Source organism: Nannobrachium achirus (assembly GCF_963921795.1).
Source record: "Nannobrachium achirus genome assembly, chromosome: 20".
Lineage (NCBI taxonomy): Eukaryota > Metazoa > Chordata > Actinopteri > Myctophiformes > Myctophidae > Nannobrachium > Nannobrachium achirus.
The window spans coordinates 30,770,209-30,842,297 of NC_137827.1; the positions used below are offsets into that span (position 1 = coordinate 30,770,209).

Sequence of the window (72,089 nt, forward strand, 5' to 3'; positions counted from 1 at the left end):
TGGAATGTGGTGACAGATAACTGAGCACAGCTAAATCTCCTTTGCGATTACAGCCTGGTACCTGGGACCAGGTGCGCCATCAGAGCTACGAGCACCGGGCCCCAACTCACCTTTAAGTTACTTGTAGATTTGATTGTGATGACTTTTGTTCTGAATGTTATACTTCACAAGGTATGCAATAAAGCTTTTGTGTTGCATATTAAATTGACTAAGACACCAGGGATTTAGTCTGCAAATACCCCATGAAATACTTGATTAACCCCATCCCCAGTTACCTTTAAATAAGCAGAAAATGTAGGAAGGCCTAACTTGCTTCACCTCATGCAAACCATGATTTTACCACACGAGGGTGCTATAATAAAACAAATACATGGGTATTTACTTCTAAATGGATACAAATCCCAAGCAGAGGCAACTATACAAGCTAACACCCGAGTTACAGAATGAAAATAGGCTAACACACCTTAATAAATGAGCAGAGTGCCAATTGAAACGTTATTCCTTTTATTTCACAGTGCTCACGGGAAAAGCCGAACACCAGAGAAAATCCTCTACCGTTTGTAGGCAAAGTTACATTCCTTCTCAAATAGGGTGAAGCTTCATTACACACAAAAAAGCAAAGATGATTTCTAAGATTGCACTGGCCTTTTGCCTAGTTTCCCAGTGCCTTTCATAGTCTAATCAAAACCACACTATGAGTTCATTTTTAGTCAGCACAGCTTGATGCAAATTTTGCTTAAAACATCTCCCAATTTTATTCAATCTTACAAATGGTGAAAAACAAGAAAACTTCATTTACAATGGGTAATCTGTTAAAAACATCAGTCATTTAGGTACATCTCAGTCATAAAACCAGTAATATCAAAGTCTATACAACGTGCATTACTACAGAATCTTGAAATGGTGGAAACTAATGAGTGATGAGCACCTTTTTTTCTTTTGACAATTAGCTAAATCTAGTTCAGGAATGGTAGTGTGTCCACAGGAGCATCTTGAGTTGTAAACAACTGCACTGCAAAAGACAACATTTAAGACTTTGTTTAGGACTTCCCTTTAAATATCACAATGTGTCAAATCTTGCAGACACAGCTTTAGCTGCTACATCCAATTGCCCAGCACCAAATACTTCATTTAAATAGTCAAATTTCGGCAACCTGTCAATACAGTTAGTAATGGTTTCATGTATAAAACACACACACACACACACACACACACACACACACACGCACACACACCCCTTGCACGCACGCACGCACGCGCGCACACACACACACAGACGCAAACACCGATGGATCAGTGACGAAGCAGGTCACCCTCTGTAACACCACCACAGATCTGTCCATCACCACCAAGGACATTGCAGTCATTATGGATGAAATGGTTGTAGAACAGTAAACAAACATCAACAAAAAACAACAACAAAAAAATCCCTGGTTTTAGACAAGTCCTCACATCCTTCTTCAGTCAGACAGGTTCTTTGACTTTTCCTCATCCTCTGTTCTGGCATCTTGTTCCAAGATTACTCATCAGCAGCAGCAGCAGGGGCCTCTGGACTAGCTGCAGTCTCTGGCTCCGCAGGTGAAGATTCAGCTGGCTTCTCTTCTGCCTTCACCTCCTCGGGTTTGGGCTCCTCAGCTGGGACCTCCTTGGCTGTCTCCTCGGCTGCTTCGGTTGGTTTGGCCTCTTCTTCAGCAGCTGCAGCAGCAGGAGCTTCCTCCTCAGAAGCGGCCTTCTCTCCTTCAGCAGGGGCTGCTGCTCCCTCTTCGGCCCCCTCCTCAGATTCCTTCTTTGTCTTCCTGAAGGAGAAGCCGCTCAGCTTGAAATTGGGTTTCTTGAAGGAAAAGCGTTTTTTCTTCTGTTTGCCATCCTCACTGGTGGTGAGAGTGCCCTCCTCTTCTGGCTTGGCAGAGGCCTCTCCATTTGTGGCGGCTGGCTCATGGTCTCCATTGACCTCCGCAACTTCTACCTTCTCCATTGCCTCTTTGGGTGCCTCATCACCAGGAGTGCTGCCGTTCACCTGGTTGGCTTCCTCAGCAGCCGGAGAGGCATCTCCATTGGACTTGGCATGGCCGTTCTCCTATTAGGAGAAAAGAGCAAGACAATTTGAATACTACCCATGCAAAATATCAAATAGACATAGGCATCAGTAGATTGGCTGGCTGTAATCATTCATGATACCATGATACCATCAATGCCCATGCCCACGATGCCTTTTTAGGAAAGATTGTACACAAGACTGCCCCCTGCAAAATCTGCTAAACTGTGCACCTCATGCAAAAATAGACATAGGTGTCCACCATCAGTAGATGGGCTGTTAATCATGATACCAGCAATGCCCACCCATGAGGTCTGTTTATGAAAGATTGTACACAAGACTGCCCCCTGCTAAATCTGCTATACTGTGCACCTTTATTCAAATTATTTGAGTGGTAGCCAATCAGAAAATAGTCCTTAAACTGCAGCAACATCTGTTACTAGGAGAGTGACGACAGATCGCTGGCTTCTAGTAGTAGGCTAGTCAGACTTCATCATTACCAGAATCCACCAGGCGGCGTTCTGGCATAATGTGAAACAAGGACAGAGGAATTTGGGGAATTTTGCATGGCCCTTGTCAAAACATTTCTATTTCACATTTAAGATATTTCTGTATCTTCCCAAACAACATGCTGCTGGTAAACGACCCCATCTGAACTCTGGGAACACAGAGAATATTGCTTTTCTTCAACCTGGCAACAAAGGCGTGGTATCGTGATTAAAATGGCCATGCCATAGTGAGCTGCTCCAAACCTTCCCTTCATCAAGCAATAAAAAAACACCCATAGCTTTTATTAGCTCATAGCTTTACACATCCAACAGCATAAGAGAGAAATTGAGTTATTGATGTAAATTACAGCTAGAATTATACCATTTTGCGGGAATACTTGCACTGGAACAAAGAAGAAAATGTTTAATCAAATGATTCGAGGGTCCTCGATGAATCAAGCGACTAAAACCATGTTTCGTTCCAAAATCTTTCAGATTCTGACTGCAAAAAGTGGCTAGTGAAAATGGATGCATGTGGCCACTTTCCCTGAACGCCGGTGAGCGTGGGGATGCGCTAGAATGAGCAGGGAGCACGCCATTGATGCAACACATCACAAAATTGAAACAATTTGATATGTTAAATTACACACTTTAGTATATGTTGAAAACTATTTACCTGTCCGTTTGACTTGGCTGCAACAGCTGCGCCTTCTGCAGCAACTTCTTCTTTTCCAGCGGTTTTGGTGATTTGTGCTCCCATGCTTTTGGTTCAACAAAGGAACCCAACCGATGAAATGAATGAACAAAGACCGCAAGCTTCCTTCCAAAAATCTACTCAAACGCCGACACTTCCTTCTCAAATTGGTCAAGGAATCAACTTGAAAACAAATGTGCCCCGGCGAACCGATAAAAGCTTGCAAAAATCCCGTAAGATGTAATTGAAGGAAGGCGAAATTCTTTCAATTTTTTTTTCTCGGACAGAATTTGTAAATGGAGAAATTGCCCCCGCCGCAAATGAGATGCGGAGTACAACGCCCAAGTCCACTGATGAATGGGCATTCCAAGCTATGACGACACGGCAATCCTGTCTCCACCAATCACAAGTCTCGCTAAAAAAAGGGGGGGCGGAGAGTTACGCCTATTTTCGTCGTACGGCGGTCTCGCTCGCCAAAAATGGCTGATCTACAAGCTCTCAACGCGTCACGATGCGACGCGCTGTGAGCTTGTAGATCGGCTATTTTCGTGAGCTGGAGAGGGTGCTGTGGACAATGGGACAGGGAGAAACAACATGGGGATCAACTTGTCACCCTCAAAACTCAAGAAACTTGATATTATAAGAACGATAGCATATAAAATCAAATAGAGATAGGCCTACATATATAAAGTTTAGAATTTGTCAGCAGGGCGTAAGAGCATCTAAAAGGTAATTTGTTTACAATGTGTGCGAGAATGAGCCAATGAAAAAAACACAAATAGTGGAGAAAAAAAAACACCAATTGTCAGCAAAACGTATGGCTAGCCTACCCATTATTGTTCATAATCACAGGCTATTTGTATTACTTTGTAGGCTCACAGAAAAGAGAAAACACAACCTCATTATCTCTAGACAGCTGACAGAGGGATCAGCCGGGCCCATTGTGCCATGCAGCCTCCCAACATATGTGCCACCCAGAAAAACAAAAGTCTACACAAGCCCCCCCAAAGAAGTTCCCCTGTTATCCCGTCTTGCATAACAGAGACTGTCTGCCTTGTTGCTAGTGAAGCATCCCAGTGATATGACCTATATAATGAAGTTTACAGCCTTGCTGATGGCTGTTCCAGCCTGCAGTACTCTTACCCACCAGCAGCCACAAGTCTACACTCTCACATCATCACATGACCCACATCTCCATGGTTACCGACCGTTCCAAAATGGCTTTAAGATACATCACTACAATCAGGCCTTTAATTTAATGTCGAGAAGAGATTGACGATTACTCTTATGATAGTGATGACTTACTATGTAGAGTGGATTATAATGAGACCTACCTTGGAACTACCACGTAGGCCTACACAGGTTGACATCTTTAACCCACCATACTTTTGTTTTATGCTGAGCTCTCTCGATCTCCCAGCAGTTTTTCCCATTAAAAAGAAAACAATCTCAGACATTAATAGATGTCAGTAAAATAGCGTAAATATGATTCAGCATCTGATTATTTTGTATACTGTATGTGTATATTTAATTGGAATGATTTATAGCCTAAATAATCACTGCAAGACCCCATGACATTATCACAGTAGACTAAGTGCTTATATAGGGTTACATCAGTGTATGCCCTCCAATACACCCCTCTCAGTAAATGAGTATCATTCTTAGGTCTGTCTAGATTCATTCAATAACAAATTGTCTCTAAGCAGAAGTGCTGACCAATTTACCACTTACTGCACTTTAAGGTCAAAGAATATGGTTCTTCTATAATATGGGCTTGTGATGTGAGCAGAGATCTAATCTAAGAGGTGTCTTCTTTGGTGGCGTTTCACAATATTTGCAAATTCACCCTTATTAGGCTACTACTCTATAGCAATTACTTTATATTTTGTCAACTACTTCTACAGAGATGATCAGAATGGAATTAGAATATACTGTTCCTACGAAACAGTGTGGACTCGCAAGCCTCGCATGGAACACCATGTATGGGCCCACATCTTTGTACTTTGTACTGTCGGCCAGTTTTGAGGAGAATAACCTTATAACGATTTGAGAGAACAAACTGACCAAGAACGCTGCTCCATCATTGCGCCCTGCCTTTGTACTGTTGGTCAGTTTTGAGGAGAATAATCTTACTATAGGTCTATAAAGATTTGGGAGAGCATACTTACTTCTTCTAAACATTACTTCTGAGACTCCTACAAAGATTTCATGTGGGTGTTGTTGTTATTTATAACAGGTCGCACTTATTTTTATTATTATTATTTCTTTTAACAGGTCGCAATTACATCGGGTCGCATTTGTTGGTGATGATGTCACCTATAGAAGAACACTGCTCCTCATTGGCTAAGGGCCTTGCCTTTGTACTGTTTTTTTAGGAGAATAAACTTGATCCATAAAGATTTAGTATAACAGAGGGGGCGTAAAGTATAGCATAACATATTGATATAACATACTGGTCTCGAGCCAACGTGCGATATCAGGTCCCACTTGTTGGTGATGATGACACCTAGAACACTGCTCCTCATTGGCCAACGACCCTGCCTTTGTACTGTCTGTCATTTTTTTGCAGAGAATAAACTTGACCCTGCCTTTGTATTGTCTGTAATGTTTTTGCAGAGAATAAACTTGACCTAAAGATTTGGTATAACATACAAGTCTCGCCTAGCCTAGTAAACGACCAACTTCCGTAATAGGGCGAACCCACAATTATTGTTTTCCATGGGATTTCAGCAACCAACATGAGATCAGTCAAGGTTCCTCAGTCTTTTTCATTCTTTATAGTCTATTTTAAACATAAACCAGTGCCTGGGTTTAATTAAAATGTTCAGGCCAATTAATGTCTAATTATAAGGCCCCAACTCATTTTAGGCTATTGACTTAAGTCTTAATCCCATTTTTGTCAGGAGGAGCTGGAACCAAAATTAATTGTTAACCAAATTACTGCACACAGCACAGTATATGGTGATGGTCATACTACAATCCTACAAAACCTAACAGCTCATGACATGAAGGCTACTTTAAACATTTTTGATCCATTCAGGATTGTCCTGCGGGAAGTGGTTGGTCCTTTTTGGCAATATTTGTTTTGTATATTGTTTCTATCATGGTTCTTATTACCAAAAAATGTGCAATGCTATTTAGATTAAGATATTCTCATTTATAAACATATTGTTTAAAAAAAAAGATATTCTCATTTAAAATCATATTTCCTTGGCTCAATGGCTCTGTGAGTGTCTGTCTGGTCCCTACCTAGCTCTGGTCCATAGCGTTAGTGGAGTTAGGGAGAACTCCACTAACGCTATGGACCAGAGCTAGTCCCTACCAAGTAAACCAACAACGCTCATTTCCAATAGCCTAGGCCTATGTGTGTGTATGATAGGGCCACTTGGGCCTGTCCTAGGGCATACATGGCGATGACTGATCGAAAGTAATAGTCTAATAAGTATAATCTATATAATAAACAATATTTTGTACACTAGTCTAATAGGCTGCATTAAATCAGCAACTCCATAAATCAGAGAATTAGACCTCAGAGAAAGTAGATAGATGCTAAAAAGCAAGCCTGCTGGGCTGGCTGCTGTTATTGCTATGGAATGGGTGCAGCCGGCCTGGCCTGTTCTGTTTTTCAGTCACTCCGAAGACTCCAAGAAGAGGATGTGACCGCTAAACATCGTAACATCTGATTGGCCGAAACTGGTGCCAATCAAGGCTCCGTTCTGTGCGAATCCGCATCAGCTCTACGCCATCATCATCTGTACGCACGGCGACAGGGCTCGTGAATCGACAGTAGGGCTGTCTGGAATGCCACCGTTATTTTCTCAATGTAAGGAAAAAATACCAAAAGAAAGTAGAACAATATCGGCACGTTTCCTGCGTCAGTCCTGGGAAATCCGATGGATTAGTCAGAATTGTCCATGGTAAGCACGTTTTTCTGTATTGACTTTCATTGGTGCACCCTCCTCGTCCCTGCGCTGTATGTATGTAGTGTAGCCTGCGAGATGAATTCATTTCGGGAAAGGTGATAAATAACAGTTTATGTGGCGCTGCTGCGCTCTAGCCAGCGTCTTCTTCACATGCTCTATAGATGCCCGCTAATTTATTTCAGGGGAGAAACATGCCTTGGCCAGTGGAGTAGTCTAGAAGAAAAGAAAGCAACTCGTAATTCTGGATGATGTTTAGCAATGCTGTGATTCATTGGGAGCTCGGCTCTGTTGCAGCACCAGGGTTGTAGGCGCTGCAGAATAGCTTCTTCCCAGTGTGTTGTGCTATGCACAAAACTGAACGCTGCGATGGCCTACAATGCTTACTATTGATTCGTTCAAAAATAATTGTGATACTTAGCTAATGGCACTGCAACAGTTCATTATCTAATTGAAGTTGCAGTAGTCCGTTAATGTGTCTGGATATTTACGTGTGCATCTTGTAAAAATGAATACAATAAAACCCCACAGTATAGGCTATTTGTTATGTTGTTGCAGCAGCATCATGTAGGTTCGTGTGCTTTTCTTCATGTGTCGTTTGTGTGTGTAGCCCAAGTCAAAGTCTGTACAAAGTTTACTTGATTAGACTCATTCTTGGTTTTGCCAATACCACATTATCATCCACAAGCTCATAGTCCCGTTCTGTCATGGTAGGCTGAATGACAGCACATTTGCTGTGCGTGATATGTATCACGTTTGGATGAATGGAGTTCATTGCATATTATGCTCCATGAACCATGGCACCATTTACCCCAGATTCTCTGTCTTTGGCCTCTAGACCTAAACCTTCTTGATAGACACATTGGAGACTTGTAAATTAAGGACAAGGTTACAAAATATGTTTTGAAACCGTTTAATTGTGTTTCTCAGTATAGGGTTTTGTAGACTCAGACATTACAATATTTGTAGGCCTATGCACATCAGTTTTGTAATCAACTATCATTTATTATTCAGCTTGTTATGTTTCAGATTACAAATACCACACTAACCAAATCTGGTGTCCCAGAGTCGTCATGTAGCCCACTCACACTTTTCCATCAACCTAAGCATTAATTCTTTGGTTTCACCAAAAACTCTCCAGCCTCACTTACTGTAGGCCTAGGCCCAGCACATCATAATTTCCAGTGGATTCTTACTTTGACCATTACCCGGCACTGGCAAGAGATCTGGAAACAACAATATCACCCCACTGTCGACTAACATCCAGAATCATCACTAATAAGGAACTGATCTGTAGCTGTTTGGAAAGAACAAGTCAATGTTGTTTTGAAATGTGTTTCTCCCTTTAATTTTAACAATGTTCAGCTCCAGGTCACAAGCCTCATAGAACAGACTTAGGCTAATACCATAGAATGGACTTAGTGATTTAACAGCTAACATGACTCAACTCACTTAATGGGGAACAGTGTGACACCACGACACAGTTAGACTAAACCCACGTCCCACACTTAAACCTGAGGCCCAGCTCTGGGATTCTAACTACCTCTTCATTCACTACTCAGAGAATGCTTTGAAAGGCTAACACTACATTTCATTGTTAGATAATCTTGTGGGCCAGTGAAATGTGGTTATTGTCTTGTTGATACACTGAATGAACTCAGTTGTTGAAGACAAGCTAATATTGTATCTCTGTAGAGAATGGGACACAAGGAACAGTTTGTATGTCAGTGCTGTACAGAAACTAGTAAGCTTACTGGCTTTCACTGTCATTTAAATGGTCCACACAGCTGAAAACAACCCTTTATTGGCAAGTTTAACCACTTACGTTCTATTTTAAAAATAAATCGTGAATCTCTATATGTTCCCAATGCATCACGATGCGAAGCATTGGGTGCTTAAACAATTGGTATTTGTGACTTTTCCTTTTCCCTTGCCTTTAATGACATTCTCAAAACAGGGATACCAGAGTGAAAGTGGTTAATGTATAGTGGGTCACATTTTGCAATTCGTTGCAACACCAACGTTAAGTAGGAGGGCTGTAGGAGTTTTGACCTTGGTTTACAATGCCACTGAATTAATGCAAAGGCTCGCTTGCTTCAGTTTAATATGTAGTGATCATAGAATCAACTAGATTAATAATATACAGTATATTCTTGAACTTAGAAGTTCCAAAAATGCTGTTGACCATATTCGCATGGTGACCAGTTTGCTACGTTAATACTTGTCTGTGTGTGTGACACTGCATGACCCTGACATGTTTGTCCTTTTAATTCAACACTAGCCCTTACCCGTTCAAAGATATGAGCTCCGAAATGATGTGCAGTGTGTGGGTTATGGGATGTGCACTGTGCACACAGTATATGAGGGATGGAAAGTAACTTTAACTGGTGCTTGCATGCTAATATGTAGGAGCATCAATGTAAGAAATACCCGTTCCATTTAACGGCTACAGAGATACTGTGTACCGATCTGCATGATTTTTGGACAACATCTGTAACAGGGCCAGAACCCCCCCCCCCCCCCACCGCCTGCACACACACACACACACACTCCCCCCCCCGTGTGTGTGTGTGTGTGTGTGTGTGTGGGTTTGTGTGTGATTGTGCATGGCCTGAACAACAGCGCCCCTCCCTTAACATGTGTGGTCACAAAAGTTACTGTAGGCTAAATAGATATAGATACACCATAAAAATGCTAATATACAGCATATGATTTGTGAAAGTGACAAACGGGCTTCACAGTTATGTCAGGTGTGTTCATATGCTAATGGTGATGCGATTTCAGATCAATTGCTCCAGCCACTGAGGAGAAACGCTGTGACAGACAGACACTCACTCAGACACTCAGACAGACAGACAGACAGACATTCGCAAAATTATATGTTTGATATTGATCTCCTGATTGTGCTATGGGGTGTATCTCATTATGGCTCCCTGGACTGTGTTGTTGTGGACGATTAAGGCATATGCTGTTCCAGCATTACGGTAAAGCCTTCCATTTCATGAAATTAATTTGTCATTGTGTTCACTGTGACTGATGTGGATCTAAACCCATCCAATTACTTTAGGAGAGTATTATTAGTTCAGTGGTTTAAATCCTCTCACTTCCTGCAATAACCTGCCCACCATCAAGGGATCTAAGATGTGATATGTTGCTCAAGGGACTTGCTCAGTGGAAGAGTTTCAAAAAGCATCTGTGGGGATGTCTAAGGGGCTGAATGGTTAGGGAGCCCGCCTGGGGAACCAGAGCCCCTGGTTGTCCCACTCCCAGGTTCGATTCCAGGCCAGGGTAGCAATGTCGATGTGTGTCCCTGAGCAAGACTCTCTACCCCTAATTGCTCATGAGCTCCTTGTGGGCCGCAAATCAGCTGGGTTGGGCTGAAAATACTGAATTTTCCTCGTGGGAGGAAATGGGTATCTAATATTATTATTATTATGTCTCCCTGTTTATGGCAAGGCCTGTTTGACTGACTGTGTTTGTGTGTGAAATTCAAGTGACTCTCTCTCTCTCTCTCTCTCTCTCTCTCTCTCTCTCACTCTGTCTCATGCTATTAACTTTTACTCCACATTATGTAGTTACAATAGTGTCCCCATTGGACAGTTCATCACGCCAGCATGGTTCTCTTGCAGGCAAGCTGTTCATTTGGGTCTGAAAATAGCATGATGAGCAGGCCGAGGTGGTCGTCATGCGATACTGCCATTGAAAAGTCTCGCCCCCACTGGCTCTGATTCCATCATCTTTTTTTGGAAAGCCTTGGGTCAGGCACTGAGCCATTAGCACGACAGCATGTCTGTCAATGTTAGTACTGTATGTGAAGTGGTCCTTCTACTCTTCTCCTTATTTATAATAATATCTATATTATGCAACTATGTTCTCAATAATACAACAATAACTGATTTTCAGCTATTCAGTTCATATAGAATTAAATAGAACAGAAAACAATAATCTCTGCCCTGCTTCGCCCTGGCAGAGATCATAAGCCACAATGTTGTTAACCACTTCTGGGGGGAACATTTGGTGGAAATATCAGATCTACAAGCTTACAGCGCATCACAATTATTTTCACCAAACTGTATGTTAGAGTATGTTAATTGCGACTGTTAGGTCGCAGTTAGTACTTATACTATCGAAAACCTCCACCGGCTGTCAGTCCCTCCGTCGGTCTGTCAGTCACGTCACGCATCACACTTTTCCCCTACTCATATCTCCGCCACCGTTGCCCTGATCCATGCCAAACTTTGCACACACACTCCCTGGCTGCCAAAACACAACCAGGGCTGTCACGATATGAAATTTTACATGACGATTAATTGTCACTCAAATAATTGGCGATTAACGATTTAATTGTGTTTTTGTCATTGATAATTACATTTCTGTTTGGCTTTTAGGCTTTGAAGTTGTACATGGTAGATATGACACATAACCTAAAAATACAAAGAAATTACTGACATATTTGACAACTTACTACTTAAAAACTAACATTGATAGTGGAAATAGCCGATCTACAAGCTCACAACGAGTCGCGATGCGACGCGTTGTGAGCTTGTAGATCTGCTATTTCCACTATTTCGGACATTTTTCAACATTCACGATTATGACGATTTTGACAAAATAATTGCGATAATGTCAAATAATCACGATTAGACGATTATGTAATAATTGTGACAGCCCTAAACACAACCCCCACCCATTTCTCACATGGCCCTCTTCTAGCGCCACCTTGAGGCCGATTCTTGTAAGACACATTTTTGGACACTGCTCCTACAGATTTTGCCCTAAAATCACACAAACCGGTACACAGTATCTCTACAGTCATGTCATCAAAATGCATCTGTCCCATCTAGCGCCACCATCTGGACGATTTTTGAAAAACACATTTTTGGACACTGTTCCTACAGATTTTGCCCTAAAATCACGCAAAGCAGTCATGTCATCAACATGGATCTGTCTCATTTCCCATATTGGCTACCATTGCCTTCCAAAGTTTGTGTATGCGACCTGATGGTCGCTTATCTCCCGATTTAGGGAGTCTTACTGGTATATATATATATATATACTGTAACTACATCTCCGGGGGTTGGAACAAAGTGCTCTCCCTTTCTTGAACTTGAACTCTAGAGAGTATATGAGAATATATGGATTTAGCTTTAACATTGAGTGTATAATATGAGAGTATGGAGTTGAGCTTTAACGCTTCAGAGTATAATATGGAATTGATACTCTGCCAATCTCTTCAAATTTCAAAATGATGAGTTCACGGCCATTGAATATGATTGGAAAACAGTCATTCCTCTGAATTGTTTTTGTGTCTGGCATCCAGAAATGTCTGATCTTTGCTGTGCTCATTCCGTAACTGAGGTTACATCTAGAAAGGTGTGCTCCTCGGTGCACAGGTCTCCGCCAGCCTGGGTTGCCTACCCAGGGTCCGCAAACTTTTGAAGGCAGTTGTAGCCAATTTAAATGGGATCTAAGAAATCTGAGATCGTGTGTACCGATTTGAGTGAGTTTTGGACTAAATCTGTAGGAGTAGGGCTAGTAGCAAAAAGTGTTTTGAAGAAAACGCACTATGGTTACTAATGTTATCGGGCACAAAGTGGGAACCCACCCAGGAGAAAAGATATGTTGATTGTACGACCTATGGTTGAAGTTATAGGCCAAAACGTGAAGTGGGCTGTTCAACAAAATGATGGAGGTTCTTCCTTGGCTTAGTGGGAATGTGTGTGCAAAGTTTCCCAGCAATGTGGCGCTGCATTCATGATGTGTCATTTTGTGGGGCCACCCCCACAAACTTTGGAAGCTAATCATAGTCAATCAGAATGGAATATGAGAAATGCGACACCCACTATTGATCACATGACTATACAGAGATCATGTACTGTATACCGATTTGTTTGAGTTTGGCCAAAATCTGTTGGAGCTAAAATGCCTCAGTCTCACGGTGGCGCTATATCAGGCCAATGTGAAAAATGGCCTCCAGGGAGTGCATGCACAGTTTCACATCAATTGGGCCAATGGTGCCAGAGATTAGCCGTACACAAACGGACGGACAGACAAGGGTGAAAACATGGTCTCGGCCACGCCTTCGGCCTGGCGGAGACAATTACTAAAAACTAAAAGAGACATGATTCATATATATTAAGCTAATACTCTGCACCAACACAACAACACCACAATGGGTACATGTAGTAAACAGTGCTTACATGCCCCAGATTCTATGCAGCAAAAAGGCTATGGTATAATTTTAAGCTTCATCAGTACCAGGCCATGTTACTTTAGAGCAGAAAGCTTTCCATAATCCCCACAGACAACATGGTGATGTCACATCTCCAGTCATTTAGACTCTATTTCCTCTAGGAATAGCCCCAGATGCAGTGCAATTCTCGATACTATAGCTTAAGTCTAAATCCACCATAACATTCATTCACGATTCGCATTCACTTTGCAATGTGATGCGTTGTGAGCTTGTAGATCGGCTTAATCAGACTAATCAATGTAGTTTATTGTAAAACAAAATGCTGTTTAATCTTAATTTTTCTTAAGATAAAGTAATCGCAAAGAAAATTGATAGTTAATACACTACCTGCTAGCCCATTATGTATGGTGCAGCAAATGCCAGTGCATTATTTGATCACTTAGCATATGGATTGCCAGCAGCCTTCTTTTATCTCATATTTCTATCTGTTCTGCTTTGGTATAAGCTTATACAGTAGGCTAATCCTATGACTTGGTTCATTTACTAACGTGGATGTTTTACTCTTGTGAATGTATGTATAATGAATTACAATATTTTCTTTCCCTCCACAGTGGCTCCACTGCACTGTTTGCTAAGCAATGTGGAACAAATAAAGATCTGGAATCACCAAAACCACAGCAAACAGTAGGTGAGTACTACATCAACTGTTGATTTAACCATGTGCAAACATTCAGAGAAAATGGACTATCTGCCAGGCAGCTCTGTTCAATGAAGTATAGGGTTTAAGTTAGCGTTAGAAGGAGTTCTTCCGCTATGGGACCAATGAGCCCTTATAGTCAGGCAGAAATTCTGAAAAAAGGCCTTCTATAAGCAGGTTAGAGGCATTTGGGGGTAAAAGTGGGGAACCAGGCCATCTATACTATAATTTTGCGAATGTCTGAGTGAGTGTCTGTCTGTCTGTCTGTCTGTCTGTCTGTCTGTCTGTCTGTCTGTCTGTCTGTCTGTCTGAAACAGCGTTTCTCCTCAGTGGCTGGAGCAATTGATCTGAAATCGCATCACCATTAGCATATGAACACACCTGACATAACTGTGAAGCCCGTTTGTCACTTTCACAAATCGTATGCTGTATATTAGCATTTTTATGGTGTATCTACAATCTATTCTGCATCTAGCATGAGGCACATCTATTCTGCATCTAGCTTGAGGCAAAATGTTTAACCAGCTCTGTGTGTGTGTGTGTGTGTGTGTGTGTGTGTGTGTGTGTGTGTGTGTGTGTGTGTGTGTGTGTGTGTGTGTGTGTGTGTGTGTGTGTGTGTGTGTGTGTGTGTGTGTGTGTGTGTGTGTGTGTGTGTGTGTGTGTGTGTGTGTGTGTGTGTGTGCGCGCGCGCGTGCGTGCGTGCGGTGGGCGGGCGGGCGGGCTGGGGGAACAGTATCTCTGTAGCCATTAAACGAAACGGGTTTCTTACATTGATGCTCCTACATATTATCATGCAAGCACCAGTTAAAGTTACTTTCCATCCCTCATATACTGTGTGCACAGTGCACATCCCATAACCCACACACTGCACATCATTTTGGAGCTCATATCTTTGAACGGGTAAGAGCTAGTTTCACATAATTCAAGGGTGCAGAATCTGAAAAACCTGGTTCCCAATCAAAATGTTGAGTTTTTGACCTTCTAATTTGCATAACAAAGTGGCTGCCGAATTGTACATTTTGAACTATTTATTCAAGCAATATTTCTCTTTCAAAAAACTTTTCATCATTTTATCATATAATCAGGTTTTTGCGAACACCCAGGGCAGTTTTTGAGTTGCTTGATTCAGTTTAGATTTAGATATTTGATATTCATTTTATCAGACACGCCCCCTTCCTATACAAACCCATTGTAACTTCAAACTCCATTTTAACCCTGATAGATTTAATGAAAACACCTGTCCTTTTTTTCTGGTGACTCCTGACGAACTCCTAATACGTGAGCAGGTCGTGTTCTTTCGATAACTCCTTTCATTTATTTTTAATAATTTATTTTTTGTATTTATTTATTTTTCATTTTCCCTAATAATCTTTTAAAAGAAACTAAAAAAGTTATCGAAAAAACACTGCCTGTTTGTGTAGGAGGGCGTCAGGAGTCACCAGAAAAAAGGATGGGTGTTTTCATTGAATCTATCATAGTTAAAATGTTTTTGTATTTAAGTGAAACATCCCTTTTAAATCAAAATAAAACATTTTAACCATGATAGATTCAATTCAGAAAACACCCATCCTTTTTTCTGGTGACTCCTGGCCCTTCTAATACACGAACAGGCAGTGTTCTTTCGATAACATTTTAGTTTATTTTCTATAATTATTATAAAAAAAAATAAAAATAAAATACAATTAAGAAATTATTAAAAATAAATGAAAAATCGAACCTCTGTTCGAAGTGGAGCTGTGTGTGTGTGTGTGTGTGTGTGTGTGTGTGTGTGTGTGTGTGTGTGTGTGTGTGTGTGTGTGTGTGTGTGTGTGTGTGTGTGTGTGTGTGTGTGTGTGTGTGTGTGTGTGTGTGTGTGTGTGTGTGTGTGTGTGAACTGAGCGGTGGTCGTGGGGGGAGGGGGGGGAGGGGTGCCTGTGTGTGTGTGTGGGGGGGGGGGGTGCCTGTGTGTGTGGGGTGGGGGTGTGTGTGTGTGTGTGTGTGTGTGTGTGTATTGCAGTTGATGCTCAGGGCAGGCTAGACTCAACAGCACCTCTCTGGTCACCCAGGGTAGTCAGGCTACACCAGAGGCTACATACAGACAGACAGACAGACCCACCCACCCACAGACACACACGGCCACGTATAGGGAGCTTGTGTTCCACACAGCTCCAAAAATGTTATTGACAAGACCTGCTCACGTATTAGGAGGATGTCAGGATTCACCAAAAAAAGGACGGGTATTTTCATTAAATCTATCATGGTTAAAAAGTTACAATGGGTTTGTATAGGAAGGGGGCGTGTCTGATAAAATGAATATCAAATATCTAAATCTAAACTGAATCAAACAACTCAAAAACTGTCCTGGGTGTTCCCAAAAGCTTGATTAGACGATAAAATTACTAAAGGTTTTTTGAAAGTGAAATATCCCTTGAAGAAAGCTTACTTTCCTTAGTGGGAACACCTCATTAGAGTTTCATTCGAATTCCGAATCCGACCATACCCAAACCCGACCTGACATTTAGGGTAGGTTAGGGCCTAAAATGTATGCTAATTAGTCGGGGCGTGCCGCGTGTAGGGCCTCGGGCTCAATGGAAAAAGTTTACTTTTATTTTTATTTTTTTTATATTGTATTGCTTTTACTCTGTGATAGAGTTCTCAAATTCTTCCCAAACCCGACCATACCTGACCCGACCCGCCGTTTTCAGGCCAGGTAGGGCCTAAAATGTATGCTTAGTAGTGGGCCGGCCCGGCCCAGTTAGGGCCCAGTTAGGCCCGGCTTCATTTTCAGGCCCATTGAGAACTCTACACCTCAAGTGTCTAAAATACACTTTTTGGCCAGAAAATATTTCACCAGAAAAAAAAAGAAATAGAAAGAAAAAAAAAACGTTTTAGTTACTCCACTGCGCCCTCTACAGATCTTGTCAATAGAAAAATGCTATTGACCACATTTTGCCTTCCGGTGAAACCTTTCTGGCCAAAAAGTGCATTTTAGATGTGAGGTGGGGGGCTCGGAAACCGTCTTGGTGAGTAGTGAACGTGTATTTTATTTTTATTCTAGACAATAGGCTGAGCAGCCTCACCAGTCTGGGGTGTGAGCGCAAGGGCTCATCGTTCCCTTAGCGTTAAGGAGAACTCCTTCTAATGCTATGGACCAGAACTAAGTTTAAGAGTTAAAGGTCGACTTCACCACTTTTCAACCTATCTTGATATAATTGGTCCTTAATGTTCTCGATAAAATAGCACAATTCTTTTCTACTCGGTCTGTGTCTCTTAGCAGTGCTGCGGGGAGTTCAAAAACATGTCTATCAGTGACATCATCTTTAGGCAGATTTAAAAAATCAAAACTCGGTTCGAAGTGAAGCGGTGAATCTTTATTCCATGTGTTCTAGAGCTATGAAATATATACATTTTGTATTTTCTTTGTGTTTTAGTTCTATATTTTTATGAATTCTTAATGAATGAATGATTTTGTCTGGAGGGCCAAATTGTCATGTGAAGCTTGACCAATCAATACTGCATGCACGGGACATGACACGGACACGGGACTCCTTGGAAGCCTATGGGACAGACTGTACGGGACAGACAAAGCCACTCCTTGGAAGCAGCTTTCACCGCTTCAAAAATATATATTTAAATTTGTATTATTGTGAGAACAGTGGCTTCAATTATAGCTTGGTAACTTTTGAGGAATAGAAAGCCTGCAGTTTGTTTCTATTAGCTTGGATTCCCCATTGATGATGTCACTGGTTGACGGGTTTCTGAACTGCCCACAGCCCTTTATGAAACACAGACCGAGTAGAACAAAACTGTGCTATTTTATCATGAACATAGTGAGGACCAATTATATGAGGACAGGTTGAAAAGTGGTGAAGTCGTCCTTTAATGTTTCTATAGTTACTATCACAGACAGGGCCCAACTGACAATTTATTGGGCTACTGTAACAGTTAACTCGCTAGCAAGCTACCTTGTCATTTTATAGTTTTTTGATGGCTTAACATTAACATGTCAATATTGCTACAGCTGACTTTGTGACAGGCTGACAAAAGAGAGATATTTAGATGCGGCTCACCAACCTCTGATTTTGATGGAAAACTGGCTGCAGTGCTGACTCCTCTGTATGTATTCTGTTCTAAAGAGGAGACATTTAGGTTCATTGAGGCTTTGTCATTGGTCCATGGCATAAATTGAGACCTCAGTAAAAAAAGAAAAGACAAAATAAACTAATAATATTTTCAGTGCTGTTTTCTGCCACCGAGCAGGGTTGGTCAGTCAAGAGAGAAGGCACTGTTTCAAACAAGTGGACACAAAAATGATGGAAGGCAAATTTGATGCAGGCCAACTTTTTATGCACAGGGAGACTGAAAGGCTAATTTCGATCTGCAATTGCTCTGGGAAATTATGTTCCTTTTGCAAGACCACAAAAATTGAAGGTCTTTAGTCCACATACATATTGCCTGTCCCCTGTTGTATAAGCCACTGTACGTAGCAAATGACACATCTGTTTGCACTCTTTTCTGTGTGGGCGTTTCGAGTTCCTTGCTAGTAAATGAAAAGCAGACCTGAAGGAATTCAGGTATATACTGTCACTTGTCTCCACTGAGATTCAGCGGCATTATGGAATAGGTTTCATTTTGAAAAGATAAAACTTAGAACCATATTGTGTTCAGAAGCATATTATATTTTCTCCTTTTTTAATTGTATCATATAACATGCTTTCCCACACCTTTTGTGAAGCTGAAAGGTATCAAAATAATATATTCACAATGCCAGTATCAGATTTAACGAGACTAGATTCTCTGAGATTATGTGCATGGTGCTGAAACAGTTTAATTCTAGATTATCACCTCACATATTAATTTAAACAGCTTTGACACAGATGTGCCAGCACAGACAAGCCAACTCATGTGGCTCTCACTGGGTCTCTCAAACTTTATTTATACTTGGCTGTATGGAAATAACAGATTTTCAACTGAAAACTCTGACACATCTTGTAGCAGGGGTCAAGAACAGTGCGATGATTTCCCTCCGGATTCATCTACAACGATGCCACAGTTTGCCCTCAGTGGTGGCTGTCTGCAGTCTACAGTCACAGTGTAAACAAGCGTGTTTTCAATTACCAGTCTCAAAATTCTGTTGGCTGCTAATGCTGATTAAAGACAACAGTGCCATGAGCCGCCTCTTTCTAATAGCCATGTTACCCGGCTACACTGGCTTCCATTCCTTAAAGGGGCTGTGAGCTGGAATGTGTGCATTCATCTAACTGGGTCTTTAAAATGGTAAGGCTCTTTTAATTGGCCAAACCGATTTCCTCTGTCATTATAGAAAGTATTTTTGATGAAATGTACACGTGGTCCTCCCTCATGAGATTATTAAGCACAAAGCCAGGGAGTGGGTCTTATGAGTCTCTCTGTGCATTTTAATTTAGGGCCCTATGTATGTTGTGAATGTATAGACGGGTTTGTGGCTCCTTGTAAAACAAACAAAAACTAGAAGCAGTGCTCCACCAGGCCACACAAATCGGCCTGTTATAGCGCCACCATGAGGCTGATTTAAAAAATGTGGGGCAGAGGTTCTGAATTAGCATCCAGGGAGTGTGTGTGCTCAGTTTGGCAGCGATCGGGCCAACGGCGCCGGAGATTAGCTGGTAACAACCAGGCCACACAAATCGGCCTGTTATAGCGCCACCATGGGGCTGATTTGAAAAATGTGGGGCAGAGGTTCTAGATTGGCATCCAGGGAGTGTGTGTGCTCAGTTTGGCAGCAATCGGGCCAACGGTGACTGAGATTAGCTGCTCACAAACTGCGAGGACGGACGCACGCACGCACGGACGGACGGACGCACGCACGGACGGACGGACGGACGGACGGACGGAGGGGAAAACATACTCTCCCTCAGCCTTCGGCTGGTGGAGACAATAAAGTGCATGCCAGCTCATAAACAAAACTACTGTGTGTAACTTGCTAGTAAGGGTTATGAGTAGGAGAGGTTAGTGGGATGGATGGGAATTTGGAGATGCTGCTTTATGCATACTAGCAAACCTTGCACATGTTATTGATATATTAGTATATGTTAGACATTTACACATATTTCACACTTTTTATTTTATGTTGTGGATCCCAATTAAAGTAACTGTGTACACTGATAAAGTGTACCTCTGTATATTTAGCAATAGGAGTTTAATAATATGGCATATTTCAATTAATTCTGATTGATATCATTTCCTAGAGGCTCACCACAAGTCTCAAAGGAAATTCAGTAATAATGGCATTTTGAATCAGGTTAGGCTTTCAAGCTTGTACAGTACCTACTCATTCCATATGCTGTCTCTGCTCTCGATTCTTGCCCACAGACAGTAGAGAATGGGCTGTGTCCAATGTAAGGATAAAGAAGCAGCTAAACTTACTGATGAACGAGAGACCAGTCTTACACAAAACACAGGGTACCGCTATGGCGTTGATCCCACGCCGCAGCAATACCCAAGCTTTGGAGTCACCGCCATCCCCAACTACAACAACTTCCACAGCGCGGCCACACAGGGGGTGACTGTGTTTGGGGGAGTCCACACATCCTCGCAGTCTGGGACGCTTCGATCCCGGGGCGGAACAGGTTTGTGTGCTTTCTTTAGAGAGGGACAGCGAATGCATTGCCGCGGCAGGTGCCGCTGCCGGGAAGTCTATTCGCTCCTTCTGTCTTTAGAACCAACTCAGTGGTTGTGAATGGATTTATGATGTACAAAGTCAGTATCAATTTAACTCTTGAGAGCCGGAAGGGTCTATTTGATTCCATCTGTTCGCTCTGAGTTACAAATGGACAAAGTAAAAATAATATTCAGTCAGGATCTTACTTTGTGGTTGGCATTGATACCTAAAGCCTTATTTTCTTTTCATTTATTATGAAATATGGGTGTTTATATCTTCTCTTGTGTGAGAGGAGCGTGGCAGTGTCATGACTCATGAATGCATCCATGGTCTAGCTCTAGGAGCTAAACAGGATGAATGTCCACTAGATGCAAGTTAATGGAAAACAGAGTGACCTAGATTATTGTTGGTCTTTGGCAAGCCACATCTGACAACCAGAAGGATCAGACAGGTTGTTTCTTTTTTTGTTCCCTACTCAGACTTCAAAGATACATGTATGCAGTGCAGTGCATAAATTAACATCGGCAGAATTAATGTAAGCTACGCATGGAAACATGTGTCTCACGTGTGGAGTCAGTATTCAGCTGGGATGAATAACATGTAACAGGAGGGCAGTCAGAATCTGCAGTCATATCCAAATCCAGATGACTTTTGTAAAATAAATACTCACAGTAAGGTCATCTGGAAGGGAACTAGATCATAAACCTTGTCTGAACTCTTTTTTAACATCCATGTTTGCTTGAGATGTCCATAGGCTTGATACATGTTAAGTGTCTTTGAGAAGACATTTCTTGCCAGGAAAGATACAGGCCTTTGTCAAGAAGCACTGGAGCGCTTGACTGTACAGAGATGCTTCTGATCTGACCAGGAAATGAACTAATATTAACATTTTCAGGGGTTTCCAGGTCACTCCCTATCACATCTGACAGATGTGATTGGCATCTGGGCTATAGACCATTGACAGTATTAGTTGTAAGGTCTCTCTTATGGAGTGATCTACACATAAAGTAGGCTTTGATGCACACAATGAAGGAAGGAATACATAAGTATGGAGTGAATAATTGATTGATTACATTTTAAGTTGTGTTTACTTGCACTTGAAGTGTGAAAGTGAAACTACTCATGCAGGTCAACAGGCGTATATTAAATCTAATGTAAATCAACAAAGCAAGCAAAAAGAATGCTAAAATAATAATCAACTGACATTGATATGATTTGTAATCTGCATCCTGCAGGGGTGACTCTGTTTGTGGCTCTGTACGACTATGAAGCCAGGACTGAAGATGACCTCAGCTTTAGAAAGGGGGAGAAGTTCCAGATCCTCAACAGCACGTAAGTATGAAAGCATCTGAATGACAACATGAAGGGTGGGGTCTTTTCTTTCTCTTCTTTATTTCTTTTCTTTACTGTTTTTAAATGTTTCATGAATGTTGAGAAGAGTTGCATTTGGAATGAGTGTTACTTCACAGAAATAACACAAGGGGATGGATCAGTTGGTTGTAGACCCCAGACAGATCCGTCACGTTGCACTGACAGTTCTCAGTAATAATGATGGACCAGTTTAATTTTTAACTGAGGTCGAGGTGGTATTAACCACTTCCACCAAATTTCTTTTAGATCTGCTGTTTTTGGTGAATGTTCCGACAAGAATAGGCATGTTTACGTGGTTAAGATTTTGGTGCTTTGACAGTTGAGCTGTTCCCAGGATGCATGCCTTGTTTTTGTGCTCTGCGGTCACACTTGGAGCGACAAATCAACAGGCTATGCAATGCTCCCTGTAAGGTGAACTAATCTATAGCTCAATAACCGGGTTTGTGTATTGTAGTTAGACACATATCACTATTTTTGCACTGGCAGATTCGTCTAGTTTCCAGGCTATATTGTAGTTGCCGCCTAGTCAACAGTAATCCACAAAAGATCCCACAGCTGTCGTCACAGCCATTTGCAGCAGCTCTTTCAACTCGCTAAAGTACTCACAGTAATGTGTTTCTTTAGCAGCCATGCGGTTTTAAGCAATGTAAAGTGGTGGCTGCCTTACATAGGTACAATTTGGGGGAAAGTATTGCCTTCTCTAAACACACCTTCCGCTACAGTAGAATCATAGAATACATATCCATTCAGTAAAGTTAACCACTTTTCCCCGTCTGAATTTCACATCAGAAAGCAGATTTTCCAATTGTTTGAATGAACCCATTTTGCTGAATCGACAACTGATTTCTAAGAGTGGTTGGTCATAGTGGCTGGTCATATTCAAGGTTCTTCATTGTTGGGTATTGTGCACATTTAAGGTGTCTACACACCAAACAGCCTACAGGAGACTCCTTCTGACTGTACACAGACTGCAAAGAACTGCAAAAAACTAAGCACTTATTTTTTATTTTATTTTTTTCAGACGACGCCGACTGTAGTTACTGTATGGCAGTGGTGCCAGGTCTGCTCCTTATAAGCAACGTTGATCCTGTTTTCCTATAATGTTGCTAGTTGTGTGGGTTGCTTTTGTTTGGGCTTGTTTCTGAAGTGTAGTTGCTTATTTGGCCTTGCCTTCAACATTATTTTATAAAATAACTAATGTAATAGAGTTCAGAGGTGAAACTGGTCGCGCTTTTGGGCTTATTTTCATAGACCTGGTCGCGTATTTCACTCACAGAATCTGGCAACCCTAACCCGGCCGGAGGCAGCTCTGTTCTCCGTGTTCTCCGTGCAGAGGAGGAAAAAAAAAGAAAACAACAACACGGGCACTTGATGGACTATTACTAGCCTACTACTAGCTTTGCTTTGGATCCGATTGGAATAGGAATTGAGAGTTGAGATTGAGAATATGGTATTTAGTAAAAATATGCGACGGGAAAATGTCTCTGGCTTGTTTTGGCTTGGTTTTGGAGCAGTAGTAAACTATTCTACAACTCCCTCAATCTTACCGACGGCGAGGGGCGACTGAACAAAACTGAGCAAGTCCAGTTTTCCAGTTTTCGGTCGATAAGGTTCCCGACCCGCTGCCGAAAACCTGACGATGAGCTCCCGTTCGGCAACAGACGCTTTCCGCCGCCTTCCGCCGCCGAATCGTCGCCGAATCTGTGCGGTTAAAAGTGGCCTTAAGAGTACAGATATTGCAGCAGCATTGTAATACGATAACAACAGCAATGTTTGTACAAGCAGATCTAAAAGCAGTTGGCCTGCAACGTGTTGCGAGCTTATGAAAGATCTGTGAGCTTGTAGATCTGCTTAATTTAAATTTAAGAATAGTCTACTTTTTAACCATTCACAAAATTATCATTTAAGTGAATTGCTTCTGTAGTAGTCCATCATTGTAAGTTTATGCGCCGCCGCCAACTTGTTTCTCAAATCTTTGACAATGCCCTACACCAGTATGTCATTGAATTATTTTGCAGTCTCAGGATGTATTGATTTTGCTCTTTATGTAGGCTTAATTCTTTTTTAATGTTTGTGTTAACACCACATGTATCTAAATCAATTTCAAGTAGCTAATGTTTGTCAATATGTATTCATCTACGGTTCAGATATCATTCTAATGAATGGACAAACTTTTTTTTTTCTTTTTCATTGCAACTGACCTAGATATAGTATATGGTAATCTAACTGCAATTACTTCTGTAATCATTTTCTTAGTATAAGCCATTTATCGTATGGTCATGGGCTAGGGCGGCTCTAGGGGTTGGGCAGGTGGTGTCAATGGGGCCACAGTGCACATAGTACATGTGAGTGAGATGTTACTCAGCAGTTTTCATGGGATTCTCAGGGGGTTGGAGTGTTTGCTCAAACCATTGAAAAATTAGAGAGAACATTTAGAACATTGGCTAAAGGTCATTTTTTAATGGAAGCCGGCAGCAACATGATGTTACAAACGGATGCCTGACACTTGGCGCTGCATGACGGATGTGATGCCCTACACAAAAAAGCTGACTTCCTTCAGCATTCTGTGAAGTGTCAATCAAGCATGCTTTTGTTTCACCATTTCCAGGTAAAAGGAAGAATAACTCATTAATGTTATTTAACCAGTTTCCTGTGCTATTCAACCCTACCATTTTCATTTACACAATGTGGCTTGAGCAACACTCCAGTGGCAACTCGGCAGCAAAGTAGCTGGCCACGCTTGGACGTTTTGGAGCATTGTAAATGCAGAATGTCTTCCTGACATACATCTACAGTACATTAAGAGATAACGCCTGTTCTCAAGCTAAACTATTTTCCACTAAAAAAGATTACCACTAAAAAAGCTACTGTGCTGTCAGCTTCCCAGGCAGCCTGCCGCCCTGATTCTATATCTAATACGGATTATTCTGTGAAACATTGCAAAGGCATGCATAGGAAAGTCACTGTACCGGTATATATTTTGCAAACTTCTTTTTTTTTTAACTAGTCTTCTGCAGAGGACATCCATTCAATAGGTCCTCTATATGTGCGCATATTTATGCCTGTAAAATGTGTTTATTTATGTATATCTGACGTTGTTTATTCTCCACCCCCTTTTCTCCTGGTTCCATTTCGCCTCCGGCAGTGAGGGTGACTGGTGGGAGGCTCGTTCTCTCACTACGGGAGGAACTGGTTACATTCCCAGCAATTACGTGGCTCCAGTGGACTCTATCCAAGCTGAGGAGTGAGTAAAAGTAATTTAGTATTAGGTGTGTGTGTGTGTGTGTCACACACACACCCCTAAACCTCTAGCTACAGATTCATTTTGAACAAGCTCTGTGCTCTCAAGATCACTGGGAAAAATGTCAGTGTTTGAGAACCCATCATGCAGCCTCTTGTAAAAATGTGGCACAATAGTAAAAAGCAACATTTTCCAAAACACTTAAAACTTCAAAGTTTGATCATTCCCATCCCTTCCTGCAGCTGGTATTTTGGTAAACTAGGCCGAAAGGATGCAGAGAGGCAACTCCTCTCCAATGGGAACCCCAGAGGCACGTTCCTCATTCGTGAGAGTGAAACAACCAAAGGTACTTTGACACAATAGTGTCTTAACACACTTTTTCCAAACAATGTTTTAAAATAAATAAATGCTTGGCGTTTCTTTTTTTTCCTCTCAGTGTAATTCTGTGTCTCTTTGATGTGTTAGGGGCCTTCTCCCTGTCTATCCAGGACTGGGATGACATCAAAGGTGACCACGTGAAACACTACAAGATTCGCAAGTTGGACAGCGGAGGCTATTACATTACTACCCGAGCACAGTTTGAGACATTACAGCAGCTTGTACAGCACTACTCCGGTGAGATTCCACAGCAATTGTAAGGATTGCTCAATAATTTTCTGCTTGGAAGGATACAATTTATTTTTCTTTTGTGGTTCTGTTGTTTCTCATGCTGAAACATGTACAGATAGATTGTATTTAGTTCAAAGAGAGAATAGATCATCAATTATAGAAGCTGCAATCCAGAATGCTTAGTGAATAAAATATTTTTTTGACCAATCTGTATGGTAGTGTATGTCAATACATATACAGTAACACACCTACAGTGGTTGTAGGTGGTCTTCCTGCTCTTCTATTTAGAAATTTAGACCATGTGGTTTAGTAGCACCACTACTGGTTGACAAGTGGTATTGTCTGAAGCTCTAATCGCAATATCTCCTCTGCCCAAACGGGAATCCGTCTTAGCTTTGTGGTAGAAACTGTGTTCAGATCCTGGGAAGGACATACATTAAGGATTGCAGCTTTAACAAGTACTGTACTATTTTCTGACACTGCAATTGACCATATTCACAGGTAGTTTGCTCTTGCATCATACTACAAGTTGATCTATTCCAAACCTTGTGTTCCAATTTAGCCAGGGCTGCAGGACTGTGTTGTAGGCTGATAGTCCCATGCCACAAAGGCATGCCACGTCTGGCTGACCTGTCTGTGAAAACCAAAGACGTTTGGGAGATCCCGCGAGAGTCGCTGCAGCTTATCAAGCGTCTTGGCAATGGGCAGTTTGGAGAGGTCTGGATGGGTATGTATCAGTGGTGCTTTGGGACCAACTAGGCCAACAGTTGTGAGCAATGTTGGAAAACAAATATGCTGGAATAATCAGAACCTTCTTCCATGCAAGTCTTAAAGCTGGCCCCACACTAAAGGGTATTTAGCCTGATTTTGGGTCAGATTTGCGCATCCCGGGTCGCCCGCTGGCCTACTGGTCCAGGCGCATACCACTTAGGCTTTGTGTAGCCTGGCGGCGTCGCCGGTTCGATTTCCGGTCCGGACGACCTTTGCCGCATCTCACTCCCCATCTCTCTCCCCATTTCCTGTCAGTCTTGTCCTATCCAATAGAGTCATAAAAAGACCCAAAACAAATCTTTAAAAAAAAAGAAGAAGATTTGCGCATCCCGAGACTCACAGGGCAGTGGCGTGGCCAGAAATAAAGTTAAGTGTGAATAAAAATGGGTGGGCACAGTTCTTTCTCAGTGAAGGCAATATTTGTTTATAATGATAGGTTTGAAGGGTTTTTAAGGCTAATGAGGACATCATATGTCTTAAAACATTAAGAGTAAAGTAATTCAAACATCTTTTCTAAATTCAATTACATTTCCGATGAAATCCTTTCTTTTTTCTTTAAATATTTTTTATCCCACGGTTCTTGTAACCCATTTTTCTCACCCGGTGACTACCTAACCTGTAGTCCTGGTTTCCGCTCTCCCCCTGCCGCGCCAGGGGACATTGGGGAGCACCCGGCTGGCTAGGGGGAGGTAGTATAGAAACCAGGACTACTGCATGTTTTTGTGTGAGGGCCTATGCCCAAGGAGACACGGGGAGAACATGCAAACTCACCACAGAAAGGCCCTATCGCCAACCCCACCTAGGGTGTGGGGAACACGCCCCCAGCACCCACAGCTTCCCCCGGCGGGAATCGAACCCAGGACCTTCTAGCTGTGAGGCGAAGTGCTAACCACTGCACCACCGTGCCCCTCTATGAAATCCTTTCTTAATTCAATTAGATTTCTGATGTGTGGAGAATTTACTAATTTCTGGTCTGCTGTGACAAGCATTTTATGGGCCAGTTTCTTGGATAGATTTACTTTTCCATGTGATTTCAAATGGAACTGTTAAGTCGTGGTTCACATGTCTGTGAATTTAACCAAATTAAGTTTAAAGGAACATAGTTTCCTTCTCGTGGATCAGACCTGTGCAACCATTCAGCGATATGAGCCTAAACTCACTAGAGTCATTTTTTTCCCTATCCCACACCCTTCCGCTACCACATGACCACTGACCACTCCTGCGGACGTTCCATTGCACTCCTGCCCGCTCCTGCAAAGATTCTGATCACTCCTTCCCGCAACACTTATTTTGTTTTGTTTTCAATCTGTCTGCTCCCATCCCACAAAAACATCATGACTGGCTGCCTCGCTTCACCAGACCTCCGTCTCTTCAAACTCAGAGACAAGATGGAGACGTGAACATAACGAGGCGGAGATCTGCCTGGCTAGCTATGCAATATTACATCACTGGTTTATGTTTTCCCTATTCTGGGCATTTCATTATAGGAGAACATTTTCACACATCATCTAAATCTTTCCAAAACACCTAAAATATCATCTACAAGCTCACAACGTGTCGTGTTGCGAGAAATACATTGTGAGCTTGTATATTGGCTATTTTAGCTGTGTTGTAGTAGTTCCAGGACCGCAACATTCCTGTTGCAGTCTTCAGTAGGGACCTTTAGTCTGTTCACTTGGAACATGTTCACTTGGAACATGACGCTATAGGAATATTAGGCCTAGCTGAAATTTGGGCATTTGTCCCTAAAGCTTCCTGCCCTGTTGTCAGAGGTGGAAATAGTATTCAAATGTTTTACTTTAGTAAAAGTATCAATACTGCAATGCAGTAATACTCTGCTCCAAGTTGAAGTCTGGTATTCAGAATTTACTTGAGTAAAAGTACAACAGTACCAGCATCAAAATGTACTTAAAGTACCAAAAGTAAAAGTACTTGTGAAACAGAAATCTTCTATTTCATGTTTTCAAAATGTATGAAAAGATTTGAAAATGACAGATCTACAAGCTCGCAACGTGTCGCATCATGACTTGGAGATAAGTCTATATAGGGCCAAAGTGGTCAATGTATGTTTTGTAATAACATTCAAAAATCTACAAAGTAACTAGTAACTAAAGTTTTCAAATACATGTAGTGGAGTAAAAGTAAAATGTTTGGATCTGAGATATAGTGGAGTAGAAGTAGAAGTATTGGAAATACTCAAGTAAAGTACAAATACCTCAATCGTACTTAAATACAGTACTTAGTAAAGGTACTTAGTTATTTTACACGACTGCCTGTTGTGGTGTTTCCAGGCACATGGAATGGCACCACCAAGGTAGCAGTGAAGACTCTGAAACCAGGTACCATGTCTCCTGAGTCCTTCCTGGAGGAGGCCCAGATCATGAAGAAACTTCGACACGATAAACTGGTCCAGCTATATGCTGTGGTGTCTGAGGAACCCATCTATATCGTCACTGAGTACATGAGCAAAGGTAGTAGAGCGCATTGGAAGCATGTTATACAGTATGTGTAGCTTACACTAACACACACTCACTTATGCCAAGTATTATGCATAATGTAGTCTCGCAAGCCAGCCTCTATTTCACTCTGTGCATAATGTGCAATACAGCAATGCATACATAGCCATGGATGCAACCACAGTATACACACTGCATTTTGCATTACATTGTGGTGCTCATTATTCCCACTTAACTGCATGACTAATGGAAACACAGTTCATTATGCAGTCATTCACACCCACATAGGGTGGTCAAGACAGAAGTCATCCATCTTAAAAATATGGTAATGTTACCACAGCAATAACTCAAAAAAAAAAACAAAAAAAAAAAAAAGAAATCCAGGCTAAATATATATTTCATGTTGGCTAGGTTGCTTCATGGATGTGTTGGAGTTGCTGTCGGTTTTCATGTAAATCATTGTTAAAATCTGGCAGTGGAAGAGGAGGTTTGGCCATCTGGTTGAGGAAACCCTTTCTCATTTTCTCCATTTTCTTTCTTAGGGAGTTTGCTTGATTTCCTGAAGGACGGAGAAGGACGGGGTCTTAAGCTTCCAAATTTAGTGGACATGGCAGCTCAGGTACATTGAAGTCCTTAATAGGATATTTCACTTTAAAAAAAACGTTGGTAATTGTATGATTTACTCAGGCTTTTGTGAGCACCCAGGACAGTTTTTAAATTGCTTTATTTAGTATTTAGATATTTGATATTCATTTTATCAGATACACCCCTTCCTATACAATTACCCATTGTTACTTCAAACTCTATTTTAACCAGATTCATCGAAAACACCCGTCATTGGTTCTACTGACTCATACTGCCCTCCTAATATGAAATGAAAATAATTAAATACAATAAAAAGATTATTACAAACAACACAGCCTCCTCAGTATTAGGAGGGCAGTATGAGTCACCAGAACCAAGGACGGTGTTTTCGTTGAATCTAACATGGTTAAAATAGAGCTTGAAGTTATAATGGGTTTGTATAGGGTAACAAATATCTAAACAGAATCAAGCAACTTAAAAACTGTCTGGGGTATCACAAAAGCCTGAGTAGACATTACCAAAATGACCAAAAGTTCTTTTGAAAGTGAAATTTCCCTTTTTTTTTTTTTTTTTTTTTTTTTTTTTTACATTTTATTCAAAGAGACATGACAGGTTTAGGTTACAAGGATAGAAAAATAGAAATAAAACACCTCTTTGTTTTTATATTTTCTCCCATTCACCCTGTGAAATATCCCTTTAACTGAAAATGAATGTCCAGTGTCTCTAGCAAGAGTTGCATTTTGTAAGAGCCTACCATCCTGAATTCAGCGATGCATATCTACAGCCGTTTCCAATCCTGATATTTTCATCGATGTGAATTATACTGAAACTCACATTTTGTAGGTGGCAGCAGGCATGGCATACATTGAGAGGATGAACTACATCCACAGAGACTTGCGTTCTGCCAACATCCTGGTAGGAGACAGTCTGGTGTGTAAAATTGCTGACTTTGGTCTGGCCAGGCTGATAGAGGACAACGAATACACAGCAAGACAAGGTAATGGACTAGTTTTATTTTATTGTTGAACTGGATCATTGCACTCCGCTGGGTTTGTTTTGTATTTACTGCAGTAAATGACCACCTTAACCAGTAATTTAATTCACCTTTGAGATTAAAACACCTCTGATTCTTGGAATTCAAGAAGAAATCAGATTGTTGCATGATTGCAGTTAGTGCAGTTAGTATCGATAACTTAAAACACAGCCTACAGGCCATTTTGTGACATAATGTCAATCGTTGATAGCAGTGCTGTTGAATGTTGATTGATGCCAATTTCTACAGACAATTTGAACAGCAGAGAAAGAAATTGAGTCTTAAATTGTCTTGACAATTATCTCACACATGCATTCATTCATGAACAGTTGACACAGACTTTTATATAGACGCCCAATGAAATGATCTTGTAGGAAGGAAGGTAATTGGACTGGTGTCAATGAGTTGGGAGTACACCGGAGAACGTCCAAACTCTGTTATTCTGTCAACATGTTGAGTCACTCTATTGTTAGTTTGAAATGTTGACTGCTTCGCCCTGGTCTGAGTCCAAACTGAGAAGGAGGAAAAAGATATGCAATAGACCGTTTGTCAGCCTTCTGATTGGTCCCTGAGACTCCCTGACTGGCCAACCAGAAAAAAACATTCACTTTTTGCTATCGGGGGTGGAGTTTGTGCAGTGGAGAATGTTGCTTCAGCCTTTCAAAAACTGTCCGCAGTGCGCGACACGGAGATCGGCCGGTACGGTGATAGCGACGGCAAGCGTCAAGCGATCTCGCTCATCATAACGAATAAGCTTCAACAAACTAGTTCACATGTACCTTATCAATGGTCTAAGAGTCACGATTGGGTACATATAATTTAAATGGGCAGAATTACGAAAAGCCAGCCTATTATGTGAGGAGAAACATTCTCTCTGTCCTCTTCCTAGTACCCAAGATGCAATGCGCTTCTCTTTCTATCTCTGATCCAGAGGATTAAACTAATTAAAACATTTATTTTTCGGGGGAAAACTACTGTTTTGCTATGTAATTACTGTACCTTTTTCTTCCCTTTTTATTAATATCACGTAGATGTGTTTTTTGTGGTACTTTATATAGCTGTAATGAGGCTATGAAGGGAAAAAAAATCGCATCCACTACCACTATAAAAGAATCTGCAAAGAGGATTCTGTCCCACTGGGATTAAACAAATTAAAACATATATTTTCGGGTAAATCCCCTGTTTTGCAATGTAACTACTGTACCTTTGTCTTCCCTTTTTATTAATATCACCTAGGTGTTTTTCCTTTGGTACTTTATATAGCTGTAATGAGGCTTTGAAGGGAAAAAAAAATCCCATCCACCTCCACTATAAAAACAATCTGCCCAGGGTTAATGTCCCATCATAGTAACAGGGCAGAATGGGGCGGGATTTGCAAAAGGGTTTATTGTTCCTTTTCCCCCCATGGGTTGTTATTATTTCCTCATGTCAGTGGGCTGATGAAATTGCAGATGTCGAAGAAACATAGGACACAGTGGAGACTGACCTACTTATCCTCAGTGTTGGGCAGTAACGAATTACTAATAATATATTACTGTAATATTATTACTTTATCCAGTAACGAGTAGTGTAAGGTATTACTCTGCCAAAAACGGTAATATGTAACGCTTTACTCTGCCAAAAAAACACCTTGTTACTATATTACTTGTGCCTCTCTGGCAGGAGAGGAGAGCAGCGCATCATGCGCATGCAGCTGCTTAATTGATGGTCGTTAACTTCTTTTGAAGTCCTCTGAGAGCCTAGGTCAACTTGACACAGTAGCGCAGCGAGTCGTAGATTGCGTTGCGACACACGCACACACACACACACACACACACACACACACACACACACACACACACACACACACACACACACACACACACACACACACAGAGAGAGAGAGACCTCTTCTCATTTACACACAAAGACACAAGCTCCCGTATCTCACACACAGGGAGAAGTAGTTTCTCTTCATCTCCGTGGTGCTGGATTGTTTTTCAATTTACAGATACTCCTAATAAAGTACGGTAGGCTGCTTTCTGACTATATCCCTTTATTCTGAGCCTGAGGGAAAGACCATACAGAGCCTATAGGGTCAAAATTACTGACAGTTTTAAATTTGTATTAGGCTTGTAAATGCACTGTCAAATAACATGTTTGGCTGATTGGAGACTTATTTTTACAATAACTTGGATTATGTTCTAAAAGGAGCTGGCTAACAGATTGTGTCGTTGTACCCTACATCTCTTTTCTTTTGCGGGGTAAAAAAAAAAGAAAAAAGAAAAAAAGTAATATAACTTAATATATTATATATTACTCTTGATTCCAAGTAATAAGTAATATAATATTATTACTTTTTCCAAGGAGTAATAAGTAATATGTAACGATTACTCTCCTAAGTAATATTGCCCAACACTGCTTATCCTTCCCTAAAAGAGGCAATTATTTGTCTTCTTTCTGTTTTTGGCCTGGATAAGCATTTCAGATACCACAGCTGTCAATTCTTCAACCTGATAATGCTTACAAGGTCATGTGATTATTCTAAATGTGTTCTCAGGTGCAAAGTTTCCCATTAAATGGACTGCCCCTGAGGCAGCGCTGTACGGGAAGTTTACCATCAAGTCTGACGTGTGGTCATTTGGTATCCTGCTGACAGAGCTGGTGACCAAGGGCAGAGTGCCCTACCCAGGTGAGAAGGCTTTAATACTGTAAATAATAACACTACGCATTATGGAAGTACTGTGTGTGTGTGTGTGTGTGTGTGTGTGTGTGTGTGTGTGTGTGTGTGTGTGTGTGTGTGTGTGTGTGTGTGTGTGTGTGTGTGTGTGTGTGTGTGTGTGTGTGTGTATAATTGGGGATAAAGGGGTGTCCCCAATTAGATTTTACTTGTTGCACTTGGCGTTATGCATCTGTTAGGATTAGATAAGTATGGGTAAGGAGATACCGGAAAGATTGAAAAGTCAATATGTGGGTGTGTGTTCAAGTGTGTGTCCACTGTCGACAGTCTTAACAGCCTTTTCTTTAACAGTCTTTTTATATAAATTCTGTAAATTATGTGAAACAATAACTGGTATAATAATACGCTGCTATCTAATGTGTGCATTTATTATATGTCGTGTGGAGAAATCTTTTGCTCTGTCTTCTGCCTTCCATCTTACTGCTTGGCGTCTGTGTTAACCTGGACAGGAATGAACAACCGTGAAGTGCTGGAGCAGGTGGAGCGAGGATACAGGATGCCCTGCCCTCAGGACTGCCCTATTTCCCTGCATGAGCTGATGGTACAGTGCTGGAAGAAAGACCCAGAGGAGAGGCCCACATTTGAATACTTGCAGGCCTTCTTAGAGGACTACTTCACTGCCACAGAGCCTCAGTACCAGCCAGGCGACAATCTCTGAGCGCCGCTGGCATGTCCTATGATTATTATTGTTATTGTTATTCATATGCAGGCCACCAGAGGGTGCCATACATCACAAATTCAGTTTCATCCCGCATTGGTGAGAAGATTCAAGGACTGATTGACTTGCCATACTTTGTATGAGGGGGCTATGGTGATGATGACTTCTGTGCAAGAAGACAGACTCTGTGTCATTTTCCACACTTCCAGTTCTCCTTTGGGATGTTATTTTTGCCTCCCAGTTTACTTAAATGGTTTGGGTGTTTTTGCAGAGGCGCAGACTACTTCATCGGTAGCATCTTGATTATTTTCATTGATAGTGAATTCAAAGGATGATCTGCGGAAGGAGGTGGGTTAAAGCCCTGTTATGATTTGTTGCACGCTGGTTGTCTGTGCAGAAAATAGCCGATCTACACACTCACAACGTGTCGCAGTGCGGAATGTGAGCTTGTAGATCTGCTATTATTAGTGTACACCAGTGCACAAAGAAGTATAAATAAGGCTTTATTGGTGACAGAGGAATTGAAAATGACTGCTGTGGAGGAAAGAGTTGAAGTGTGTTGTGCAAACTGTAATTAGTGTAAATATAAATTGCTTGTTTACTTATCCCTGTTTTTCTTTTTGTTTAGTTTGTTTTGTTTTTATATTACTTTTGATATTTTGGAAATGTGTGGATTTTTTTTAATCCAAGGTCAAGATTATTTGAGAATTAAGGCTTGTAGAAAGCTCACAGTTGGTAACACATCGTGACATAATTGTAGGAATGGTAATAGTTTGAAATTGTGGACCAGAATATCTCAGACATTTCTCTGGGAGTCCACTGACCTTTTTTACAAGGTTAATATAATGATATTGCTATCCTCAAGGAACCTAGCTGTATTATAGCACCCGTTCTTGCCTTTTTATGTAATATTCTTGTACAATGTAAACTAAAGGAATGCCTTCATGCTTTCTATACACTTAAGTAAACGCCTACTGCATCATGGATTCCTCACCAGACTTGTATGGCATCTGCACTGATAACCAAGTGCATTCATTGTATCTGTGCTTCAGCCAATGATTTCTTTTTTTAATCAGCTTAAAGTATAACTTTTAGTTCATTATGGCTTCTTGGAGTTGTAAAGAGGGATGACATGCCCCATGAAACAGCAACTGTTGTTAGGCTGACTGCTTATTATTATGATATGTTAAAATGTATGTTACATTATTGTATGGCAGCGGGCTGTGTAAGAATTATGCTTTGAACATACAGGTCATCTTTTTACTTCTAAGGCCAAACAAATCTAACTGCCATTTTCATGACTGGAATGAGGGATGCATACCTGTATTTGTCCCTCCATAATGTGTATCTGGAAATAACATGTTATAATGGGACCAGACATGTTTATTTCACAATATTTATTTGCTCAACATTCTCTGCCATGCTTATATGTTATTTAACATACAGTACATGGTGGCTTTTCCAGGGAACTGTGGCTCTTATTATCATCCCCTTATTATCCTGAAGTACTAAACATTTCCTCTCTGGATGAGATGGTACATTCCAGGACAGGACTCAGTATTTTATTTTGGTTGTTTTGTTTTTGTTTTGTCTGTTTTTTTTTTCTTCAGGTCTCTACATTATTTATTGTCTGTCTGTTAATTGTACACAACTGGTTTTGAAATAAACAATCTTAGTATCATCATTTTTAGTTTTTTTGGGGACAGCTGCCCCTTATACTTTTTTAATTTTGTTTTCAGCGTGGCTATGAAAACGAGCCCAAAAGAAGCAACTTAGCCACATGAGCACTTTAAACATACAGTACTGTAATAACGATCTCTGGCAGACAGCAGGTCTACCACCAGTAGAGGAGGAGATTAAGAGAAGAAGGTGGGGATGGATCGGCCACACACTCCAGAAACCCATTACCAGCATCACAAGACAAGCCCTTAGATGGAACCCGCAAGGCACAAGAAAGAGGGGAAGGCCAAAGAACACCTGGCGCAGGGACCTTGAGACTGACATCAAGCAGTGTGGACTGACATGGAAAGAACTGGAAAAGAAGGCCCAGGATAGAGGACTCAGTCGGTAGAGTCGGTAGAGTTCTCGACCTTTGGACCTCTAGGTCATGGGTATGATCCTGGACACCGCCAGGATCCTGGACACCGCCAACTCAGCGCATGAGTAAGTTGAGCGGCAAGTACTGGGAGCTGATGGTAGGTGCTCCACCTCAGCAAGCCATCTCCCAGGGGTCTAGCAGACTCCCACGACACGTGTTAGCGGCTGATACTGACAATAAGCCACTCTCGACCTACTTTTGGGGGTTCTTGACATGACAGTGTTTGAGAACCACTGGTTTAAACAACATTTAGCAAGCCCAAATTAGCAACTATATTTATTGCGACCATAGGTGGCAAGTTTACTATGAAAACCGGCACATCTTGTCTGCGTATCTCTGTCTGTACGTCACGCCTGACACTGTGGACACATCACTGTGACATCACAGGTGATATCTCAGGTGACATCACCTATGTTTTTGATTGATTGATTGAAGAATGTATTAGAAGTTTGCAATAGAAAAAAGTACAGTTTCATGACAGTACAAATCACTGGTACAAGGTCAACTAAAAGGAGATCCTAGAAAGCCGAAGCTTATTTCCACAGGAACCACACTTTAAGTATCTCATATAACATTGAAAGACAGACGGATAGAACATAGTACTTTATCTAGGATAATATCAGTTTTAAAAGCATAACATCAAATACAAAGGCAGAAAAAGGAAAAGGGGGGGGGGGCATGGGGGCTTAGTCTATTTACAAGTCACGGGTAGCAGCTGTCTGAAGGTGACTTTTCATACCAATTTTGAAGGAGGCTAGGGATTTGTTCTCCTTTAAGGCTTGTGGAAGGGCGTTCCACATGTTGATGGTATAGCAGGAGAACGAGTTAGAGCCTTGTTTAGTGTTAAATCTACGTTGATGATGATTAGTGCAGCTGCCTCTGGTGTTGTGATCGTGAACATCCTTGACCTTTAAGAAGTAGTTTGTCAGGTACATGGGTATCTTGGAGGTGTAGTGTATCTTGTACACCAGGCCCATTGCAAGATGCTGTACTCTGTCAGCTACTTTGAGCCACCCCACGCTTTCGTGGTGATGATTGGTAAGGTGGGTCTGAGGAGGGAGACCAAGCACAACCCTAATTAGTTTGTTTTGGGCTGTTTGGAGCTTTAACTTTAAGGCAGCTGGGGCGTCGCGATACCAGACAAGGACTCCGTAATCAATGAGGGGCCCAATAAGAGCACCTCCTAGTGTCTTTCGGGATTTAATATTGATCAGCGGGGCAACCCTTTGCAAGAAACGAATTCGTTGGTTGACTTTATTGATTACCTTGGTAGTCATTTTTTCACTGGATAGGTTAGCCTCCAGGATGCAACCCAGGTAGCAGATGTGGTTTCTTCTTTCACAGTGTCACCGACTTTAATTGTGAAGTTCTCAACTAGGCTAGATCCAAAGTTTCTGACTAGATCCAAAGAGGATACAATCAGTTTTAACTAGGTGAATTGTCCATATATGGGTATTCCCCAGAATCCATTTTATGCCCATATATGAAGATCCCTGATGTCATCGATATGCATCACTGGCCAGATGGCCAAGACATGGCCCATATCTGTGTGGCTGGTTCAGATAGGGATCTCCATGTTTGGGCATAAAAGGGATTGTATGTTGTGATGTCATGGCAACCACTCTAACAGAATCCCTTTTATGCCCATATTGAGATTCCTGATGTCATCAATATTAAGCCCATATCTAACAGGACTTCATATGAGAATGCTCATATACAGAGGAAGACCCATATCTGTGTGGCTGGTTCAGACAGGGATCTCCATGTATGGGCATAAAAAGGATGTACCATATACAGTACATGGATCTCCATATATGGGTACCAGGGGTCTCCATATATGGGTAACTGGTCCGAGATGGCAAGGTCACATGTCGCCATGAGGCGTCTTACTAGTACTATAGAAGCCCAAACCCCTAACTACCAATATCTTACTTTACAGAAAGTCCAAAAGTAGTTATAATAAGCAGACATGGCAACACATAGTCTTCTTTGGCCAGCTCTCCCGGGGCTACTCTACTCTGGGTTAGCCTAGAGACGTCCCGAGCAGCTCAATCACACCCCATTGAGACTGTGACACATACCAGTCAATCAACACATTTAACACAGATAACAATCCTGAGCTGTGATAGGCACTCCCTCCCACTTACAGCATCACAATGCAACTTTCCTGGCATAGGCCTAGTTGAGCCCAGTTGCCTGACTTGGTTGTGCCCCCACAGGCACAACCAACCAGGCCATGACATTTGGAACCAGGCTGTGTGTGTGAGCAGTTTCACATTGATCAGGTCAACGGTGCCGGAGATTAGCTGCTGATGGACACGCACGCGCACACACACACACATACACATACACACACACACACACACACACACACACACACACACACACACACACACACACACATTCGGCCGGGTAGAGACAATAAGATATAGATTCTATATCTTATTGTCTCTACCCGGCCGAATGTGTGTGTGTGAAGAACAGCATCCCACTGTTCTTCTATATTATAGAAGAACAGTGGGATGCTGTTCCCAGTGTCAGAAACAGCACAAGAGAGGGTTTCCACCTCTGCTGAAGTATCAAACCCCAGCTCGTTATCTCTCCCAAGTTGTCAAAGAACAATCCAACATTTTCAAAACTGAAACCACTAACACATGCAAGGTTTGATGCCTCAGGTGCCTCTTAAGGAAACCAGAAACCCAATCTCCTCCTGCCATCTCCTTCACAGCCAAGTTGGCACAGTAACTTTATTGCTCACTGCTTAAGTGCATGCCAGCTGCTTGCAGACATCAACATAAACATGGCCAAAGTAGATATCAGAAGCATGGATCACATAGTCAGCCAGCTGCTTTTCCTGTTCTTTGCTGAACACCATCCTGCTCTTCATGCACCCTACTGGCACAGATATGACCCCCCCACCCTGACGAGCACTAAGAGTTGAAGCATTACATTTTGTATAACACGGTTCTATTGTGAAAATAGCAGATCTACATGCTCACAACGCCTCGCGTTGCGAGGCATTGTGAGCATGTAGATCTCTAATATTTGACAATTTGGCCAATGTTTAATTTGTCATTTTAGAGGTTTTAAAAAGTCCTTAAATTGTCACTTTAGTAACTGTTGAGTGTGAAAACAATGTTGCACATAAAGTTAATCATCTGGGGACCCCCAAAAACTATTTGGGGACCCCCATAGGGGTCCCGACCCACAGGTTGAGAACCACTGCGCTAACTGACAGTATCTCTCAAGTGTGGCAGTTTATGTTAAAGACTTTAGTTGTCCTTGTTTTGGGTTTTGTTTTGTTTTGTTTTGTTTCGGCTCTTTATATATATTCCTGTCAAAGTTCCAGCCCATATTGCTACATAAAAAGCCAGAAAGGAACAGATAAATAACAGCCTAATGTACATGTAATCCATCTACAATTTTCTTGTACTGAACACTAGCCAAGGGTTTGTCTATCTGTGAACTCACTCAGATCAGAATACACCTTCATTGCCTTATTTCAGCCTGACCTTGACTGTGGCAGATATACCCAATTACACCAGATGTAATTGGGTATTATTACCTGAATGGGATTGCATAGGTGTGCCACAGTAGCTTGTGTGCCACAATTCCGGGACTATATAAATGTGCACAAATAGGCCTTAAAGTCCTGTATGGACATATTTATTGAACAGATGATTTCTTTAAGGCTATAGCTATACCTGGAGGAGACATGAGGACTTTAAAAACACTCTTATCTCAGTTTAATGATGCATGACTTATTCATGAAAATAAACAAATGGATTTTCTCAAGCAAAATATAAGCAGCCCCCTTCTCTGTACTAAAGGGAATTACATTAAAAACAAAATAATCCATGATTATTTCATGGACTGCGTAAATACAAAATACATCGTCAGGATAAATGTCTGTGCTGTGTTTATGATAAGGGTCTAGGGTGGAACCAGTCCTTGAGGTTGTTGCCTCAAGCTAAAACATGACATAAAGAAAACAGCATGACTGAACACAGGACAGGATACATGCAAATCACTTCCGTTCAAAGGATATATGCAAATCACTTCACTTGCGCACGGTATGATGATTGATTACAATTCAACTCTGACACACATACTGACAGCAGAGAAAGGCAGTGTCAGAAACGGTAAGCTCTGTGATTACACTTTTTTTAAGCTTTAAGTCTACTCTTCAAAAACAAAAACACAATGGAACACTGCTTCCACATTATAGCCTATGTTTTATGAGATGATACTAACCTTGACCTTGACTGACCACTGGCCCACAGAACCTCCTGGAAAGGAGGGTGCTCTCGTCCCTGATTGGATGCCTAGAACCAGTGGAGAATTTGCATACAGCGGGTTGTAACATAAGCTACAGCGCAAGCCTATGCACCCACATCAGTTCAGAAGAATTCAACACGGAACAACAGGTAGGTTATTGTTACTATTACTATATTCTTTTACAATAAGGGTGTGTTCATGTGACTTTTCATGCAAAATACCCATGTTTTCAAGAGAAAACTGTTGCTTTGTTTAGTTTAGTTTTGTTTAAAATCTTGCACAAATTGCTTGAAAAGTGACATAATGTATGTACAAACAAAAGATGTTAAGAAAGTTAAGAAATCAAAATTCATATATCTCACACTTGAGTTCCAAATAATTATGCTGAATAATGTATTTACAGTATATAAAATCACTCATCTATGAACTAAAATCTTTCTTTCTATCTACACTATCTATGTATATCATGTAGTGACAATGTACTATTCCTTTCTTTATACAAAGGTGCCTGACCTAATGGAGGAATCTCATATAGCACCTGCAGTCCTTGGAATGACAGTAAACCAAATCTCACAAGCTAGTCTGTGTAACAACGCAGCAGTACCAAGCCAGTGCAGAGATATTGAAGACTTTTCTCGAAGCAGAAATCTAGGTGAAGGTGCTCAGCATGGGCCACATATTGACAGAGGACTTCATAGCCCGTTCACTCACGCTCTGTGGTATCTAGACCCAGCACAGAACAGAAACCCCCCACAAGGAGGACTGAGTCCTAACTCAAGACACTTTCAACTACACCCCACTAAAGACCATTATGCTTTTGCTGCTGCAAGGCCACGAGAGCAGGTTACGAGAGAGCCTTGCAGCTGTGGTGATTGTGGCCCAAACCAGTGTACCCCAAGCCAGCTGGCCAGGAGAGAGACAACTAGGTGCAGTAAATGAGCAGCTGGACACTTCCTTTTGTAGGAATGAAACGTTTTAAAGATATTGCATGCAAAGATCATCTATCCATTTCTTAATACTCAGGCTTGAGAGAGAGGTGGAGGAACCGGAGCCACCCTTGCCACTGAGATCTGATATGGGATGGCAACAATACAGCCCCACTCCTCACCACCAACACTGCGTGCACCCATACAGTAAGGAAATAAATGAGTAAGGAGTGTTGAACTGGAGGAAAAGAAAATGTCAGAAACCATCACAAACTTGTTTTTAAATGGTAGACTATAAATATATTTCAGGTTTTGCACGGACTGACTAAGGCACAAGGCAATATACCTATGCAATATACTCACACAGCTGCTCATTGCAAACACAGTCTCCAGGCTGATGACGGTGAAACTGTAGTGCAACAGTTAGAGGTTAGAATACTCATTAATCACTTAAACCCTATATACTTTGTTTACCGGGGTCCCCTAGGGCTCTAAATCTGGTCCCTTCATTTATTCCATCTACACCAAATCTCTTCTGCAAAAATAGCTGATCTACAGGCTCATCACAACCTGTCAATAGCACTTCACTCACAAAATGACTATACCTTGAGGTTATGCACACATCATTCTTACATTGTTTCCACAGACTCTGACTGTCTTCATGCCAGGGATGTCAGGTATTACCACTCTGTGGGGAAGGGGTTGTGCTACGTTAATCCAGCCCATTCATATCACTTCCCTTCTCCCTGTCAAGATGCTAGGCCATGGCCTGACTTGCAAAATTGGCAAACACACAGTGGAAAGTAAATGACACAAGCCTTATTTGCATTTTACCTTAACTACTGTATAGCTTGGTTGATCCATCCATTTAATATTTTTCAACATTGTCTCTCTTCCAGGGATCCGCCTCATAGCAAGTTAATTAGTGAAGGCTTGCCTAGAGGCAACTACTCAAGACAACTTTTCAACATGACCGTTAATGAGCCACAGTTCTCCCTAGCTCCTGTGGAGGGTGTGTCTCAGCTTAGTGTGATGAACCTGTGCATGCAAGGTATGACCGGCCCACCAGATGCAGGGGCTCGTTCAGATCCATATGAAAAGAGGAAAACCATCAGTCTACCTGACGAATGCCGTGAGTTGCCTTCTATTGTCACTTTTTGTCTGGAGATTTTCAATGCTTTTACAATAATTTTCTTTTATACCACCACTATAAATAAAAAGTCATGTACAATAATTTACCCCAAATCATCATTTCATATCAGGTCCCCTTGGTCAAAATAATTTGAAATTGGGTCCCATGGCCTAATCAAAGTCAATTTGGGGATACATGATAGTCTGGAAAAACCCTGACTCTGTAGCCCACACCTGAAAGTTCTTTGAGTTTTTTTTTTAATTAAGCAGAGCATTTGTTCTATACTCTTCCAAAGAATAAATGAAAATCCTTCAGTTCAAAGCCATTCCACCAACAAAGATTTTACCTTTTTTTTAAAGTCATTCCACCAACATGGTTTTAACCTTATTTTTTCATATTCCCTCAAAATAAAAATGTCATCCCCTAAAAATATGACTTCATACCCTAAAATATGACTTCATACCCCCCCAAATAAAAGTCATCCACTAAAAGTATGATTTCATATTAGCTATAAAAAATATTTCATACCCTCCACAAAAAATGTCATCCCTTGAAATTAATGTTGGGCTTTATGAATTTGTAGCTCGCATATAAGCTATTGTCCCAAATTTGGAGATTTGGAGAGAGAACGTATTGTATTCATTCTTTTTGCTATTTATTTTAGGAAACATATTTGTGACCTATTCCACGGAAATAGCCTCCGAAATGGTTCCTTTTGCAGAATTTCTTTCAAAGCAAGGTTTTCGACCAGCAGTGAGTTACTACAACATATACTACAAGTATTATATTCATTGACATTTTAAGATGAGCAGTAACAGTCTACACTCTACAGTAAGACCCTGGGCCTGTTTGTTTCTACAGATTGACATATTTGATAACGCCATTAGACGTATGGATGTCAACAAATGGATGGACAGCTATCTAAAAGATGTAAGTATACTGCACAGATCGGCCTGTTAGAGTTACTCACTTTGTTTCTTTTGACAGCAATGTTAAATATTCTGTGGTGTGTGATCCTGATCCTGTTGTTTTGTTACAGCAATCTGTCCCGATTATCATTGCCATCAGTCCCCAGTATAAGCTGGACATTGAAGGTTCTGGACAGGACAAACATGGTCTACACACCAAATACATCTACTCGATGGTTAGAAACCGTTTTCCTGCACAATAATATAATTACAGGTGCTAATTGATCCTTTTAAATTAACACTGAGGATTTTACTGTGCATTTTGGCCAGATGCAGAACGAATTCATTCAACAAGGGAGCTTGAACTTCAGATTTGTTCCTGTTCTCTTCCTCAATGCAACTCAGGTGAGAGAATTCAAACATGATGCAGTGCCAGAAGAGTGTCTCCCTGTCTACTGCACCACCACCATAGTCTCATTTACTCTTTTTATTACCTAGTACTACATTCCCTCCTTCTCACTCCCACTTTCTCTTGCACATTCGCCCCTTGCAGAGGCACGTTCCAGGCTGGCTCCAGAACACGCGTGTGTACCGCTGGCCCCAGGACAGGGAGGATCTGTTACTCAGACTACTGGGAGAGGAGAGATACATCGCCCCACCTGTACCCATGGAACTCACCCTCATTATCAGACCCGTGGCCTCTACTGCTGCAAACACACAGTCAAATACTCTGTGTTGATTTGAGTGTACAGTACAAATCACCATCAGAGATCCAGATGGATACATTGAAAAACTGTACACAAAAATACTGTGTACAGTAAGTACACAGAGGACACAGTGTCTGGGTTTGTGTATGTGTACAGTATGTAAATCAATGTATGTGTGCTTGTCTGGTATTGAGTATTTTAACTGTTACTACTTGCAGCCTTTGAGTCTCTCTCTCTGTTTGTATTTCTACTCATTTGTGCGTCTTTGTGCATGCATGTGTGTGAGTGACAGAAAGCCATATTTGTGTGGTTTGGTCAGGTGTGAAAGCTGATACAGAAGATGTGTGTGGAAAACAAACAGCAGATTTTGCGGCATCCCATTACCATTATTATGCACCTCAAACTCAATTTTGACTTCACACATTTAATCTGATCTAAGTAAACTCTGTGCTGTCAGCAGTTTGTTTTACCCTATCTGCAAATTTTGGAAGGCAATCAAAGCCAATCAGGAATATAATTTCATGGAATATGAAACATTTGAATGATACATGTTTATCACATTACTCCAGAGATAATGTGTATTCAAGTTGTGTGAGGTTTGGACAAAAGCTGTAGCCTGGAGTAGTAGCAAAAAGTGGTATAGCACCATCATGAGGCTGATTAGAAAAAGTTGGAGTTATGGTGTGTATAATTTGGTAGCATATGGTAGTGTGTATGAGAAGTTGGATTAGCCACGTGTGTGTGTGTGTGTGTGTGTGTGTGTGTGTGTGTGTGTGTGTGTGTGTGTGTGTGTGTGTGTGTGTGTGTGTGTGTGTGTGTGTGTGTGTGTGTGTGTGTGTGTGTGTGTGTGTGTGTGTGTGTGTGTGTGTGTGTGTGTGTGTGTTAGAGGGTTAGACCAAAGAGGAACACACATGCATACATAGCTGCTTCCAATTAATATCAGGCCAGCTTCGAAGTGTTTGTTCATGGACATTAGTGTTGCATGTTGTTCATCATCCTATGTTTTATCATTATTTGGCCCTTCGTGGAAGGGTATTGGGGCCTGTATACAGCAACTCTTATTTTTGGTTTAAGTTATTTGTCTCTGGCCTACACTTTATGCTGCACAAGACTGTTTTTGGAGGGTGCCAGGGGTGGAAAAATAAAACACCAAAAATGGTATTCATAGATTTTATTAATTTATCGGCCAACCTCACATTTCTCAATGTGGGGTCGATACAGTAGACTAGAGGATGCAGTAAAGGACTTCTACACAGTGACCGAATGACATACCATATTGGACAAACAAAAACTACACAGGGTCTAATATTTATGTGGCTTCCACATGCAATCTGTAGCTATAGTATGTTCAAGTTACAAGGTGGTGTGCAGTTTGCAATATTTTCTATTCTAGGATGGCAGAAGAAGAGGAGCTCTTGCCTTGGTGTGGGAGGTGCACCGACAGTGAGACTTTGAGGCTCGTGAGTCGTGTCTGAGCGAGCCAATAGATGAGCGACTGCTTATGCCGAACAGCCGATGACCTCACCCATTGACGAGCGCATTGTCCGAGAAGGTAAGCCGCTGTGGACGGAATAGGTCACATGCACCAAAACTAGCACTATATACTACCTCTCACCCCCTGTCTCAGCCAATCACAGGGTGTTTGACCTTTAGACCTCTGCCCATAGATTTAATTGTCTCCTATGCTGTAGCCTGTCTATTCCAGTTTTATTGATGTTATTATATCCCTTTGCTCCACCGACTACCATGTCTGTTTTCATAAAACATTATTACCCATTTTCTGGTTACCATTTTCTGGTTGTTTCATTCAACACTACGCCTTTCTCCACCAGTCCTCTGAAATATCAGAGATATATGATCAGTGAAAGACCCTTCCCCATCCCTACCTCAGGCTTCCAGAAGCTCATGGTCTCCTGATTATTAATATTTCTCTTCTCTTTACCTCTTACTTAATTGACCCTGTCACCGGGCTGCTCGTGCCCTATACAGATACAATGATTCATGGACAGTGGTCTTAACATTGTATTCAAATGCCAATTAAGTGCTGTGGAGGATCCTATGTTACAGATTAATGTGGGTATTTAAAATGTCATTAATTGGAAGTTCACCCCTAGAGTTACTTGTAACGCATAATTTAGAATGTTTAGGTTACTCTTATCTGTGGGTTATTTAGGAACATAGTTATATGGAAGTAGGCCTATATGGAAGTATTGCTAATGCTAATTGGTTGTGTCCTGTGCCTGTGGTAGGATCCACACTCCTATTTAAAGGAGGCTGCATTGAGGTTAGTTAGGTGTGAGTAGCACAAATAACAACCCTGAGGGGGAACTACAGGGCCTTGCTGCGATCAAGGTTTTTACCTGAAGAGAGTTCTTAACTTGTTGGGCATTGTTTTATTAGTGTTTGCCTTCATGTTTATTTATTATTCAGCATTTCTCTATTTTTGTTTTCATGGCTTGTATTATTTTTGCTGCTTGAAGTGAATGTAACTGCACTGTAGTTTGATGGAGAAGGTTTGGGATAAATAAAACCCCATCTTGACTGCTCTTGGAGCCTTGGCCGTTCGGGCAACTTTACAGTTCTCGTTATTTCTAGTTCTCCTGTCAGTTGGATTTCTATCATATGATCTCCCTCTACAGATAATCTGACTGCTATACTTATACCTGGGTCCAGGTGTAAGTACTGTATATTGTTTGACTCATTTTCCTGAGAGATAATCAAGTATTTAAGTTTAAGTTAATCCATAGAGCTGAGCAGACATTTTGTGACATACTATAAAACCAAAGGTATTGTTGGGTACCAGGGAGAGAACAGGAATGGAAAGTTTCAGGGTACTCAATGTACCTCACTTCCTCCGACCTGAAGCTGACTCAACTCTGTGGCAACGTTATTTATAGTCTTAGAAGGCGTGTTTATTTTGAAGCTGTCATGTCAACCCACAAATTAGAACACCTTCTCACATTTAATTAAAGAGAGACAGTTGTTTCTACGTCAGACTCTTGAAAAGGGCAAAATAACAAGGCATGTCACATAATTAGCATCTAATCAAAGTGACCTTTAGTGATCACATCAAAACATTGGTCAAAGAGACAATTGATTTCAGTCGATATAATTGGTGTGTGGAAACTTTGTGTATTTTCTCATGGGAGGGCTTTACATAATGATAGCCCATGTTCATCTTCAATAATGAGACTATAAGTACAGTGGACCACCATAGGGGGTCGTCATTCAGCCAAGTGATCTCAACACACCCACACCTCAACCGCCAAAAAAGGGCCTGACAGAGTGTCTGGTGTGCAGAATCCCAGCTAAGAATAACCTAGAGGTTCTGGAGGATAAGGTTACCTTGAAGCCTCCCTGCGCATGGCTCTGACCTATACCCATGTGAGGCACCAAAAACACTGTGTGGGATCAGCTTGGTCTGTCCCCCTCTGCCATACCCAGCTCCAGCTTCGCTTGGCCTTATCCCCTGCTATTTTGCTCTTTAATATTTGCCCCACCATTCCCAGACCCCTGTCTGCAATGCCGCAACAACAGCTCCAAATTGGCCGCCCCCTATGAGCACAGAATCTTTATTTCCCAATTTCAACTTTTGCTGGGAGAAGTGCAACCTGTGGATTATGTGCGTTGGGAAAGAAGACAGTTCACTGCATTCGCCAAGAAGAATTGGAATAATTTATTGACCTGGACTCCTTACTAAGTAGCGGATGCTGACTGGACTTCCAAAGGATTTGTGTAATTCCCACAGTAACCTCTGTATGTTGCGGCATTGCCTCCAAGCAGAAGGATTATACCTGACATAAAGTCTTCAATCATGGCTGAAGGTATGACATTCACACCAGTTTATTTGCTAAGTTTTTATGAGATTAACAGCAGTTATCGCTTGATGGAATAACTTAATGTACCAATATAAACTAGTGAATCAATTCCAATAAATAAATGTCCATGTTGTTTGAGATACTGTACCCTCCCTTTGTGAAAGGTGTTGAAAGTTGGTTGCTATAAATACAGGATATCATGTAGCCAGAGCATTAGCATTGGTCTCCTGTACCCTGGGACAGACTGGGATCTACAAGCACTCAAAAAATGTCCATGACATTTAAATCTCCTCCTGTCTTATTATGTAATATATGTAAACAATCCAAAATACTAATATGATTCAATATTCATTTATTTATTTAACAGAGAGCATAACAAATATGTGTAACTGAAACATTAATTGTCTTCCAGTGACAGCACACATTATGGTAAAATTGTGACAAAATCTGTGGAGACTGAATAATTAAGCTGAATATTAGGAGTGTCTGCCTGTTTTCTTTTATTTTTCATCTATGTTTTTTTAATGAGGAAGTTATTTATGTGGCGCACAGGAACACCCAAAACTGATCTGCAGGTGTCATGAACTCCTCCTTGGCACCACTTCAGTCTTGCCTCACCACAACATCTGTTAGTTGATGATAGCAAGAGCGTCACTAAACGCCATGACCAGCATTTTCCAGTGGAATAAATAAACAAGAATCATGCGCATATGTGATTGGGTTACTTGTGTATTATAGAATGGTCCTGGGAGATGATACCTGCAATGCTTTTGGTGTTGATGTAATGTAATCAAATATTGCCCTGTCTGTGATGTTACATATATACATTTGCATTTTTACAGATTATAATTCAGTCTTTTCAATTACAATCAAGGAAATTAATCCTTACCGGGAGGGAATGTATGAAGTGCAAATGGTATAGTCTTCAATGAAATGGAATACAATGGTCTGACTTACAGGATGGTGTTCCATTTGTAATGTTCAAATCCCTCAGTCACAAGGGAAATATCCCTCAGCTGCCATGGATTAGTTACCTGGCTGTAGATATGGAACTATAGTTATTTTCCACACATGACCCTAATTGTACCCTCCTGACCAATGACTTGAAACGGCATACTTTGTACTTTTATCACTATGCTGTTCAATGAAAATCAAAGCTGAATCACAATTGTATGTAATTTTGCAGCTTTATGTAACATATATGTGACATTTCAGTAAAATTCGGGTCAAAACATATGAACTACAGTTGGTGGCAATGCTTTATAGATATTGTGAATGTGCTGTATGCCTATATTTAGATATTAACTAATGTGATTTAAATTACATTTGAGTGTAACAGCAAGTTTCAAATATCTTCCATGAGGTCATGAATTTCTCATTTAGGCTTCTATGAATAAAGGCCCTCTGAATTTGTTAAAGACAACTGGTACAGCAGTGGTTCTCAAAGTGGTGTATGGGAACCTCCAGGGGTCATTGAAGGGCTTGTAGACCTGCTATTATCTAACAATCTTGAAAGAAATGTGAAAAACTACGAATATTTAGTGACTCGGTGGCGCAGTGGTAAAGTCCCTGCCCACCAGGTTGTGGGTTCAAATCCATCGTGATGCATCAGGCTTTGTCGGGTGTCTATGCGAACATTTGACCCATGTTCGGAGGAGGGAAGCCCAACGTACTCCTACGGGCTAGGGCGGCACCTGTCAGCGGGGAGTGTTAGGTGGGAGGAGTAGGACGAAGGCCCTACTTCCTCCCGGTGGCTCCTCACTGACAGGTGAGTCAGTAGGATCCTAATCTCTCAAGAACAGATTCTACAATATGATGCTATGCAAGAGAAAAGGAACTTTTCTTTGACGATGGCTAGCCAGATTGGTAGGATACAACCGCAGTGACAACACAGAAATGTGTATGGGGAGGAATTAATTGTCCTAACGACTAAATTGGAGAGAAAAATGGGGTCAAAAATAATTGTCTAAATTTAGGTAAAAAGTTTGAGAGTATAGCAGCATTACACACTACAGTATGTTTACATTATATTGGTTTGCAGCATGACAACTTTGCTCCTCAACATGAGCAAGTGGTACGTGGACCAGTCTGGTCGTGTTTGTACTGTTACTCATCCATCTCTGTCCAATTTTCCAGGGACAGGGGTGAGAGCCCCTTCCTCTTCTGCACCCAGTGGGGTCAATGGAGCATCAGCACCACTGCCAGCATCCTCTCTAAAGTCCTCCAGTTTGGGGCTGCTCAACAAGTTGAAACTCTCTGTAGAGCTGATGGTAGCACTGGCTGCTCTCTTGTCCTGGGTCATTGTAGGCGTATGGATGTTTGATTTTGTAGAACACAAAGGGGTCCCAGGTTAGTCTTCTCACTTTTGTCTCTTCTTGTTGTCTCAGCTTCTCTTTCTTTGTTTTCTGTTTTTGTATTTGTAATCTGTGTCATAATGTCCTTTACAGTCAAGTTCTACAAGTCCTTTAATGTGTCTGCTTATGCTGCCCTCAGATATCCAGGAGATCATTTTGGATCCGGCCCAAGCTGTAAATGATGTTGTTGATGATGTAACTGAACTATACCAAAAGTTTCAAGGTTTAAGTGACCCGATGGCTGCAGCCACTTACGCAGCTGATGAAATAAAACATGTACGAGATGGATTGGTCAACTACTATTCAGATGAAGAAGGTATGGAGTAGGGCTGCAATTTCTTTTGTGATTAATTAAATAGAAAATAAAAGACATAATTGATCAACTAAATGGATTACTCAGATCAATCACGTAAGCTGTTTTAGCCTTCATTATACAATGGCGCCACATAAAAATAGACAATCTAAGCTGAGCTCCCAACTGTGTATTGTGATGCATTTTGAGCTAGCAGACCTGATATTTTAGCTGTTTTTGCTATTGTATAAAAACCTGTGCCACCCCTTGTATGGAGCTTCTGCAGCAAATAATACTGCACAGCAAAATCCTCCGTTGTTCATTTAACTGTTGGACCCATGAAGGTATTACATTATCATTGGGGAATTTGCTGTGTGTAAACTCATTACATTATACAACCATAATTTCATACTGTTTTGTTTTTTTGTCAGGAAACTTCTTTTTGAGCTACATGGACCCCGTGGTTATAGGCAGAAGTCTCTTCCATTCTACAGATGAATTCATCACTGAGTTGTTAGGCTCTTTCAGGGACCAGCTTTGTGCTGTATTTGATACAATATTGGACACGATTTTGGACATAAGAAAAGGTAGATAACCTTTAGTAATAACTAGTTACCTGATTACTCCTGGTAAATGACTCTCTTGATCCATTTATTGAATCCACAATTAAGTGGAACAACGTTTTGTGGTCTGCTAACAGTAAGCATTATATTAAATAAACACTTTCTGTTTCTGTATTAAGCACTTAAACCCTGTATGCTTTGTTGAAAGAAAATATATATACAATAATCAGTTAATTTACATTTTGAAAAATTTCTTTGTTTTTCCCAGGAACAATCGACCTTTCCTTCATTGATCCTGTGGTCAATGGCAGACGTGTCTTTAATGTTGCTGATGACTTGGTGGGTGCTGTGGTGGGCTACGTCCAGGGTGTGCTTTGTGCCATCTTGGATACTGTTCTGAGTGTTACTACAGGTATTTACTCCCACACATCTTAATTACTCTCACTCCATTTTAATAGACACACAATGTGTCTATTTAATTAATCTGCCACTCTTAGATGAGATTACACCATGCTGTTACATATTATCTCACAAACAAAACCCCACTTTAATTACATACAGTAGGTTATCTGAAGAATCAGAGTCACAACTCACAAATCTATAACTGCTTAAAAATACTTAACTGCATCCCTAATCTGGGAATGTCATACATAGGTGAACATTCGGCATTTTTGAGCATAGAGCTTGTGAGCTTGTAGATCAGCTATTTTCAGGAGACATGGTGTAGAGGGGAACAATTAGGTGGCCTGTGGGTCCCTGTAAAACAAAGAAGGTTTAAGTGGTTACATTCTGTCAAGAAAATCTGCATGCGTTAAACTCTTTCCTATGGTTCATTTATTCTGTAAAAAATGTCTCAAGTTTGACCACTTAAGCAATTCAATTTTTCAATTCAATTTTATTAAAGTGTCAAATCATAACAAGTTATCTCAAGACACTTTACAAAGGCTAAAGAGCCATGAGAGAGAGAGAGGAGAGAGGGAGAAACAAGGGAGAGACAAGGGAAAGACAAACAAGGGGCACACGCACACACATACACAGGTCCTGCATGCGTATGTACAAGAACGAACGAAGCAACGAAACCAAGTTTTATATTTCTTGCTTGATGATCTGCTATTGTATTTGTGATCATTTTTCTGAAAATCTTTGACAATTTTAGCCTATAATGACGTGACCATTGCCCAACAGTTAATGTGGTTAAAAAGAAAACAAATATCAAAATCAACAGTAGGCTAGTCAACATTATTGTCTTTAGGGTTTGGCTGTAATATATGACATAGAATTGCATGTGTTTACTTATTAAATACATTTGTATTTTGACCTAAATACGTCTATTCCTCTCAGGAACCACTGACGTAAGCTTCATGGACCCTGTGGTTGTTGGCAGGAGTGGCTTTAATACAGCAAATGACTTTGTGAAAGGAATCGTGAGCTACACCCAAGATGTTCTGTGTTCCATCATGGATCCTCTACTGGGTCGTCTGGGTGTAGAAAAAGGTATCAACTCTTTAAAAAAAGAATCTTTGTCTAATATGTAACAATCTATTTCTGTTCAATTCTATTAATAACTGTGTGAAATTGAGGTGAACTACCTTGCAAACTAAGTAACAGATTAATTTTGTCATTATTAGCATCACGTATTTCCCCGAATATGCCTATAATAATTTGACTTTGAAAATGTTTTAAATTGATTGGTATATGTATATGTATATATGTATACAACGATGACAGTGACTAGTCCTCCTAATATCTCATGTAAATCTCATATTTGGTTATAGTATAGTCACTAATGAAGGCTATTTCCATTATGGACTATGTTGTCTGATTTAATGTGTAACATGATGTCTATTTGAGATTTTTCCAAAATCTATTTGATTCTCTCAGGAACCACTGACTTTAGCTTCATGGACCCTGTGGTCATAGGCAGAAGTATCTTCAGTGTTACTAATGACAATGTGGGTGCAATAGTTGGCGACATCCGGGATGTGGTCTGTGTTTTCTTGGACACAGTACTGGATACATTAAAAGGTATATGCCAAATAGCCTTAAAGGACAACTTTGTTTTTTTACAACAAGGGTTCATATTTTAGATTGTAATTAGAGAAAAGAAAAAGTGAGTGTTAAAATGTTTTCATTTGCTTCGTTCTATTGTTTTATCGTGTTTATGCGTACAAGTGGCTAAATATTTATTTTTAGACACAATAAGCCAGCAGTTTCTTTATTGCTATTTACAGTAACACTTCTAGCCCCCATAAGTCACATCCAACCATGAAAGGTTGTGTTGTATCTTGGAAATGGGCTTATTCTGTGTAAAATTACATATTTAGAAAACAATAGAAAAAAGTAAATTAAATAATTTTAACACTCATCTTTTATATTCTTTAATTACAATCTAAAATATGAACCCTTGTTGTAAAAAACTAAAGTTGTCCTTTAACATAATTTTAGCTCCTGTTGTAACATGCTAGATTTTCTCTTTAATACCTTATAAATTAATGTTTGTTTGTCACAGGCTAACTAGTAGTCTTATGCTTGCTTATTAAAATGAGCAAAGCTGAATGTTCACACAGCATAAATCTGTAATTTTGGGAGGAAAGATTACAGTAGGCCTACATCTACCTTGACACAACATTTCTATATTCCATCCTGAAACAACAAGGTTAAATTTGCGGTGCATAGATCGTTTTATCACGTTTACATACCTAGTACCCAACATACCACTAAGAACCACTGGTTGCAGGTCCCAAACCCCATGCTCCTTTTCGGTAATGAATATACAGCAGGGCTATCGAGCTCTGCCTGGCTGGTTTGCAACCATGATTACCCAATATTGAAACGAAGCAGCACAAAGTCATACACCCAGCTGTAATCGCTGACAACAAGGCGGTCTATTTAAATATGGTTCCCTCCTATAATCTCCCCTGCTACACCAACGCTGTCACACATGCTGCTGCTGCTTACAAAGCTTTGCCTCCACCATTCTAGTTCAATCTGGCATGGCTCAAAGTTTAACCACTTACCGGTAGTTGACCGGGGTCCCCTACGGCTCTATGCTAGGCCCCCCTTCTGTTTTTGCTTTATACACAAATATCTTTGCCGAAAATAGCTGATCTAAAAGCCCACAAAGCATCGTGTTGCAACGGCTTGTGAGCTTGAAGATCAGCTGTTTTTGCAGAATGTTTGTCCCAGAATAGGGACACTAGGTTTGGTTCAACTGAAATGCAGTGTATTGCTTTGGGCCTGCTCCTGTATGCCCATGGGGGTTTCTACATCATGCCCTGTTTTAGCTGCTTTGCTAGCAGCAGTGCCAAGTAGGCTACTGTACTTTGTTGCAATAAATCCTTAAATCTATGATTAGATATGTGAACAGTATAAGCTGATGATGGCCTTCTTGTTTTGATCAGGTATTCAAGACGCTCTGGGATTCTATCCTATGGGTGTTCTCCGTAGAGTAATCGAAATCATCACTGAACAGGTCAACATGATTGTGGACTACTTCTCCGATCTGCTGTTTGATGAAGACGGTACTGTATTCCCTTCTTGTAACATGGCATCTAGCTGTGAATCATTGCAAATAGATTTTTCTTTTTCTACTCATATGCCTGAAGTCGAGACAAAATTAAAAAATATATATGTTCTGTTTTTTTAATTCCAGAAGTTACGGTTGAACTTGACCCCATGAAAATTATCACAGATGCTGTTGTTGAGATGACAGACAAGAAGGAAGTGTTGGGTTATATGTCAGGCATGCTCATCAGTGATCAAGGTACAGTAACTGGTGTCCTACAGTATCCATTGCACTTCAATATTTAATTGTGACCGTAGGTCGCAGTTTACGATCAAAACCTGCAGATTCAGTCCTAAACGCTCAATGTCTATAACTGACCTGTTGTGACATCACATTGTTGACTGAATGACCAAGACCAAGCCTGTTCTGGCAATCATACCTGTATATGGAGATCCATGTCATCAATATTAAGCCCATATTTGGCAATGCCCATATAAGACAGAATGTATTTACAAATCAAGACTGCTGACTATCATCACCTGGATATCCATATATGAAGATCACAACACCGACCTCATCAAACCCCGGATATCCATACATTGAGACGACAGGATCATCACCTAGATGTCCTTATATGGAGCTGACCTCTACATCTGATTCCTAGATGATGCCCTGTTAGGGAAACCATATATGGATATAGCATATAGCTGACCTGTTCTGACATCACAGTGATGACTCGACCAGCTCAGCAGAAGGGTATACAGTACTTACTTACTGGTTTGATACTGCACTGTAGAGAATGTTTAATCATGGTTTAGATTTCCTCCAAAAGAAAATGGTTCAGTAAAGACTGCTCTTCTAGCATGAACAAAAACACAAAAACACATTTTAAAAATATCTTCTCTTCTTTTTTGCTTAGATGAAGCTGCAGCTCCATCAGCAGACCTAAACCTGGTGAGAAAGGAAGGTAAGCATCTAGTCTAGATATTATTTTACATTAATTCTAAAATGAAAACAATCGCAAGGTAATATATTTGTATTTTTGTGTGACATTATATTGATTGTTATATTTGTATTGACTTTTAGGAGAATTCTTGCCACCCATAGAAAAACGTAAGTATGTTACAATAGCGCTGTCCAGCATTAGTGTGCATAGACTTTTTGATTACACTCACAACTTCACACACTGAATGTAACTTCTCGTGACCTTTCATGCATGTCTTAGCACTCCTTTTCTGTCATACTATTTTGATTATAAGATGGGCTTGTGTCATGTGTAATGTTAGAGAGCAATCTCTAATGTATTGAATGTCAAACTTTATGTAAATGTCAATTGAATGCCTTCACATTTGCACTTATTTAATCAACACAACTATAGATCACTTGCATGATCAGGAATGTGTCATTGATACTGCATATTTTCCATACAATACGTCTCATGCCAGTGGTTTTCAAAGAGGGTCCTGGGACCCCCAGGGATCCCTATGGGTGTTCCAGGGGGTCCACAACCAAATGAGCAGTTACATTTTTATATAATTCAATAAAATTTACTTGAAATAACAAAAAAAGAACTACGACTATTCTAGCAATGTCACCACAGTGAATCTGTTAATGAATCATGGACAATTTTGACATTCAGACAATTTTCATTTAAAACCAAAACATACCTTATCATTGGGTCCCTAGCACAGAACCATTTCAAGTGGTCTACAGATAAAGAAAAAAAAAAAGGTTGAAAACCCTTGGTCTATGCAACTATGCCTATTTTGATCAGATAAAAAATGTATGGCATTTCAAAACTTTTGACATTGTGTTTTCATGGTTTCACTTTACCGTTTATGTCCATACCACTTGTGAGGTTTCTTCTGATGTTTTGGGCATGATAAATTACCTTTTATGTGGGTTCTTTGAGGTGCATTCCTTCCTTTCCGAAGTCATTGTCATCCCCTCCTGCATTGTCCAAGCAACTTATGTATGTGACTGAACTTCAATTTAATCGTGTCTGTTGTGTACAGTATACATATATTCTTTTGTTTTGTTTTTAACTGAATGTATTGTATGTATTGTGTATTCTATACTTTTACTAAATCTGTCTCTGCATGGAATCAAACATGTGTTGTTTACACCTCGGGTTTCAAGTGTTAGTATCGGTAATTAATCCAGCGCTGTGTGTGTGTGTATACAACACATGTTTATGTTCATCTCCGTTTCCATTTCACCCAATACCGAAATCCTTAACCCAACTGCCTTAAAGACTTTTATAACTGCAACTCTGTGTCAAATGCTGAAGATGTAAAGACCCTGTAAAAGAGATGACGTGGCTTGATAATGCAGTTGCAGAGATCATAAATGCCGCCCAAGAGGAAGCTGCCCCTGCTCCAGAGCCTAGTGTCATCCCAGACACAAAGGAGGAGGAGGATGAAGTGCCCATTGAGCCCTCTGTGAAAGAGTCAGAAGAAGATGGTATTTGAAAAAAAGATTTTTACATGATGTTTTTCCTCTGTGATAATTGTCATTAATCAGCTAGAACGATGCAGGCTCTAAATGTGTCGCTGTCATCACATCACTAGTGAAACGCACCGTCGTTGAAGAAACCAAAATACCTGACAATGAGGAGAAGCCACAAGGAGAAGAACCACCTCAACAGGAGGAGGAGGACCAGGAGCCGAAAGAGCTGGAGGAACAGCCACAAGCAGAAGAGATGGTGGAGGAGGAGAGAGTGGAGGTTGAAAAAGAGCAGTTGGTGGCAGAGGAGGAGAAGGAGAAGGAGGAAAAGGTTAAAGAAGAGGAGGGCGTTGAAGAGGAGGAGGAAGAAGAGTTGATAAAACCAGAAGATATGGCTGAAGAGGAGTCAGTAGAGGAGGTGGAAGAGGAAGAGGGGATGAAAAAGGACATGGCTACCACAGGAGAAGCGAAGGAAGAAGGGGAGAAGGATGAAGATGACCTTTCTAGCAAACTTGCTGAAGCCATTGATAGAGATCATACTGAAGGAGGAAAACATGCTCATGATGAAGAGGAGGAGGAGGCCAAGCATCTTATTGGAGGTGTCGGTGACGAGGAGGAGGAGAAGCACAGCGATTTCGAGGTCAAAGAGACGGAAGCTGATGCCGTCACTGCCATCAAAGAAGATGTCAAGGTCAGAGATGATGATGATCAACAACTTTATAGTGATGATGAAGAAGACGAAGAACAAGACAAGGTTGATGGCACTGATGTCAAAGATCTAGAAGCTCAAGATGCAGTAATGGAAAGAGATCAGGCTCTGGCTGCAGAGAAGGAAGAAGGAGAAATAGCCAAAGAGAAGATAGAGGAGGCTATGATGGAAGAAGAGAAGCCAGCGGAGAAAATGGAGAAGGAGGATGGCCTAAAAAAGCAGAGCAGTGTCCAGCAACTTGATCTTGAAATCCTGACAACTGAAAAGCTTGACCATGTTGATTTCATCTCTGAGACTGATGAGGAAGAACTGACAACCATACCTTATGTTTCTGATGAAGATGATGAATACTCTGAAATCTTTGACGATGATGATGATAAAAACAACAACAACAATGAGAGCCGCAGAACTGAATCAAGGGGACGAAGGAAGGTTCGGATACCCGTTCAGATAGGAACTAGGGCCAGCCTCAAAGAGGAAGATCACCTCATGAACAAAGATGACCAAGACATTCAGCTAGAGAAAGGTACCGGTATATAATTGACAGTCCATATTCCATGTTTCATCATTTTTTCCATTGTCATATTGAATGGATTTGAATGACGTGTGTTAATAATCTGAGTATGCATGCCTTTTTTATCATCCATTGTTAAAATTGGTTTCTAAGGATCTGTGGCCTGCATAATATGCATACCGTAAATCACCAATTAGTAGCCCGGGCGTTTATTTCGCAAAATGGGGTCGGACCCCGGGCGCTTAAAAGGGACCAGGCGGCTATTGGTAACAGGCTTTTATTTATTTTGGCACTGGCCAGTACTGGGCCATTATTTGGTAAATTTTTCTTTCTCAAACTATATAATAGTAATAATAATCAAAATGTTATAATAAATGTTATAATTATAATTATTATTATTATTTTAATTGTTATGAACACCCAGAAAATAGCACATTGCGATCTATTAGACCAAACCTCATTTAAAAAATATCTAGAGTGTATGAAAGCCTTTTAAAACATATATACTATTATTTATACTAAGGGAATCTTTCTCCAAAATAATCAATTACCGCATAGACGCATCTAGGTCTGTAGTCAACGAGTTAACGACCCAATTAGCGCAGAAGTCCTGCAGCTGGTGCTGGACTGGACTCGCTGGGCTGAACACTGAACAGCTCCACTATCCTGACATTAAAATATTATGGTATTGCATTATGATTAAGCCTTCTGCATTCCCCTTGAACCTCAAAATAATGGATTACTTCTTCAAAATGCGGACTGGATAAAAAGAGGCATCAACAGTAAGTAATGAGTTATTCTTTATTGTCTTTATTGGCCAGTCTTTCTCCATCACAACGTTTTGCCATTAAAGTAGGCCTACTCACGCAAACCTTGCATTGTAGCAACGTTTTAGACAGTAATGAATGATGGTCAGTGCGCAGAGAGCAGCAGACTCCTTTTTTCCTCTCTCTTTTTTTGGTATCCTTTGGCAATCTGTTCCCCCGAGTGCGTCCTGCGCGCCATGGTAGCGCAGAACTGGGCTGGGCAGTGGGCACCATACATTTGGCTTGGAGTTAGAAGTGTCTGTCCACAGGGCTGTGAGCTTGTAGATTTGCTGTTTTAAGCGCACTACCGTCATGATGCAACATATGACCCGTAGCAACGCACAGCGAGTGCGGTGCGTTGCGACGTGCTGTCACAGCACTGCTGTGAGCTTGTAGATTTGCTGTTTTCAGCGCACCACTGCCATGCAACATAAATGACCAGTTAAGTTAAATAAATAGCAAATAATACCAAACAACCAAACAAATAATAGCCCGGGCTCTTACATAAAACCTAATAGGGATAATATTAATTGCAAATAACGGCCCAGGCGCTTATACAAACCTTGCGCTTATTTGAAACAGGCGTTTATTGCGCAAAATGGGGTCAGACCCCCGGCGGATATATGGAACCCGGCGGCAGTTTGCCACCGGGCGATTAATTGGTGATTTACGGTATATTCATTTTTATACTGTATATTATACAGTATATGCAATTCATTTAACTGTTCACTTGTGGATAATCTTGAAAGAAATGAATTGGACATCACAGGAAGATTTAACACTAAACTTAATGATTGACACATTGTGGTTATATAGGCTAGAGACTTGTCTTGTCTTGGCCAATTTTATTTTTATGAGGTGAAACTCGTCCTGTCTTTGGTGAGAAAAGCTAAGAGGAAACAAGATCTCAGCACATTATGTGGCATTGTGTTCGCCCTAAACACATGCTATCTTCTTTAGGAGAGCTGTAATCTCATTCAGTTTATTAATCCACAGTTAAATTGTAAGTCCTTCTCTTGAAACATTTTGGCCTTTTCCAGTTTACTTGCAGCTTATACTCAACAAGATACTGTTGATAGATGCAAGTCAAGACAACTAACAATGAGCATTCTGATGATACTGCATCAATAATGCACACATATGAACACATAATGTGCACACTATATTTCAACGATCCAGTAAAGACTATTGCTGACATTCAATGGGGCCTTCACTTCAACTATTGGCAACATAGGCCTATTTGGGCCATTTGTGCAGATGGCAGCTGGAAGAAGCTGTCGCAGTGCCAGCACAACTTGCATAGTGGCATGGAAACGTCTCTGAAGGATTTTGGAATCAACATGTATACATAGTACACACAACTGTACTTTTGAGGCCTTCGCAGTGAATGTTTTGGCAGGGGATGGGGTGGTTTATAATGAATAACTAACAGGGTGGTTTTGATGAATAACAAATATATGTTTGCATTAATTGAGTGTTATACAGTTATTTATAAGTATAATATTAATTTATTGTGTCTATTTGTGGTATATGTTTCTATTTGTCTGTAACGCTTCAGCATGCATGTCGTTATACATGTTATCTATGTACATACTGTGTGTGTTGTGTGTATGTAGTAATAGTCAAAATCCCAAAACTATCTATGCCATACTGTATAGTTCTCAAAGACGGAAAGGAGAATCAAGTACAACACCAAGAGGTTAAAGATTCCCTTATTAAAGGTATTACTTTACAGCTCCTGTTTGCCACTTAACCAATTGTGGTAACAGTATGGTACAGTATATCCATAATTTCAAAGTAATTAATTTGTTTTGGTGTATTCATTTCAAATTTAGCTGAGGGTTTATTTTCATTATCGTCTATTACAGATGTCAAGGCCACAGAAGATAAAAAAGAGAAAAAGGAGGACAGGCTGAAGTCTGAGAAAATGGCAGCTAAGCAGCATGAGGAAAAGCCAGAACCCAAAGGTAAGGCTTGGCTATCAAATGAATGCATGACACATTACATATCAATTGGCATTGGTTATACATGTTTCACATTTCATTAACTGAAGAAAAAAATAGATCATCCCACTGTCTTATTGCTTCCCAAATAATTTGATTAACCAAGCGGTATAAAATATACAATTATTACAATTATTTGTACAATTATTTGGGGACCATTAAGACAGTGTGCGGATTCTTTTTTTCTTCAGTTTTCCATTTTTGATCCATCACCCGTCGCAATATTGTGAATGTGCGTGTATCTACCGACCGCTTCACATTTCATTAACAACATGAATGTCGAGACATTCCCATGACAGAATGTGCAGTTATTTACTGTTCCAGACCATTACTGTTTATAACTTAATGGATATGGCACAGTACAAATGATATGCATTCATATGCAGTATGTGACTTCCAGTGCTCATGTCAGTAAAGATGGATTGTTACACTGATATGATTGCATCTAACTGGATTATTGTGCTTACAAACATGAGTACATCCATGACTCAGTCAAACCTCACAATACTGCATCTCATTAAGCTCAATGAAATATCTATTATAAATTGTAATAGAAAATGTAATAGTAAAGTATTCATCTACCACCCTAAAAGTTTGATCCTATATATAATCTATTATATTAGTTGTTTGTATATCTCTGTTGAGCATTTTGCAAACCATTTTCAGATTAGACAAAAATAAAGGTCTTGATTACTATTTTTACATCAACACGTATAGCCTAATTGGCAGTTTAAGAAACCTGAAAATATATAAAAGATATATTTTCAGGCACAAAGAATTGCTAATTTGTGATTGTATTTAGAAGAACCAAAGCCATCCAAAGAGGAAAAAGAAACACCAAAGCCTCCTAAAGAGAAACAGGTGAAGGAGCCTTCTGAAGAGGAAAAGGTAGACACGAAACCAACTGAAGAAGAGAAAGAGTCTCCAAAAGAACCTTCTGTAGAGGACAAAGAGACAGGGAAGCCTCCACGTGACGAAGTACCATCAAAGCCATCAAAAGCAGAAAAGGAATTAAAGGAGTTTTCTATAGAAGTAAAGGAACCAACAAAGCCTGTTGAAGAGGTTAAAGAGGCCAAGAAACCACACAAAGTTGAGGAGGAACCACCAAAACCACCTAAAGAGAAAGAAGTCAAAATGCCTCCTAAGGAAGAGAAAGAACCATCCAAGCCTTCTAAATTAGTAGAAAAAGAACCAGTGACCCCTCCTAAAAAAGGCAAAGAACCATCGAAACCTCTAAAAGAGAAAGAGCTAACAAAGCCCCCAAAAGAAGATACAAAACCAACCAAGCCTCTCAAAGAAGAGAAAGAACCAGAAAAGCCTCCAAAACAAGTGAAAGAACCAACTAAATCACTTAAAGAGGAAGAAAAAGTCAAAACGTCTCTGAAAGAAGAGAAAGAAACAATAAAGCCTTCTAAAGAGGAAAGAGAACCAACAAAGCCTCTTAAGGAAGAGAAAGAGGCGAAGAAGCCTCTGAAAGAAAAGAAGGAACCATCAAAGCCTCTTAAAGAAGAGAAAGAACTGAAGAAGCCTCCTAAAGAAGAGAAGGAACCAGAAAAAACACCTCAAGAGAAGGAAGAAGTCAAAAAGACTCCCAAAGAAGAAAAAGAACCAGTAAAGCGTTCCAAAGAGAAAGAACCAACAAAGTCTCCTAAAGAAGAGGAAGAGTTGAAGAAGCCTCCCAAAGAAGAGAAGGAACCATTAAAGCCTCTAAAAGAGGAGATAGAACCAACAAGACCTCCAAAAGAAGAGAAAGATGATGCACCACCTAAAGAAAAGGAAAGAGAACCAACAAAGCCTCTTAAGGAAGAGAAAGTGGTGAAGAAGCCTTTGAAAGAAAAGAAGGAACCATCAAAGCCTCTTAAAGAAAAGATAGAAGTGAAGAAGCCTCCTAAAGAAGAGAAGGAACCAGCAAAACCACCTCAAGAGAAGGAAGAAGTCAAAAAGCCTCTTAAAGAGAAAGAACCAACAAAGTCTCCTAAAGAAGAGAAAGAGGTGAAGAAGCCTCCCAAAGAAGAGAAGGAACCATTAAAGCCTCCAAAAGAAAAGAAAGGGGAAGAACCAGCAAAACTACCTAAAGAGAAGGAAGAAATCAAAAAGCCTCCAAAAGACCAAAAGGAACCACCTAAACCTTCTAAAGAGAAAAAAGAATCACCATCAAAGCCTCTTAAAGAGGTAAAAGAACCCACAAAGCCTCCAAAAGAAGAGAAAGAACCAGCAAAACCACCTAAAGAGAAGGAAGAAGTAAAAAAGACGCCCAAAAAAGAAAAAGAACCATTACAGCCTTCTAAAGAGAAAGAACCACCAAAGCCTTTTAAAGAAGATAAAGAAGTGAAGAAGCCTCCCAAAGAAGAGAAGGAACCATCAAAGCCTCCTAAAGAGGAGAAAATGCCAACAACGCCTCTAAAAGAAGAGAAGGAACCAGTAAAACCTAAAGTGAAAGAACCAACAGAGCTTAAAGAGAAAGAGGTGAGAAAGCCTCTTAAGGAAGTGAAGGAACCACCAAAGCCCCCAAAAGAAGAAAAAGAACCAATAAAGCCTCCTAAAGAAGAGAAAGAGGAGAAGAAGCCTCCTAAACATGAGAAGGAAACACCAAAGCCACTTGAAGAGGAAGTCAAAAAGCTTATCATCAAACCTCCTAAAAAGGAAAAAGAACCAAAGAGGCCCTCTGAAGAGGAAGAAATGAAGAAACCACCCAAAGAAGAGAGGGAACCAACAAAGCCACTTAAACCCTCCAAAGAAGAAAAAGAGGCAGAACCATTAGAGAAAGAACTGAAGGAAAAGGATGACAAGCTGAAGAAGGAAGACACTGTTGACATTAAAGAAAAAGGTTTCCTGCTAGATAAATAACCTGCTGAGCTCCACCAGCTGTGCATCTATATGTTGTGAACTTACAGTATATGTCAACTCTGTGAAGGGTTTCATTCCAAAATGGTGCCCAAAATATAGTACAAATTGTTTTAGCCACAAACAATATCATAGTTGTCCACAGTACGTCACCTCAAACTATTTCATTGGAAGGAGCCATTTCTTTTTAAATGGAGGCATTCTCATTTTGGAACAAATCACTTCATTTTCAAGCCATGTAGTTTCATGTATGCAATTTATTTCCAATAACCTTGGAAGTGACAAATTGACTACATGCATCTATATTACAGGATAACAAACTATTAAATGTGCAAATGCATTCTGGAGCATCAAAACAGAAGTTTTCAACAACAAATTTAATAAAATGATTGAACTATTCTTCACATTTATGTTGTGTTAGAATGCTCTATAAAGCATCTGTTTACTTTTAATGCTTCATTAAAAGATTCATTTTATACTTGTCCTATTGTCAAGCTTTGCCATAACACACTGATCTTACTGAACAGTTGCATTGCAATGTGGTGATACTGATGTTAATTCAAGTCATACACAAATTACTATTGTTGTTTGGTTTGATATTTCTTCTTTCATTTTTCTAGAAGAACCCAAAAAGGAGCTTAAAGAGGAAAAACAGAGAGAAAAGGAAGAGGTTAAACCTCAAAAGAAAAAACACACCATAGGTACCAAAATATGTATTTTAATGTAATAAAATAAACAATAAAAAACATTAGCCATGCAAACACTTTACTGACAATACTGTATCAATGTGTTTAGCAGAGGAACCCAAAAAGGAGAGAGGTCTTAAGAAGCTTCCCAAGGAGGAGAAAGAGCCCACAAAGGCTGAAGAGGCTAAAAAGATAGGTAGGCCTGTCAAAAGAAGCCTTTTGTATTTACCTGTGAAAGACGTGCTACCAGTTTTATGTTGACATTCTGTACATTTTCAGACAAGCAATGATCTATCACTGGGTTTTGAATGGGTTAGAAGGGTGTACAGTCATGTGATGCATTTGTGTCCTTTCAGTACAACTCTTCCATATTTACTTCTGTTTTAATGTCACCTTCTTTGAGTGTGTTTGTGTCATTTGAAGGAGAATAAGAAGTGTAAACTTCGTAGTCATAATATTAGAATGTTATTCACTTATCCTTAAAAGCTGAGGAGGAACCCAAAAAGATGGTGAAAAAGGATGAAGCAAAGAAGCAAAAACCACTAAAGAAGGCTGAAATCGTGAAGAAGCCAGGTAAAATAAAATAAATATATAATTGAATATTTATTTGAATATTTTTCTGATTGCACAAAATGTATTGGAATTATTATACTGGTAATTTTGAAACAGATGACAAAACATAAAAGCCACTAACAAAAAAAAAGGGTTTAATAATTTCTTAATTTCCTTTGTTTCAGACGATGTACCAAAGAAGCCTGACACGGTGGTTAAAGTTGAGGTTGTTTCTGTCCTGAAAAAGCCTCATCTTAATGTCACAAAAGCAGGTTAGATAACCCGGGAAATATTTATCAAATCACAATGCCTTAAAGTTACATGCCTATTATTAATATTATTTATTTATTTAACCTTTAAAAATGCAAATATCACTTAAACAACAAACTACTGAGATGGTGACTGTAGGTTTGGAAAATGTCATGGAACAATAACATTCTTTAAAATGTGCCCATTCTGTTTGTCTTTACAGTGGAAGCCAAAAAGAAACATGTGGAAGAAGAGGTGAAGAAAGAAAAGAAAATTGAGCTTCCTGAGAAAAAAACAACGATCAAAAAAGCAGGTCAGGGTAACTTAGAAATGTAAAGACCTCTGACATAATGCAAGCAAAGACTTAAAGTTCAGTTTCATTGGCAAGGGAATTCATTGATTTAACAATGCTGTATTTTTATTTTAGAGCCTCCCAAGGAGGTGAAAGCTGTAAAGAAAGAAGCTATTGCTGTCCTGAAAAAGACACATCTTAACATTACAAAAACAGGTAAAAGAAAAAATACATCTTTACAGTAGGGCTAGGCAAATAACCGAAAACATATCAAAACCGACATACCATTGACTTAATCTTGCACATACCTGTATAGCTTAATCAAATATTTGAGAAGCAAGTTTGAGAAGCAAACATGAAAAAGTTCGAATAGATTTTAATAATTGACTAAACCGATGAATGTATTTTTTTCTTCCTCTTTGTGTAGAGGAAAAGCCAATAGAGGACAAAACTTTCAAACAAGAAAAAGAAGTAAAGAAGTCTTCAAAAGAAAGGAAAGAACCAACAAAGCCTTCTAAAGATGAGATAGAACCAAAGAAACCTTCCAAGGTTGAAAAAGAAGTCAAACCTTCAAAAGAGGTAAAAGAAGTAAAGAAACCTTCCAAAGACGAGAAAGAACCAACAAAGCCTTCGAAGGAAGTTAAAGAACCAAAGGAACCTCTTAAAGAAGAGAAGGAATTAGAGAAGCTTTCCAAGACAGCAAAAGAAGAAAAGAAGCCTTCTAAAAAGGAGGAAGTGAAGAAACATGACAAGGAAGATAAGGAGCTTCCTAAACAGGAGAAAGAAGACAAAAAGCCTCCAAAAGATGAAAAACAACCAGCAAAGCCTTCCAGGGTTGAAATAGAAGGAAAGAAGACCTCTAAAGAGGAGAAAGAACCAACAAAGCTGTCTAAGGATGAAAAAGAACCAAAGCGATATCCTAAGGAAGTGAAAGAACCGGTTTTAAAAGAAGTAACAAAGCTTTCTAAAGAGAAAGAAGTGAAAAAACCCTCCAAAGAAGAGAAGGAACCTACAACGCTGTCTAAGGAACCCCAAGAACCAAAGGTGTCTCTTAAAGAAGGGAAAGAACCAGCAAAGCCTTCCACAAAGGTTGACATAGATGCAAAGAAGCCTTCTAAAGAGGATAAAGAAGTAAAGAAACAATTGAAAGTAGAGAAGGAACCAATGAAGCCTTCTAAGGAAGAAAGAAAACCAAAGGCATCTCCTCAAGAAGAGAAAGAACCAGATAAGACTTCCAAGGTTGTACAAGAAATAACAAAGCCTTCTAAGGAGAAAGAGGTAAAGAAACCTGTCAAAGAAGAGATGGTACCAGCAATGCCATCTCAAGAAAAGAAAGAAGGAAAAACACCTAAAACAGAGGAGGAAGAACACAAGAAGCCTTCAAAAGAAGTAAAGCCTTCCAAAGAAAAGGAACAGACAACAAAGCCTTCTAAGGTAGATGCAGAACCAAAGGAACCTCCTAAGGAAGAGAAAGAGCAAGAGAAACCTTCCAAGGTAGTCAAAGTAGTAACAAAGACTCCTAAAGAGAAAGAAGTCAAGAAACATCCCAAAGAAGAGAAGGAACCAACAGAGACACCTAAGGAAGAGAAAGAAGAGAAAAAGCCTGTAAAAGAAGCAAAGGAACCAAAGAAGGCCTCTAAAGAGAAGAAAGAGCCAACAAAGCCTCCCAAAGTAGCGGAGAAAGAGCTAGAGAAGCCTTCCGAGGTTGAAAAAGAAGTGAAAAAGGAAGATGAACCTCTGAAGAGGAAAGAACCATCACCGCCTCCTAAAGAGAAAGAAGTGAAAGAACCAAAAACTGAACCACTGAAGAAGAAAGACACCAAGACAGGTATTTCGGCATTGTTTAATAAACTACTATACAATATATCATACTTTGTAACTGTATTCAATAAATGCTGCAAGTACATTATTTAGAATTTAATTTTATTAATAGAATAGAAATAGAATAGAATACAACGTTCCCAGTACTTGCTTGTGTCATTTTTGTGCCTTACTGTACCAGGTGATGCTTACATTTCTGACGAATTAAGTCTCCAAAAAAGTATTGATGAGGGGGAACAGGTGACAGAGGCAGTTATGCATAGGAATGTAATCCAAAAGGAAGGCATATAAATTGAAGAACCAAGGTTCATAGGGGTCATTTGCATTCTCAAACAGGTGATGGTCTATCACTGGGTTTTTAATGGGTTAGCAGGGTGTACTGTACAGTCATGTACCTTCATGTCCTGTCAGTACAACTCTTCCATTTTAATCTACTGCTGTTTTAATGCCACCTTCTTTAAGTGCGTTGGTTGTGTTTGTGTCATTTGAATGAGAATGAGAAATTAGTAAAGTCATAATATTAGAATATTATATTCCCTTATCCCTAAAAGCTGAGGAGGAATCCAAAAAGAAGACGGTCAAAAAGGATGAAGCAAAGCAAAAACCACTAAGGAAGGCTGAAATCGTGAAGAAACCAGGTAACATAAAATGAAACAAATCAATCTATAATTGAATATTTATTCAACCTTTTCTCATTTCTTTGGGATCATTATACTCGTAATTTAAAAAAACAGATGACCGAAAACTTAAAATCCACTGTTATAAATTCATTTTGTTTTTTGTTTTGGTTTCAGTCGATGCACCAAAGAAGCCGGACACGGTGGTTAAAGTTGAGGTTGTCTCTGTCCTGAAGAAGCCCCATCTTAATGTCACAAAAGCAGGTTAGATATTAAAAAAAATCTAAATAGTTATCAAATCACAATGCTAGTTTCCGTATATTTATTCATATGCATACTTATTCATATATTATTTTAAATTATTATTTTTTTCCCCACAAGGTGATAATGATGGGTATTCCTGAGTAAACCTTAAGTTATATATGTCAGTGTTATTAATTTCATTTATTTAACCTTTAGAGAAGGAATATTATAGTGAATCCAATCCAACTTGAAATACCACTTAAACAACAACTACTGAGATGGTGACTGTAGGTTTGCCATTTTGAAAAATTCATGGAACAATAGTCGTTAAAATGAGTCCATTCTGTTTGTCTTTACAGTTGAAGCCAAAAAGAAACATGTGGAAGAGGTGAAGAAAGAAAAGAAAATTGAGCTTCCTGAGAAAAAAACAACCGTCAAAAAAGAAGGTCAGTGTAATGCAAGCAAAGACTTTGTTGTAGTTTAATTGGCAAGGGATGTTACTTTTTTTCCTAACAAAACAGGAGGAAGTCATGGATTTAACAATGCTGTATTTTTGTTTTAGAGCCTCTGAAGGAGGTGAAAGCTGAAAAGAAAGAAGCTGTTACAGTTCTGAAAAAGATGCATCTTAACGTTACAAAAACAGGTAAGAGGAAAATATATATTTGCAGTAGGGCTGGGCAATTAAAGGAAAATATATCGAAACTAACATTTAGAACATACAAACACTGGTTATCATGAGACTGACACAATATGTCCATACACTATATGGGAATTCCCAGATTTGGGCTTAATATTGATGACATTAGGGATCTTGGCCATACACTGTATGGAGCGTGACATGAGGCGTAACAGACCATATATGGGAATTCCCAGATATTGATGATATCATGGATCTTGGCCATATATGGTGCATGACATGAGGCGTGACGCACATACGGACAGACGGACAGACAGACAGACAGACAGACATGATCTTCAGGTTTTCAAAAATAGTGACAATTGCTGATACAAGCTCACACCGTTTGTTTGCTTTCGGTCTGGCGGAGACTATAATTTGACAATGCCATATATACATTATTTACATTGTAAATTCTACAAAGTAATAGATACCAATAGCTTGTATTTTTGTTTGTCAGATCTTGTTAAAAAGTCTACCATGTAATTTAATATTCCAGATGATTATGTGTTGAGCATTTTGTTTTCTCACCAGAAGCAGCAGAGGCTCCAAAGGTTCCTAAGGAGAAAGCTAAACCAGAACCTGCAAAAAAAGGTAATTCCTTGTTTGAATACGTTTTTAATTATAGGTTTCAATTTATTTCAAGTTGAAATAAATAAGCATTTTCATGCTTTTTTTCAGCGGTAGCAGCTCCAAAGGAGGCCAAAGAACCCAAGGAGAAAGCTAAACCTGAGCCTGAAAAGAAAGGTGCAGTACTACCAATACAGAAAACACTAACTATTGCTGTCATGTGTTGCTTATATACTGTATTATCTACTATTTCCCCTTTAGAACCTGAAGTTTCAAAAGAAAAGGCGAAACCTGCACCTGTTAAGAAAGGTAGTACATCCTTTATGATTGTGATATCATAAAAAAGAAAGATGATATGTTGCATATGACAATTATCATTATACAGTTATTTTTGTCAAAAGTTCTATTATGGTTAGCAATTTCACAAAAAGTAACTTTATCATGGCAGAATACCTTTCCTTGAAAACATCATGCATGTTTTCTCCAAAAGGAAAAGCAGATAACTGTAATTTGTAACATTATGGCAATGACATTGCACATATCATTTAACAGTGATAAATACACAGCCCATTATGACAATCAAAAACAAAAAATAGTCAATTAAAATCAACAAGAGCAATAGTGAACTAAAACATGATAGATAGCAACTAGTCCTTTCAACAAAAGCCACATATTTTTTTCAATTAAATATTTAATTCTCAATCGAATATGTTGTTGTTTTAGTAACTGTGTCTCCAAAAGAAAAAGCAGTCCCTGTGAAGAAAGGTACAGCATGACAATTTGTATCCATATTTCAAGGGCCAAAAATATGCATATATTGTATATATTCATAGTTTAAACCTTGAGCGGAAGTAATCATAATGTCATATTTGCTGTAGAACCTGAAGTCACCAAAGAGAAGCTCAAACCAACTCCAGCAAAGAAAGGTAATAAATCTATTCAGTCTCAAGTTCACAATTCACTGTACTAGGTTCATTTATAGTGTGTAATAATAAAACTGAAATCAAATGATCTAGTGGTACCAGTGGTGAAGACAAAACCAACCCCAGTGATAAAAGGTAAGGGCAACTGCATCCCGTAATTTCAAGTCCTTGTTTTACTGAGCATCAGCTGATAATTGATAACATGACAAGAGATAATTGATGCCTCAATGAGTGATCATTTCATCTCTTTTCACAGAGGCTGAAGTCTCACCGAAAAATGCTAGTCTAACAAGGGAGAGGGTCAAAGTTGTACCACTGAAAAAAGGTATAGTGACGGTGTTTACATTCACATCAATGTACATTTTATTAAGTGGGGTGGTATTCCAGTTATGATTTCTCTCATGTAAGTGTTACCATTTCAGGGGATTTAAACCACTGTGTTTCTGGAGGACTTTTGCCAATTAGCTTTACAGATTTATTTCAAGGTAGCTCTGGGTTTATAGTAGTCAACTCCAAGTGTGTTGAAATGTGACAGGAGCAGTTTGCAGTGTAATTAAATTAAATTTGATACATTTACATCATGTACAATGAGTATGACATAATTCCTAATACATATTGTTTTGTGTATGCTGTTGAATTTAATTTATATTGTACTTTGTACTTCAAATTAATTCTTGCTGGTTATTTACACGAAATCTTTAAATTATTTGATGTAATTTATTTATAGTTATTTACATTATTTCTGTTTCAGTGCCTGTTTCTCCAAAAGAAAAGGCCAAACCAGCACCTGCCATAAAAGGTCAATACTAAAACATAAGTCTGTTAATTCATACATTATGTCATAATTTGTCATTGTCAGACTGATATGATACCGGTAGTCTATACCAGTAAGACTCCCTATTATCTCCACAAATAGGCCAAAAGTTTGTTTTACCAAAATCGTCCTGATGGTGGCGCTAGATGGGACAGATGCGTTTTGATTACATGACTGTAGAGATACTGTGCGATTTGTGTGATTTTAGGGCAAAATCTGTAGGAGCAGTGTCCAAAAATGTGTTGGAAAAAATCGGCTTGAAGGTGGCGCTATATGGGACAGATCCATGTTGATGAGATGAGTGTAGACATACTGTGTAGCGATTTGCGTGATTTTAGGGCAAAGATTGTAGGAGCAGTGTCCAAAAATGTGTGACGTGTGACGAGTGACGTGACGGAAGGAAGGAAGGACAGACAGACAGACAGACTGACGGACAGACTGACGGCTGGTGGAGGTTTGGATAGTATGAGAGTGTAAAAGTAACTGCGACCTATGGTCGCAATAAATACTACTAAAGAAGAATGTGTGTTTGTGTGTATACAAGCGCTTCCATGCTTGACCGAGTGTGTATGTTACTATGTGACTGTCTCTATGTTTGCAGTATACTCATACGCCTCTAGTCTTATGAGTAGCAATAGCTGCAATACCGCTGGGT

At 40.1% G+C, this 72,089-nt stretch overlaps 2 protein-coding genes across 4 annotated transcripts; one reads left to right on the top strand and one right to left on the bottom strand.

Annotated features, from left to right (window-relative positions):
* Nucleotides 1-1,519: 1,519 nt before the first annotated feature.
* On the bottom strand, nt 1,520-3,283 carry marcksb (myristoylated alanine-rich protein kinase C substrate b; the record flags this gene model as incomplete). Its single annotated transcript, XM_080750976.1, has 2 exons — nt 1,520-2,077; nt 3,200-3,283. The coding sequence occupies 2 exons, from the start codon at nt 3,281-3,283 to the stop codon at nt 1,520-1,522; spliced, it is 642 nt and encodes a 213-aa protein (XP_080607102.1).
* Nucleotides 3,284-6,993: 3,710 nt separating this feature from the next.
* On the top strand, nt 6,994-35,735 carry fyna (FYN proto-oncogene, Src family tyrosine kinase a). Of its 3 annotated transcripts, XM_080750722.1 has the most exons (14): nt 6,994-7,134; nt 10,099-10,121; nt 13,942-14,018; nt 20,358-20,614; nt 21,882-21,978; nt 25,163-25,261; nt 25,501-25,604; nt 25,724-25,873; nt 26,430-26,594; nt 28,930-29,109; nt 29,637-29,713; nt 30,523-30,676; nt 33,252-33,383; nt 33,881-35,735. In XM_080750722.1, the coding sequence occupies exons 4-14, from the start codon at nt 20,368-20,370 to the stop codon at nt 34,087-34,089; spliced, it is 1,614 nt and encodes a 537-aa protein (XP_080606848.1). In that variant the 5' UTR covers nt 6,994-7,134; nt 10,099-10,121; nt 13,942-14,018; nt 20,358-20,367; the 3' UTR covers nt 34,090-35,735. The 3 variants fall into 3 exon arrangements, with proteins under 3 accessions (XP_080606848.1, XP_080606847.1, XP_080606849.1); XM_080750721.1 differs by lacking the exon at nt 10,099-10,121; XM_080750723.1 differs by lacking the exon at nt 10,099-10,121 and having other exon boundaries at nt 13,942-14,014.
* Nucleotides 35,736-72,089: the final 36,354 nt, after the last annotated feature.

What these genes read in the sequence shown, in the direction of transcription:
- fyna (XM_080750722.1), top strand. Translation starts at nt 20,368, where the DNA reads ATGGGCTGTGTCCAATGTAAGGATAAAGAAGCAGCTAAACTTACTGAT. An exon ending in TGAGAGTGAAACAACCAAAG is followed by an intron (nt 25,605 to 25,723) that starts GTACTTTGACAC and finishes TTGATGTGTTAG; the next exon opens with GGGCCTTCTCCCTGTCTATC. An exon ending in GCTTGTACAGCACTACTCCG is followed by an intron (nt 25,874 to 26,429) that starts GTGAGATTCCAC and finishes GTTCCAATTTAG; the next exon opens with CCAGGGCTGCAGGACTGTGT.